General features: G+C 35.9%; 9 protein-coding genes across 13 annotated transcripts; 5 read left to right on the top strand and 4 right to left on the bottom strand.

The window, feature by feature from the left end:
• Positions 1–3,984: 3,984 nt before the first annotated feature.
• On the bottom strand, positions 3,985–9,060 carry LOC145218173 (tetraspanin-7-like). The gene is made up of 4 exons (XM_080085574.1): positions 7,589–9,060; positions 6,604–6,730; positions 5,982–6,135; positions 3,985–4,929 (listed from the first exon to the last, which is right to left on the bottom strand). The coding sequence occupies exons 1-4, from the start codon at positions 7,871–7,873 to the stop codon at positions 4,533–4,535; spliced, it is 963 nt and encodes a 320-aa protein (XP_079941700.1). The 5' UTR covers positions 7,874–9,060; the 3' UTR covers positions 3,985–4,532.
• Positions 9,061–9,136: 76 nt separating this feature from the next.
• LOC145218189 (uncharacterized) lies at positions 9,137–10,740 on the bottom strand. The gene is made up of 3 exons (XM_080085590.1): positions 10,581–10,740; positions 10,113–10,350; positions 9,137–9,725 (listed from the first exon to the last, which is right to left on the bottom strand). Exons 2-3 carry the CDS (start codon positions 10,336–10,338, stop codon positions 9,520–9,522), a joined length of 432 nt encoding a protein of 143 aa, XP_079941716.1. The 5' UTR covers positions 10,339–10,350; positions 10,581–10,740; the 3' UTR covers positions 9,137–9,519.
• A 434-nt stretch (positions 10,741–11,174) lies between these two features.
• Positions 11,175–13,940, top strand: LOC145218157 (uncharacterized). 2 transcript variants are annotated; one of them, XM_080085563.1, is made up of 10 exons: positions 11,175–11,426; positions 11,495–11,558; positions 11,750–11,883; positions 11,942–12,070; positions 12,139–12,265; positions 12,373–12,533; positions 12,607–12,770; positions 12,864–12,946; positions 13,203–13,390; positions 13,510–13,940. In XM_080085563.1, exons 2-10 carry the CDS (start codon positions 11,513–11,515, stop codon positions 13,522–13,524), a joined length of 1,047 nt encoding a protein of 348 aa, XP_079941689.1. In that variant the 5' UTR covers positions 11,175–11,426; positions 11,495–11,512; the 3' UTR covers positions 13,525–13,940. The 2 variants fall into 2 exon arrangements, with proteins under 2 accessions (XP_079941689.1, XP_079941681.1); XM_080085555.1 differs by lacking the exon at positions 13,510–13,940 and having other exon boundaries at positions 13,203–13,461.
• A 1,651-nt stretch (positions 13,941–15,591) lies between these two features.
• On the top strand, positions 15,592–18,144 carry LOC145218180 (uncharacterized). Its single transcript, XM_080085581.1, has 5 exons — positions 15,592–16,152; positions 16,514–17,041; positions 17,196–17,249; positions 17,306–17,390; positions 17,478–18,144. Exons 1-5 carry the CDS (start codon positions 16,107–16,109, stop codon positions 17,563–17,565), a joined length of 801 nt encoding a protein of 266 aa, XP_079941707.1. The 5' UTR covers positions 15,592–16,106; the 3' UTR covers positions 17,566–18,144.
• A 48-nt stretch (positions 18,145–18,192) lies between these two features.
• Positions 18,193–21,135, bottom strand: LOC145218129 (uncharacterized). Its single transcript, XM_080085530.1, has 9 exons — positions 20,697–21,135; positions 20,580–20,631; positions 20,293–20,446; positions 20,084–20,230; positions 19,916–19,992; positions 19,693–19,840; positions 19,400–19,581; positions 19,089–19,263; positions 18,193–18,730 (listed from the first exon to the last, which is right to left on the bottom strand). Exons 1-9 carry the CDS (start codon positions 21,061–21,063, stop codon positions 18,602–18,604), a joined length of 1,431 nt encoding a protein of 476 aa, XP_079941656.1. The 5' UTR covers positions 21,064–21,135; the 3' UTR covers positions 18,193–18,601.
• A 96-nt stretch (positions 21,136–21,231) lies between these two features.
• On the top strand, positions 21,232–24,972 carry LOC145218139 (uncharacterized). Of its 2 annotated transcripts, XM_080085539.1 has the most exons (6): positions 21,232–22,231; positions 22,814–22,942; positions 23,177–23,420; positions 23,474–23,625; positions 23,756–23,884; positions 24,084–24,972. In XM_080085539.1, exons 1-6 carry the CDS (start codon positions 21,882–21,884, stop codon positions 24,283–24,285), a joined length of 1,206 nt encoding a protein of 401 aa, XP_079941665.1. In that variant the 5' UTR covers positions 21,232–21,881; the 3' UTR covers positions 24,286–24,972. The 2 variants fall into 2 exon arrangements, with proteins under 2 accessions (XP_079941665.1, XP_079941672.1); XM_080085546.1 differs by lacking the exon at positions 22,814–22,942.
• A 2,165-nt stretch (positions 24,973–27,137) lies between these two features.
• Positions 27,138–38,519, top strand: LOC145218629 (uncharacterized). 3 transcript variants are annotated; one of them, XM_080086043.1, is made up of 16 exons: positions 27,138–27,263; positions 27,694–27,803; positions 27,876–27,961; positions 28,031–28,180; positions 29,422–29,463; positions 32,374–32,520; positions 32,709–32,846; positions 32,921–33,043; positions 35,050–35,192; positions 36,190–36,385; positions 36,514–36,690; positions 36,980–37,209; positions 37,363–37,491; positions 37,640–37,753; positions 38,105–38,174; positions 38,242–38,519. In XM_080086043.1, exons 3-16 carry the CDS (start codon positions 27,931–27,933, stop codon positions 38,286–38,288), a joined length of 1,737 nt encoding a protein of 578 aa, XP_079942169.1. In that variant the 5' UTR covers positions 27,138–27,263; positions 27,694–27,803; positions 27,876–27,930; the 3' UTR covers positions 38,289–38,519. The 3 variants fall into 3 exon arrangements, with proteins under 3 accessions (XP_079942169.1, XP_079942176.1, XP_079942163.1); XM_080086037.1 differs by lacking the exon at positions 27,138–27,263 and having other exon boundaries at positions 27,274–27,803; XM_080086050.1 differs by lacking the exons at positions 27,138–27,263; positions 38,242–38,519 and having other exon boundaries at positions 27,273–27,803; positions 38,105–38,185.
• Positions 38,520–38,548: 29 nt separating this feature from the next.
• LOC145218651 (cyclic nucleotide-binding domain-containing protein 1-like) lies at positions 38,549–40,582 on the top strand. Its single transcript, XM_080086059.1, has one exon. It carries the CDS (start codon positions 38,733–38,735, stop codon positions 40,206–40,208), a length of 1,476 nt encoding a protein of 491 aa, XP_079942185.1. The 5' UTR covers positions 38,549–38,732; the 3' UTR covers positions 40,209–40,582.
• LOC145218618 (cytoskeleton-associated protein 5-A-like) lies at positions 40,467–60,785 on the bottom strand. The gene is made up of 43 exons (XM_080086028.1): positions 60,623–60,785; positions 60,373–60,563; positions 60,049–60,252; positions 59,660–59,831; positions 57,352–57,487; positions 57,184–57,284; positions 56,514–56,627; positions 56,198–56,392; positions 55,661–55,825; positions 55,358–55,486; positions 55,079–55,222; positions 54,959–55,017; positions 54,679–54,829; positions 54,398–54,549; positions 53,953–54,079; positions 53,678–53,830; positions 53,109–53,234; positions 52,823–52,962; positions 52,079–52,253; positions 51,658–51,771; positions 51,415–51,546; positions 50,498–50,704; positions 50,010–50,216; positions 49,758–49,871; positions 49,236–49,385; positions 48,833–49,036; positions 48,551–48,686; positions 48,038–48,231; positions 46,189–46,370; positions 45,776–45,937; positions 45,590–45,689; positions 45,272–45,375; positions 44,801–44,906; positions 44,432–44,625; positions 44,135–44,204; positions 43,896–43,988; positions 43,235–43,378; positions 42,886–43,011; positions 42,617–42,706; positions 41,428–41,560; positions 41,304–41,356; positions 40,877–41,011; positions 40,467–40,746 (listed from the first exon to the last, which is right to left on the bottom strand). The coding sequence occupies exons 1-43, from the start codon at positions 60,677–60,679 to the stop codon at positions 40,633–40,635; spliced, it is 5,955 nt and encodes a 1,984-aa protein (XP_079942154.1). The 5' UTR covers positions 60,680–60,785; the 3' UTR covers positions 40,467–40,632.
• Between the last annotated feature and the right edge of the window lie 489 nt (positions 60,786–61,274).

Genomic DNA, 61,274 nt, shown 5'->3' with positions numbered 1-61,274 from the left:
TTCCCAGAAGACGCATTAAATTTCAATGCTAATATTTTCATTATTTGTTGACTCTGAGCATGTAATCTTTCTTCAGAAGTAGTTACTGTTAATTTAATTCTGTTTTTCAGATCAGTTATATTTTCCCCATTCATATCAATCATGATTTGTAGTTTATCATCTCTTTCTATGATGCTTTCTAAAATATTTTCAAAGATTGTCTTTCGGCTGTCATGTAAAGACTGCTCCGTAGTTGCGTAACGATGCATCAATTTTGACAACGCCGTATTGTTAAACAGATCATTTGTTGTGTTTTTGACAAAAGTATCCAAGCGTAAAATCTTGTTGTTGTTCCTTGTTACAGATTCTTGAATACTATTTGCACGTGTTTCCAGTTTTTCTTGCCTTATGTTCAGATACGATATATTTGTTTTTGTCCGTTTTATGTCGTCTGCTTTTAATGACGACATAGAAGTATTAAGTTTGTTCGTTTGAAGCTGAAGGGTCTTGATTTGCTGATTCACAAGTTGTCTTATGTTTTCAACTTTAACATCTACGCTTGTTAAATTCACACAAAGAGCCTTTTGCAAAGAAAGTTGTTGTTTTAAGTGATCATTGGTCGATGAAAGATTGTTTAATCTCCGATCAAAATAACTCTTTAATTGTTGATGAAGATTCTTTAAATCTCTGGTCCTATTTGCTTCTATTTGTTGCAGTCTTATAAAAATAGTCGAGAAATTTCCAAGAGTGTTATTTCTCGAGTTTTCAATCGTTTTATGAAAGCTCTTTTGCAACTGAAGTTGTACGTTAACGTTCGTTAAATTTTCAGTTGCCTCTTTTACCAGCATGTCAAGGCGAGTTGTTTGCCTAGTCAGCGTTGCATTTAGCTTTTTCTGGTTTTCATTTATTTGTTTCAAATTGGATTTCATTGAGGTAACTTCATTTGAAATATTGTTAAACGTGTCGTACTTCAGCATGGCAATTTGTGACTTTGCTTGTTTCACGTTTTGTCTGACAGTTTGTAAGATTTCTTCCAATTTTGCATGCAAGTCTTCCTGTTGGATGAGTTTTGCATTTACAACAGTTACCTTCCGAAAATTGTGGTCAACACTTTGTCGTAAAGTTGTATAGTTTTCATGAGTCCGTTTCATCAACTCTCCTAATACACTGGATTGTTCGATCATTCTTACTTTTTCTGAGTTAAATCGACTTTCCAAATCCTTCCTCAGTTTGTCAACCTTTTGAATGCTTCGGACTTCAGAGAGGTTGATCATTTTGATCGTAAAATCTCTTTGGAGTTCGATTCTTGCAGAAAGCAAAAAAAAAATGTATGTCGGAAAACGTCACCCATATATCAAAAAGTATCGTAGAACAGTTTTAATTAGTTATACCTGTGTTCTACATCTTGTAATCGGATTGTAGTATTGTTGATTAAAGATTGAAATTCACGTTCCATTTCTGTGCTGTTGTTCACCGTTTCTTTCAGATTGCTCCAAATATTCATGCAATCTTTTTGTAGCACGAGGAACTTTTCTGTGAATTTTTCCACTCGCAACCGAATCTAGCAACATGGCATTTTTTGTAGAATGTTACTTGTCATGATTAGCATGGCCAGTTATGACCAGCGGTGCTCAAACTGGGGTCCTCGGTCCTATAGGGGTCCGCCACGCGCTGTCAGGAGGACCACGACGAGCCTAAGGTATTTCGACAATCATATGCAATACCAGCTCTTGCGACTGTATAAGCAAAAATTAGACAGATAAACGAGCTATTCTGCGACAAGAAGTGGTACATTGCTTCATTTTCAAGTAACAAACAGAGACGATTGTCCGCGCAATATATTATATTGTTTTAGTCTTGTTTATGACGTAATAGATTGCCCTAGAAACATTCCCACGCAAAGTGATCTTACGAAACTAAACTAAATTCATTCTGCATGTTGTTAAGGGAATACTTTTGAAAGGAATAAACTAACTTTTAGCTGGTAACTCGACAGTTTTATTTTGCCAAGATACTTTTAGCTTCATAAAAATATTTAGCATAGACCGCGCGTGCTCGAAAAAATTCCGAAGGTACCGTTATGACCAAAAATAAAAAAAGTTTGAGAACCGCTCGCTTATGTAAACGTCTAATTGGCAGATTCGATTTCGACTGTGGGAAGGCAGATTAGCATATGACGCGTTTCAGCTTTTAATTTGATGTCGGTTGTGATCAACCAACTTAAGTGAATGAAATTTAGCCCAAGTAAAGCAACTGGGACGAATCAGGGTCATTAAAATCAGATCACGAAAATTCAGCGTGAAAACCATTAAATCGGTTGCTGTGTTTTATTTGTTTTATAAGCGAAATACATTTGTGTTCGTAAAACAAATAAAACACAGCGCCACGCTGATTTTTTTGACACATTAAAGTTAATTGCAAAAAAGTGTGCATGCTTTTGTCCATTGTTATTAACATTGGTAATAATATAACTGCAATGTGGCCTAGACACTTTTATGGTGTACTTAAAGGCGATTGTCGCATAACTTTTGTTGAATTTTTACCTTTTCGGTGTTTTGTTGAAACTCTTCCATGTACGATTGTGCTTCAGCAGTTGATGACGTGTTCATAAGGGCGGCAAGGATTAGAAGCCCCACTTTCTTGGCAAACTTGATGTCCTCGTTTACATTATTTTTCTCATTTGCATTATTGCTAGAAGGATTTAAATTGAGAAGGTTTTTTTTCTGTTAATGTTTATTTTCAACGTAATAAAAAACTTTGCTTTTAAAACATTTTTGAACATTTCGAAACCTTGCAAAAGTTTGGTTTGTCGGACTTTTTCGATTTCCCGCAAAGTGTTGGAAACTGGAAGGAAAGTTAAGATCGATTGATTTCGGCGATTTGGAAACTTCAAGCATAGCCGTAACTGGATTACAAAAACATCACTATCATATAAACGTTAAAACATAAATTATGATGCGTGCTAGAAAACATTGACTAGCTTATTTGATTTTCACAACATACCTGCAAAACTGGTTGCTAGAAGACTCACTAAAAAGGAACCAACCGTCAAAAGATATAAACACTTCATGGTCATGTTCCATTTTGTTGGATAGGTACCTAAGAAAATATGTTTTTCTCAGTTTTTTGATAGAACATTCTTTCTTTTTACAATAGGCAACCTGAAACACTTTCAGTAATACTTTTTTTGTAAACAGGTGCGGATTTCGCTTGACTGTCCCCTCCCATTTTTTCTTCCCTTGTAAAATTGTCTTCGTCCAGCCGTAGTGACCCTGAGAGCTGCTCGAAGGGGTCCAAAAAGTTTGATGAGGTATTTGATTTCATCATAAAAAGATCTGATAACACCAACGGCGAAATACCCCTCGAAAACTTGTTGGAAAAGTCGGGACTTATTTTTCGTCCACGATGTGCGTTTTTATTGTTTCTCTTAATTTTTTTCCATAATCTTTTGGACCTTGTATCTTGAACCTCAACTTTCTTGAATGGTTTTGTAAGGATTTTTGATTTGGAATGTGATGTACCATTTTCATCATCTGAACTGCAACTTGTGGAACGACTGCAATTTACATAAATTTAACGACCTTCTTATATGACTGGCCTAATATTGTCCACTCCAATCCACCTGGTGTAACTATACTCGTCGAGTTTTCTTCCTGGCACAGCCGAACCGTCTGGCCTATTGGATTGACTTCTTTGGGAAGAGGATTTTTTCTTTTTGTGCTTTTTGCTCCGATTTCCTGAATAAATATATTTTAAAACTGGTTTGTAAGCTTATTGTTAACTTTTTTTAACATTGCCAATGAAGTCACAAATTCGGAAACTTTTGAAATATTTTAAGAAACATTTCGTTGTATCACTGCATGATATGTCTCACAATTCTTTGTTGGCGTCATCTTTAAATGACGAAAAAAATACCTTTGGTAGATTGTATCCTCCTATCCTCAAACGATTCCATTTTCTCACTTCCGATGCATTAATTGTTTTTAACGGATTAATTACTGTTGACTTGTCGACGATACAAAAACCTTTAGGTTGGACGAGGTTTAGCCAATAACATTTCGAACGCACTTCACAAGTCAATTACATCCCGTTGCTATCACTGATAATGACACTTCAACTTTTTAGAAGTGCGTATTGTGTTTAAAACATTATTTTTTGGATAAATCCAATCCCGGTTTTTATGAAAAGCAACGTTGGTTCTTCGTCGGTAATGACAACATAACAGAACATGCAAAAAATAACTTGCGGTATTTTTAGTTATGTAGTAATAAACTTGTTGACACTAAAGCGATATTTTTTACAATACTTTTTTCATGCAATAGACGAGAAAAAGCTTTACGATTTGTATTGTAGATTAAGCAAGTTAGAATAAAGAAACACAAAATGCAAAAAAACAGCAAGGATTTGCATGTACGAACCGGCATCGAAAATGGTGAAAAACCATTCTCTATGCTTTGGGATATTTCTTGTAACATCGGGATTGTTTTAGAACTGCACGCAACGATTTGTACAAAATCACGTTGGTTTTACTTGTAAAAAGTTAAATATCAAAGTTAGTAACGTATCCTTGTTATTTTGATTTCACGTAACTTTCTGTAGATGCATAAAGATATTAGGATTCCAATTACTTGCATAGCTGCCATACCGAATGCGACAGCTATAAGATAATGCAAAGTTTGACCCTTGTTGCCAAACAGAACAGATATGCAACCTTTCTGATTGACAAACTGCAATTCGCTTTCCAATCCACAGAAGCAAACCTGTCCAACTTCGATAGTTTTGTTTTTTGATGTGGTCGTTTTGCAGCAACTAGGTGGCACTGTCGAGGTATTGCTGACTGGATTTTGTTTACATTGACGGGAAAGCACTACCGTGGAAAACCAGTCTTCGTAGCCATGACTACCACAACATCCTAACTCGAGCTGAGCCTTGTCAATCGCATTTTGCACCCTAAAAGCATCATGTTGTTTGTTATTTAAAGTGGGCCCAAACTTAATGTTTACAATGTCAAAAGTTGTAACGCTTCAAAAAAACATCGTTTTTCGCACACCTTGCACTTATGGTTATCGATTTGTCACTCAAGAAATTTGTCTGGTGATAATAAGTAACTGTGGATAAATTTGTAAAGCTTGGGTTAAACTTAAGGTTATAAGCACGAGGTGTTCTCGGTAATAGTAATAAAAACATGAAATTAAGGAAACAACTTTTTTGTTGATATCACTAATCCGTTTTTGTTTTTTTTTGTAAAATATAATTAAAGCAACGCGCATAACCTAAAGTTCAACTTAGCTCACTTGGTTCAAAGTGTAAACGTGCAAAAAATGTGTAATGATTTCATCATTTACTTAAGTCAGGGGCGGGCAACTTCCCCAGTCGGCGGGCCTGATATGGGAAAATGAAGTACTTGGCGGGCCGGATTCGTGAAACGATACACTAATCGCGTATTTATCCAGTGATTTAAAACGGATTTTTGACCACCTAAACTAAATACAATCAAGAACGTCGCAATTACAATACAGTCCAAACAATCTAACTGATATAACATAAAATTATTCACCACAGCAAATTTAATGCATATACCACAGACTTAGATACTGCTGAAACACTAACTACACTACAAGTGTGGAAACAAAGGAAACCGTGAAAGCAGGCCACGCACAAGGTTGGCAGTTATGTCGTAACAATGGACGTATGGTGCAATGGTAACAACGGTGGGAAAGTTTTTCTGTTATTGGGGAGCGTTACTGTTTGTTACAGCTATAATTTGACGTAGTAAGCAAGTAGTGGGGGATTCGGCAGACTGTGGCCGCGGGCCACGTTATCATGTAAGACCAGAAACTGTCTGCGGGCCGCTCAAAATCCCGTCGCGGGCCGGGTCCGGCCCGCGGGCCGTATGTTGCCCGCCCCTGACTTAAGTGCATCGATTGTTACATAAAAATGAGGATATCAGATGGCCTTACTTGATCCGAACAGCTAAACGATATCTGCATATCAAAACTTACCCGGGGTTGTAGGCCACGATGGCTTCATTAAATCCTTTCGTAAAGGAATCGCGTATGCTGTTCATAAACACAATAGCTGCAATTCCTCCTGCGAGCTCGGTTATGAAGACCAGTCCGATCAACATACAATAGCAGTTAGTCATACACTGATTGTCTGCAATTGCATCAAATCCAATTTAATTTGCTGCCAGTTGGGCATATAAATGTGTATTGTTGCCAAATAAATGAAACCAGAAAGTAGGACCTTGTTAACAATGCCCTTTAATGGGGTATTGACCCGATTTCGTGTTTTTCTATTTGCAAAGCCAAACCTCGTGCGGGTTTAATGACCCTTGGAAGCATTAACGCCTTTAACATTTATTTGGGTGTTGTGACAACATTATGGTTTACTAAATGTTGCGTCATCCACACAAAAATTGCTTTTGTGAGTAGCACTGTCTTTTTATGCTCTCTTTTCTACACCACTTCTAAAATGGCCTTTTAAACGGGCTAATTGAGCAGGTTTGTGCAGTTGTACGATAGTAAAGCTAAGCTAATTATTTAATTATTCGATTGAATAAGTGTTTGTTTTGTAGTGTTTGACCAGCAAAAATTACAAATTTAAAATGCAAAATCGTCTTACTTTTAAACGCGGATAAAAATCCAAATAGTCCGGATATAATAACAACGCCACCAATTCCACATAGTACAGCCGGTGTCATCCCAATACTTATGTCTGGCGAAAGATCTGTATAATGTTTCAACGCCATCTGAAAATTATAGGTTCCGTTTTATTGTTTCTCTGTTTTCGCCAAACGCTTAAAACGAAATCACACAATCAATGAGAATCTGTTTTGAATATTTTTTGAAAAAAGTTCGGAAGTAACATCCATAGAAAGAATAAATGCAAGTAGCAGAATATGCTTTTAATACATAAAACGACATTTAAACGCTGACCTGTCAGTACTATTACATTAGGCAAGCACAAGTTTTTAGTGTTTAAGCGGAAAGAAACCACAATGCCGATTTGTTGATACTGATACCGCGTTTTGTGTCCGCGGGGTATTCGAATGGAAACTCGACACGAACCAAACCGCTTTACCTCGCAGCTTTAACACTACTTACACAACAGCTCAACCATCCGCTGCGAGCGAGCTGTTTTACAAATCACTCAGGTACTTGTGATTGTAAAACAATTAACGAAAAATAAGACTCATTCTTGCACTATCGTTTGTTGAAACATAATTCTTGGTAAATTTGCCGATACCGAATAAGAGGCAAATTACACATAACGACCACCAAACCCGCATGAAAAATATTGTTGTATCTGTCGTTCGAATAATTTGAGGCCCATAATTATCAGGCACATTGTTTATTTGTTTTCGCGTGCGTAAAATTTGCTGACCACAATGGGGAGAAAAGGGGTGCAATTTTAACGTGTATAATTTTTTGTACTTTTGTTCTTATTTGGTTAAACCATTTTTGTTCGGAATTTCGTTGATAACGTGCGGGAAAGTGGAAATGCAGCAAAACGCGATTAAACAGCATTAAACTTCATTTATTTTCATCTAATTTCTACGGAATAGGTTAATACAATTAGGTGTAAACAAATAAAATATGCGACTTACCCATGCATAGATTCCAGTTGCAAGAAAAACAACACCACTAATCAAGAAAAATACGGTAAAAACCAGCAGTAGTATTTTTAACCATGATAGCACCCTATAAGCTCTGGCAGATGATGGCATAATTCCGTTGTGTACTCGCTTAGCACCCAGCAAGCTTTCAAATGTCTCTTTGAAAGGTCTTTCTGCTAACGACCCAACCCGAGGCTGGGACGAGTGAAAGACCGTTCCGCTCTGTTGAACCGCAGGTAGGCGCAGGAGTACGATTTTGAGGAAAACAATGCGCATATTTCAGCTGCTAACGGTAGGGGTGTTGCAGTAACCCGTCGGTTCACTTGGGGACGTTGAAGCGACAGTACCATTTATTTATTAAGCGTCTTTCAATGTAAACCCGGCAGCTGTTTAATCTATGTAATGATTTATACGTTTGGGCCTTATTTATGTCAGCATCAGTCTAAAACAGTGGTTGCCAAACTTTTTCATATTTTTTTCAAAACGGTCCCTTTGCCATTATTTCGAGGGCTCGCGGTCCTTAAGCCTAAATGTGTATTTCATAAAAACTAAAGTTGATTGCAGGATTTTAGCTAATTATGCAAAATTGCGCATAACAATATACCAAAGACAGCATATGACATCACAAACAGGACAAAAAACATTACCATTGTGCGCGAACAATTGCATTTTTGATAGTTGTCATTCAATAAAGACCATTGTTTAGCAATGGAGACAGTCGATTCTCAATTCTACTTTGATTTAAACTTATTTAGTGGCACAAACTGAAGCCAAAAAAGATTATAGAATTACTTCAACCGCTTCGCGGTCCCCCCAAAATTGCCTCACGGACCCCTAAAGGACCGCGGACCCAGTTTGGGAACCGCTGGCCTAAAACAATCAAATCGCACTGTTCTTTATAATTTTATTTCGGTCAGACCGGAACGAAATGAAAATATCGGTCCAGAACGAAATAAATAATTTGCTCAGAACGAATAACGTTATTTGGTTTCGTTCCGTTCCGGTATGAAACACTGTTTTTTTGACTTTCTTAAAGGACATGCTTATCACTCGCAATTGATTCACAATCGTAATCATTATCTGGTGGAACCAAGTGGAATTTAATATTTGTTTTATCGGCATAGTGACGTTCCAGTGGGGCCGGGTCACACTAAGGTATGAGCACATGGGTGTGCGCGCTCACACTTGCGTATCACAACATAAATGCATATTTTTTATGATCAAACTATTTTTTGTAAAAAACGTCTATTGTTTAGTACTTACATAGTTTTGCAAGTTTTGCCCTTAAATTACTAATAATATTAGTGCATGCCAGTTTTTCGTAGTTGTTGCTTCAACTTTTTTGTGTTGTTTCTTTTTAGTTATCTTTTTGGTTTTTGGATTTTGAACAAATACGCCGGACGTGAATGAAATAAACATCTGGCTTAATTGCTGGCGTTTTATGGAAAAACAAAATACTTCATTACAATATTTCTGCAAAAACTAGTGCTGTTGCAGAATAGGGCTTGCTGTTGACTATACGCAGGATACAAAGATAGCTGTTGCTGCAAACACTCTGTTTATAAGGCGGTTTTTAAACGAACACTACTTTTGAAGATTGTCATGCAGGAGTGCGTCATGTTATTTTACACTTTAAAAAAAATGTTTTATTTCATACACTTTACAAATTTGAATTTGACGCATTTACGGTCACATTGTTCTTCAAGATTTGTGTAAAACTACGAAAATCATCAGCCAACAAACCTAGAATACAGGTGCATCGGTTTCGTATCTTCCTTGATCACAAGTACTGCACAAAAGAAAATATGCCCTTAGGTAAAACCATTGCAAGTATATGTATGTACAAGACTGGACCGGTTTTGCATGAACCATAGACGTAATTGCGGCTTAGTGTGGCACTTAAAGTGTATTTTGTTTGTTCATCATATAACTGCGCTGTTGTATGTTGGTTCGGTAAACTTAATGGGGTTGTCAAAATGTTCCGAGTCGACACCTCCTCTCATGGTGTTACGGACCGGATCCGAATATGTGTCACGTTGTCTTTTTTTCCTGATCAAAAATGCGATCCAGCCAATGACCACAAGTCCAACTACTACCAGGAAAACAACCACCACGTACACTCCAACTCCTAAATAAGCATCAACGTGTTTAGCACTTACGTTTTGCGATGCTACTTAAACAAAACTAGCATGTTATGCATAACGTTGATTTTACCATCAGCCAGTTTACCCACAGACACTCGAGTTAGTGAACAATGGAATCAACGCAGCTAGAATCATAAAACAAAAAAATACATGAATATTATGAACACAATGCTAGTTTAAAACGATTAGGTTCGAAATCCTTATCTGCAGCTGTTCAAATGCCATAAAGGTCGCATGTGCGATATATAGGGACATAGCTAAAATTATCGTGGTCACGTGGCTCAAGATTTGATCTAAGTTTCTACCCGCACTGTTAAAACAGGCAACATGTTTAAACAGGATCTACACAACAGTATATTCACACGCTATACCTGGGTTTGGGACTCCTTGAGATAACGCGTCGCTGTTTTGTGACGTAGTCCTCAATTCAGGGGTCACAGAAAAACCCTTTGACGTCGTTCGCAATGACGTAGGTACAACGGATTCTGATACTGGATTGGTAATTACAGGTGTTTCAAATAATGTGGTGCCATTTGGGCTAAGGGACGCATCATCGAACGACGGCGTTGTGGAGGTGTGTGATGTAGTAGTTGTCATAACGCAATACTCCTGCACACAATAATTTCACAGCAGTCAAACCCCTTTTCCTAAACGTGCATTTTAATCTTTTGTTGAATTAGATTAATGACGAATTTATTGCTCTTTTTATCGTTTGCACAAAAACAATATTATAACGTTTAAAATTTAGTTGTTTGGGGTTATACTTGATACCCTGCAATAAACTATATAGATATCTGCCTTAACCTGTCACTATTGTTTACTAGTGCTGTTTAACTTACCACTTATTTCCATTAAAATTTGGATATAATGTTGTGGTAGCCACTACCGCAATTACAACTCTTGTCCTGTTTTTTTCTTAAACTGTTTCAAAATTTTCTTTAACCTGGTATAACTGCTGCAATATCAGCAAGGTTTCACAATTACATCCCTTCAGTAAAGTTTTCATACCTTCCTAAAGCGGCTTTACATTGCCCCAGGCAATAACAACGCACAAAGTTTCGACAGCAGTCAACCAGCGAGTTTGCCAACTTGCCGTTAGGTGTCTATTTCTGCTAAAATTGTGGCACATATAAACTACACAAAACCTAGGGTAAGCGTCTAGAGAGGCCGCTGCGTACAGAAAGACAGCTAAACCCATTTATAACCAATTAGATAATGGACCATTACAATCAAACAATGAGCATTACTAAAGTCCATTAAAGTGCCTATTGAAGGGTACTTATAAGTGCGCATATTGGCTGCGTGAGTATGGCATGTAACCCTAGCCCAGTGGAATCGAGTTTTGAATTTAATTTGAAGTTTTATGTCAAAGACAGTGGTAAAGCCAAAACGTTTTTTTTGTAACGGGCCACAAACCGTTTGTGGGACAAAATTGTTGTGACTCTTATAGGGTAAAGGTAACAGCTATTTTGTGCAAACAGCCTACAAGCATTCTGCCAATGGCAAACTGTATTAATCGACTCTGCATGTCCCCGAAATTTCTTCTACGACTTCTTGTCACACGTGGCGCATTGCCCTCTGTGCGAAACTGGAGCACCTGTCACTATTTGTGCGAACGATATCATCTGGGACACTTTTATCGAGATATAAATTTAATTCTGCTCGGCAATAGATGCCATTTACAGGTTAGCTTCAACGTATAACATTACGAAAAATTGAACCTGAATTTTGTTATTTTATATTATTTTTGCAGGTTTTGATGTAAAGAAAAATGATGAAGATTTTTGTATTCTTCGCCGTTGTGCTAAGTATTGCGTGTAAGCATTATTTGTGAAGTAGCCTACATTGTTTTACCGTAGTTTTTCTTTCTCTCACATTATTCACATATAAACGGTATTCACGATTAAATTATATTTGTTAATTTGTTCGTTTGCAATTACGGAAGAGCCATGTACAAACGTTAATACGCCCATGAAACATTTTCTGGTAGATTAAACTGTGCTTTCAGATGCGGAAGTTGTCACCACCGTTAATGTTTCCAAAGCGAAAATCACGGCAAATAGCGGTTCTTCTGTAACACTTCCGTGCGGGTTCGACATGCAACCGGATCAACAGCAACCTCCAATCATTTATTGGATCAAGGTTTAAATATCTTAATACATTTTTATTCTTACCTTACTTGGAACGTATGCTTTTACAGGGAGTAAGCGTCGATGATCCTGCAGCTGAGATTGTGTTCAAAGGATACAAATACTGGAACGAAAGTTTGGGAGAGTACAGACAGTTTTTCGGTGACTACGAGAAGAGAGCGTCGGTCGTTGACTTGGAGGTAATGTAATTCGCCAGTTTACGCATTTTTTTTTTTTTTTTTTTAAGGAACGATCATCTTTTGTGTAGAATCCTTCAATTAAGATTGGAAGCTTGTCTTCTGCTGACGAAGGAAGATTTTGGTGCATGGTTGCTGAATGGTCAGGTCGCCAGCAAGAAGGAACTGACGCTGATTCCATTGCGCTTATGATTGATAGTAAGATTTTCTTTAGTTGCCAATCTTAAAGGAAACATAGCTTTGTAAAATGAACACTTGTAAAATTCTAAAAATAGAATTTTAAGATTTTGATTTATATGGTACAGGTTCAAAATCTTATGTGGATACTTATGTCTCAAAAAATATAAGCGTGGAACAAGGGAACAACATCGCTATGTCCTGCAACAAAGCTGGATCATACGACACAATCACATGGTACGAAGGACCTTTTCATCGCTCTGACACCGACAACTTTACCCACACAGAGGTAACTTTATTTAAACACTTGTTCTTATTGCTCAGTCCAACACTTCGCCAGTGATTGTTCTTTTGGATTTTAGATCGGGCAGTACGACAAAGTAGGTGCATACTACTTTTACAATCAATGCGAAAGTGCTGGAGTTTGCAGCAATGGGGAAAAAATCGAACCCAGCTTTTCACAGTTCGGAATATCGTCATCGGGTGTCTTAACTTTGACCAATGCTAACATTGATGATTCTGGAAGGTAGGCTAAATTCGACCGATAATAAACTTCCAAATTCAGTAAAAGCGCAATTTACACGCGTCGATCATAAAATGATCTTTAACATTTATTTAGATACTGGTGTGAAATATCCAAGCATAACGGAGCAAATATGGAACTGCAAACATGTAGATCTTCGACCCAACTAACTGTTACAGGTTAAAGACATATATATATATATAATCTACGGAGACTATTTCAAACATATAAGAGTGACGTTTCATTTGGGCGTTATTAATGGAAGAGTTTGTAACACCTCATTTAATTATGATTTTAAAAGTTTTTTGTATTCGTCAGTCATGTTGGTGCTAATGACATCCCGGAACTTTAAACTATAAACAGACAAAAAAGAATCAAAAACTCTAAATTAGTTTTTATCAAAATATATTTTCTTATCCCTCATTTGGGGTGTAGGTTTCACTTTTGATTGCAGCAACCAGGTACCAGGCTCGTACCCAGATCCCGAAGATTGTTCCATGTATTATGAGTGCGTAGCAGGCGATCCTATAACGTACCATAGATCGTGTGGCTACGATGGTCTGGTCTTTGACCCAGTGAACTTGTACTGTGATTGGGCTGCAAACGTACCTCCACCATGCGGAGTAAGCAGTTTGCCGTAAAAGAAACCTTTAAATAAACTTTCTGTTTTTTTTACAATTAAATTTTGTTTGAATTTTACACGGATAAGATTAAGTAAACTTTATTATTCTATGTGTTTCAGACAAACAGCTCATAAGTGGGAATATCTTACGTCATGGAATAAGATACCATAATATCAATACATAATAAACAAGAGTACGTCTTTCGTATGTTACCTTATTATCAAGCTTATACAGATATTTTATTACACGGCAGGGAGTCTTAACGGCGCGGATTGTGCAAAATTTTAATATGCCATACATGCACAAACACAATTATGCCCACTCTGTTTCTATTTATTAGGGAACAGAGCGTTAGTAAATTGTAACAAAACCTGTCTTTTCCACCAAATAATAAATTAGCATAACCGTATGACGCAGTCATTTAGCATTCAACAGATCGACATATCCACTCCTTTTCCTTGCATTTTTCGTCTCTTTTTAACTGTCAACTGTTGGATGCATCCTTAACTTAAAATAAGATTAAAACTTGGGAAGCGGTTGTCTTCTGCTGACTAGAGGAAAGTTTGGATTTTTAATGATACAGTTGCTAAGTAAGGGGCCTAACTTACACGCCTCGATCGACGTTTGTGTGTAGCCTGTGATTGATGATACTTCAAGTGATGATGAATAACTAAAAACGAGTCCAAATGTTTGTTTGTTTAATGGGAGGAAGATGCAAAACAAATGTTACGTATCTGTATACCAATACTTACATAGATGGTGATATCACAGCCGTTTTTTTGTTTTATTTTGTTACGTTTTTAAAGGTTTAAGCATTGGCACACTAAACAAGCCAGGACATCGAACCGGAACTGAACCCAAGTCCGCGAACCGGTTTGAGTGGTTAATTTCATTACACCCGAAGCGAACCCGAACCGCTAATTACAATTTTCTAAACACCCGAACTGGAGTTGAACCCCATATTTTGTTTGGCGTTGGACTCAAACCGAAACCGAACCAGTAAAAAATACAGTCTGTTTTTTTTAAACAGCGCATCGAAAAATACAAGAGATAACACTTATAGGGCGTGTCAAAAATAACAGTGCACGGGCAAAATTCTTTTGGAGTTTGATAAGGCCAGGTAGATGATGCGTGGAATTAAACTAAAACGGATACAAATTTACCGCAAACAGATTCGGACCGGATAATTTGCCCAAACTGGTACAAAACCGAACTAAAAAATAAAAACCAGAACCGAACCTGAACCCTTAAAAACAAAACCAAGTGAACCCGAACCGAACTTGAACCCATATGACAAGCGGTTCGACTCCCGGAAACAAACTGCAGTTTTTTTTTTTTTGAAGCACACCCTGTAGGTAAAAAAAATCATTTGCAACATTAATATGGCGAATAAGATTGCTTTTGATGACAAATAAAATGAAAATGAGTTTGATCGCGCTCAGTCGAATTTGTCATGATTAACATGAGGCGAGAGATGCACTTTTCGATAATAAATGCTTCTCGGCACACTGGAAAATCTCCCACAGTACAGAAGTGCGCCGCGGCACAGTGGTTGTAAATTGGTGGTTGGTTTATGCAAACATGCTATGACAAAAACGAGATCGACAGCAAAAGAACATTTCATAAAGTGTGAGCGAGCTAAAACGATTGCCTAAACGACCCATATATTAATGTTGCACTTTAGTTCACTAAATTTGGAACCATGTGAGGCGCCATTGCAGTAAAGCGTCTTAAATTATCTGTTCCACGCCACCAAATCCTACCGTCGGCCTCAACCACAGAGTCAACAAACACAACTTGGCGTTGAGTCGTTCTGGTCTAGTACCTCCTGTAACGGTCCTGTTGGCTGTAATATACAAGTTTGTCTTGTGAAACATTGTTTATCAGAATGCAAATGTTTCTTTGTCTTAACTGTGGACGGTTGAAAATCGCCAATCTGGTTTATAAAATATTGGCAGTATATAAAGACGTTTGAGTTGGCAGTAGCTTCGAAACTACAGTTTCGCAATGATGTCATCTTTCATGAACTGCGCACTAAACCAGTCGTCTAGCGAGAACGACCAATACCAAGCCCGGCCCAGCTGACTGTGAATCATTCCAGCGTAACGACAACAAAAGGGAAGGCGGCGTATTGTGAAATGACCGGGGTGTGTGGGTTGACACGTCACAATGTTTGTGTCTTCTAATTGATAGTGCAGTGGAGAAGTTGTGAAGACTTTAGGTTGTTGTTGTGCATTGTATATTTGGTGTCACCGACCGTTTAAGCTCTAACAGATATATGATGATACAATCCCGGTTTAACTAGCTGTATAGCCCATAGTTAAGGAATAAGCGAGTACTGCGGCTTTTGTGCTATTCATATTTTCCCTCAATATCAACATCTCGAAACCGGTTTTCTACAACGACGTGTTTGTCTGTTCGCTTTCAGGCATTGCGACGTCACACTTATTGATCACTTCAGGAAAAACACTTTGCTTGTGACGAATAGTTGCATTTCGCATTACAATGGATATTTTCAGATTCAAAGTTAAAAACAGGGAAGCTATACAGTTAGTCAACAAGGAAGCAAGCTTAGTAGTCGCCTGGCAAACATCATGCAAATATCCATTTACGCCTTGCAATGACATCATAGTTTGTTTAGGTTCGGCACAGAAGTCACTTAACAATAAATTTGGTATGTTTTAGAGAAGCTGTTGACTTCATAGTTTTTGTCAAAATGGAAATACTTAAACGGACGTTTGGATTTGTAGTTTTACTGCAATGTAAGTAGATAGAAATATGATACATATGGTAATACTTTTTTGTCTGAATTACCTAATACGATTTCTATACTTTTTATATACGTTATACGTTATTTACATCTTAAATTTATAATTTTGTGGCGTGTAGTGTATATTGCCTTCTTTTCTTGTTTATTCCTGCTAAAAAAGTACCAAATTTAACCGTGCAAATAGATAGGGTCAGCTACTTGCAATGGCCACTAGTGGCTCCAGCTGATCCATTTTTGTTTGCGTCGTTATTATTGAATGTACATAACTGATTACTTACTATATGCGCGTGAACGAAATAAATGAATTGAATTGAATTGAGTATATTTTTATTGTTAAAAAAACATATTTTCAGGTATGCTTTTGGTCCTTAGCCAGGTAAGTAACATCAGCTCCACTTCTGATATATTCTCAACTGATGCTACAAATTCCCAATCTACAACTAATAATCCGACATTGCTGGATGAATCAACTGCACAGGGTAAAACCACGATTATTTCCGAAGCTACCACAGGGCTAACGTCCCAAGGAGTGACTGATTCGACAGATTCAACTGAAGCCGTTACTGATGCAGAATCAACAAGTTCACCACCCGCAGATGGTAGCACTGCAGAAACGACGACTGGCGAAGAACACACCGATAGCATTAGTGTGACTGCAAACGATACAACAACACCACGTCCGACAGAAAATCCCACAACATCAAATGACTCGAAAACAAATGAAAACGTGGAAAATCAGTCGACTGGTGCAACAGTAGAACAGAATTCGCCTGGAACTACAAGCGCACCATTGATTGTTGGCACGTCAAATTCGAGTATAACTGCGCAACCCGCGACAGCAACAAGCACTGGCGAACAATTAACACAAGAAACTTCCACAGGTATTATTTATCGGTACTTAACAACGAACTGTAAAACCGCTCATCCACTAATGACCAGCAAATTAAAAAGTTTAACCGTCAGTTGCAAAAAAGCTTAACGACTCGTTACAAAGTTTTTTTGTTGTTAACCCTGTCACTTTTTTTCCTTTCTTAGAATTTACCAAATCTCCAGTGGACAAACGTCCAACTTCAAACAACCAACTATCTGGTACGTTTTTGACTTAATGCTAAACGAAATCCAATATCCATTTATTTATTTTGTAGGTGGTGTTATCGCTGTTATCATTCTATCGATTGTGGTTGTTGCCACTCTTGGAACTATTGTAGTGATTAGAAGTCTCAACAAACGGTTAGTGAAACTTATTTTGTGGAACACAAGATTTTTGTTTGTTAAAGAGGTAAAAAACATACTTTACTGACATTTCATATTTTACAGGAAACGTCAGCAGGAATACCATCAACCCGACGATTTCGTGAATCCACTTTCCTTTCCTTCTTTCAAATACGATGACGACAATTTGTAAAATTATGTTTTGACGCAGAATTTCTTCAAAACCTGCCACAAATTTTATTTTTTTGACACCACGACTATTTAAATACTGTCTCTATCATGTACCGCTGTAGAGTTTAATTTGCCACCCACGATACAATAATACCTACATGTACTTTGTAGTTTGAAGTTAGTTAATATTGCTTCCTAAATATGTTGCTGAAGGGGAAAACGCAAAACTTTTTTAATTTTTTTTATAGTTTATGCAGTCCGCATCTGCCATGCATCCACTGTCAAACAAATTTTCTGCCTAAACATGAATGTATCCGCACTGCACATGTGTTAGACCGAGGTCTACATTTTAGCTACTTTCTTCGCATGTAATTCAGCCATACTTTCAGTTCTGATGTAAGCTAAAAATTCATTGCAGTTGTTTTTTACTTGAAGCACTCACGTGTGTACGTTTGCAACTAATTATGCACATTTAGTTTTTTGTCCCCGAGTGTTTTTGTTGGCTTTCTTGGTTAGCTTGCTGTTATATTATTAACTGTGAGAAACTGCTTGCGCTTCTCACAAGTTTGTGGTCGGTAATACACACCTTTTTGAGGCATTAGTTATTGACTGATATAGTGTTTCCTTTGCAGCAAACTAACACATTGACTCAAAATCAAACATGTTTTTTTTCATTTTTTCGTGCCCTGCTTGTCATCTTCACAATCGAATTAGGGTACGCTTCACTGCGCAACATCAGCGAAAATAATGCTGCTACGTTTGAAAAAGAAACATGCTAAAACGTCGTAGCTGCATTTATAGTTTTACAAATACGCACACTTGCCTGCGACAGATAAACGTACCCTGTATATATTTTCTAGACCTCAGCAAGGTGTGAAGACATCAACAAACACATTTGCAATTATAACACAGGGACAAACAGAAGCTTTGCATAGGACTGTAACAGACTAAACTTATTGCGTACGCCGACGTTCAATACCTGTGAGCTGTGTCAAAGAAATAAACAACGCAACCTTGTAACAACATAAAATGTACCAATTTTTCACCAAACCGCGCATCTAGCGTTCCTCTCTTATTTTCCGCTCATTGGCAAGTCTTGGAGGCAAAGCAAAATGATATCCGGATTTTCCTTCGATATTTTCTATTCGTTCTCGTTCGTCGTCGTATTTTGAAATCATTGTATGCATCTTCGTAAAACAAAACCACATTATTTTTCCAAACGATAATGAAAAACATCGAGCTTCGTTTGAACCATTCCAATTACCCGTGCTGTAATGCACTTGGTTTGGCTGGATGGTCCAATAGAACATGTTTGTACTGTGTGTTTTAGTCACTGAGAAATACCGTCGCGATTTGATCGGTGCGAAGAGTTACAAGTCGGTTCGAAATTGGGGCCTGAACCCGAAAGTACAAGCCCGAAACCCGGCCCGACCTACAGCTTTAGATTGAGTCAAACTTATACTTTACTCGACACAAAGGTGTATGTACAATTTTCAGATGATCACTGGCCATTAAAAAGTTAAGAGGCATTGTCGCTATGGTTACCTCTTTGCAGATTTTCGTTCCAGTTTTACGATTTGATTCAAATGGCGCTGTCAGCTTGCGTGTGTGGTACAGCCACATTTTGCGATCCTTGTTTCTCATAAGATAACTGTAAACCTTTCCTTGAATCCATCGTAATGCACCGCACAGGTGTATGGAGGCATTGAATCCCACACATCTGAATAATAAACTTTTTGTTAGACGGCAGAAAACACCTGAGGCAGATGCAGTTAAAACTTGAAATACAGGTTTCGGTTTAACAATCCAATCACGGTATAAGAGCTGGTAATAATTACTCTTTCAGGAAACCTTACCTGTTGCGAAAGCAAGTAGGTTTGTAGTCATGGCAATGCTGATACATTATCTGATTTGCCGAACCATTAGACCAGAACGTTCCGTTAGGTGTCGGACATTCGTAATCGTGGATACAAATACTTTTTCCGTTCAGGTTTCTGGATCCATAGAAGAATGCGCTTTCAAGGTTAGTAAATAAAATCTGAAATATTTTTTTTTAAAGTCCACTGTTCGTAGTTTGGTAAGATTTGCTATTTTCATTATTAAACATATCAATTTACTCACAGCGCAGACTGGACACACAAATGCTTACCGACATGTCGGTTAAAATGAGGAAGTTCACACCATGCAAATCTTCGATAAACATGCGATTCTCCTCGATTTTGCCAAGAAAACAGATAAGGCTTTGGGCAAACACCAAAGCAGCTCGCGATTTATCACGTTGTCCTGATATTGCTTTGCTTTTAAAATGAAATTAGTTCAGTTTAAAAGTCTGATAAATTTACCTTGGGCAAATTTCAATATTTTTTACTTACTCAAAGTTGGTTAGATGAAAACACTCCGTCAAAGAAAAATTTCCATTTTCTTCTAAGCTAGTGCACAATTGAACACCCTGTTTTCAAATTGAAAAACAAATTTTTAATTTGTGCATAAAAAAGCTCCTGGCGTACACATTCATTCACTGTTAAGTAGAAATTCTATACCTGGGGTTGATGTTGGACGATTCGAATTGTTTGGTTTGTTATACAGGCACCAAAAAATTTTACGAGGCCGGGAATGTTCCAACCCAGTAGCATACGCTTCTTGTATTCCTCGTTCAGTTTGACAAAGCCGTCTGTACCACGATGGGCCTGCAAAATAATAATCAGCACGTATTAATTTTTTTGATTACTGGAAATGGTTTCACACTTACTTCTCTTATCTGCAAAAACACTTCACTATCGGAAGTGTTTTTCGTAGTTGATACACTGCCGGCACGAATATTTATGCCACTATTTGTGCGACTTTGAATGGGCTTCAAACCTAACCAAACTTTGTAAATCTCATCGCAGGTCATCAGTTTATCTCTGCAAAAGCATTTTCACTTTAAAATCTGACTCTTGGGTACAATTATAATCTAGAAAACAAATACGTTTTCTTTAAATATAACGAAAAATTTAATAATTACACATTTTCATAGAAGTGGTTTGCAATACATACCTATATGATGCAACCGTGGAAGTTAACAGGTTTTCGGAAATCGTGCTGAAGCCTGGAAAACAACAAGGTAAAAAGGTTGCAAATATGAAGTAAGTCATGAACTATTTGCATGCTTACCAATAGAAGGTGGCGTGCTGATAAGCCTGCTGTTATTTTTTGTCGCATTGTTTTTGTTGCGCACGATCCTGGTGCATGATTTCTTGTTGCAGTCGCTATATTTCCAACTGGTGTCGTTTCCAAATTGACCAAACGGGATATATTCCAAAGTCAAATCGTTTTCAAACGTTCTAAAAGTATCTGCTCCTATGACTTTACGTGTTATTTGAGCAACTGGTCCGTTACAGTTTATTCTTTTGGTGGTAACTGTCCGATATGTTTCAAAAATGCAGTAGCTCATCACTAAGATTAAGATGAGAAACAAGTCTTTCGGGTTTAAAGGCCGGCCCGGCATAAGACACTTGCAAAAAGCTGCTACTCCTTTCATCTCCTCTATGATTTACAACTCCAGGTATCGAAAAATTCGGGATATACAATCACATACCTGGTCACACACAAATGATTAGAATGAAGAGAATCCCAAAACGTTGCCCCATTAAGTTTTTCGCGTCTGTGTGAATACGCCGCTAACATGTATTTTGCCGTTGGCGATGGAACCATTCATCTGTGAAACCAGCAGTTTGATTTTCTAACAATGAACGATTAAGTCGTTATCATTTGGCTACGATTGTTTGGCATAGTTTTGTCAACATTTCATCAACATAATGGTAGTAACAATTGATAGACAGAAAAAAGCTTTTAAATCTAACTATTAAAACAATTTCCCCATGCATTTTAAAACTTTGTGCCTTTTATTTTTCAGTTGTCACATAAGGTGGATATTTTTTTCAATTCAAAAACGCTGTAAATTCCAATGTCAAAATAGACATTAAAAAATAAAAAAAATAAAAAATAACATGACCTCCACGCCTTAAAAATATTTTATTTGCACGAGGTTTTAGAATCATTTGTCATTATTTTACAATCACAGAGCGATCAATGCCTGGGGGTTTCGAAACACGTCAAAATGCATTTGCGACCTCCAAATGACTTGCAAACTTTCAGTTTTGCGTGCTGTAATGAAAATGTCGAAGTCGTTCCTAATATAGCGGCCCGATTGCGTTACAAAGATCAATTATTTAAATGTACACAATCCATCGACACGATTGTGTGACGGAGTAAAGTACGCCCTTTATTACAAAGCTATATTGTGTTAACGTACACAATCGCATCTTTGGAAGCAAGTTGTTGGCTAGTGTTGATAGAATGTTGTCAGTACCAAGAAGAAGCCGTGTTCGAGATAGATTGAATTGGGCTTGTTTTTCTTTTGTTCTTTTTGCTGTCACAATAGTTTACAACGGTCAAGGCTACTACGAAATCAAGGTTCTTCTGAAGCAAGAAATATTGAAAGAAATCAAGGACACTCAGAGAACATCACACATAAAAGTAGCCGAAAAGAAAGAAAAACTGTTTCAAACGCGTAATGATGTTAAACCCGTCATTGGAAATATGATAAAATTGCCACTTGCTGGAGTTAATGATTCGGAATGGTTGGAATGCAACGACTTGGAACGGATTTATAACAAATGTAAAAATGATACAATAGCAACCTTTAGGTGAGTTTACTGATTGATTTATGTATAGGTTTTTGCAACACCAAATACGGTGTTTAAAATTAACCAAATGTCCCAAATTAGGAAACAGGAAAACGAAGCTCGTATAATGTCTTACGTCAGTCGACTTTTGTTTTTCGTGTTCCCGGTGAATTAAGAAAACGTTTTAAACATTTCCGTACAACTTCTATTTTTAAATTACTACTGACCCTATTTTTGATGGCGTTTAGAGACCACATCGAATGCACAGGTTCGAACTTCGTCACAACCAAATCAATTCAGGAAAATAAAATATAAACAAAGGGCAATTTAAATTTGTTTTAGCTTTTTTTCTTCGTTTTAATGTTTTATTTAGTCCATAACCAAAATTTAATGATTTGGCCCCTTCACACAAATCACATGGTAAAAGGCCAAGTCAATATTGGAAAACTAACTTGTTTTTTCTACCAAATGCAATTTGTTGACCATGTTTTGTACCGCTTTTTGATCAAAAAAAACGATGTGAAAAGCTTTAGTAAGCTTTAATAAGTATAACAACCCAAAAAAACAATTTCAACCAACATTTGCAAAATTTGTAATCCTCAGAAATATGAACCAACATGGAAACAAAGCAGTTTACTTCACAACAGTGTACGATCGCATGAAAACAGAAATTAAAATTGCTCTTAAGGTTGCGTTTGTGTTCAGTTTGGAAAGTGAAAGTGATGCATATCGGTAAGATATCAATAATCCAAACCAAAACAAAAATTGGGGTCATTTTTCATTCTACTTGTTATTCAAACCAGGGGTATAGGCTTTAATAAATCGTTTATGTTTATTGTTATAAAATCTTAAAAAGGTTTGGGCCTAATCGAAATAGTTGTCTTAAGTTTGTGTTAATGCGACATGCGTATCGAACTAATATTTAATATGTTTTCGTGTAAACCAATAAACTCTGTATACATGTAGCTACCGATCGGCTATTCGTGAAATAGCCAACCTGCGTAAGATGACGTCGTTGGTCTGGAAAGGAATTCCTTCGCTGCTTGGAGCGTGTGTGACGTCACAGAAGATAATCTACGCTGTCGAGAGAATCCAGGGAAAGCCGTTGTGTGAAGGAAATGGTACTGACACTGCATGCGCTGTGTCACAAAATTTATTCAATTTTATGCAATCGCAACAAAAAGCTACACCACTTCTGTGGTTAAGCAAGGTATAATGTTTAATCTGTTTCATGCCGATTGGTTTGTAAACGATTGTTTTCAGGTGACTTGCTTTTTCCGTCAATTTGAACAACACCGAGCGTTTATGGAGGATGTGTCAGGCAGCAATTTCTATTACGATCCTAAAACCTTCGATATTTATATTGTGGACGCAGACTCGTTAATTTTCTACAACAATTCAGCTTTACTGTCAGGGTAATGCTTATACCTAAACTTTGTGTTTATGTACAGCAAAGTGAAATGCAATTAAAGTTGAATTCTAAATACAATACTGCTCACAAAAATGGTAAATCATGTAAAACCAATCACGTTTTTTGCTTCACAGAACTTCGTGTCGTTCTGACGCAGAATGTGCTCATCCACTCGGAAACCTGTGGGGCCCGAATGCGCTCAATCATAAAATCTATTTTACCTGTCGCGAAGCAAGGGGATTTTGCAAGAAAAATTTGTGTTGGTATGAATTATTACGTATTACGTTACGTTCTTATAGCGCGTTACACTAATGGTGCACTAAACCTGCATCAAAAGGTTAAGGTCAAAACCGAATATTCGGCCCAAATTTAAATATAATGTTTTTGTTTGATGAAAATATTGTTTGGATTGCGTTTGTGAACACTTTGCCGGCAATAAACTTGTAAAATATAACTATTCAGGGGCATTGATGCATCACTGCACAATTGTGGCGTGAGTCGATGGCTGATTTCCCCCATGAGATCCCTCATTGATCCTCGCGCTTACCCAACGTTTCGTGAAATTATGCACTGTCTTATGGAGAAATTTCCGCAAAAGCGGTGTACTATGACGGATTCTTGTGCCAAGGCTGAACGACTTTATAACGACTTTAATCAAGCGTAGAACTTCTAACGAAAGACAAAGGCAAAGTGATGGTGTCGTTGTTTTTAAACTTGTTTTTTAGTGAGTGATTAACTTTTAAAGTATTGAAATCGTATAAAATCGCATGATGAAATATTGTATTGATATATAAGTTATTGCTGCCAGGCATAATATCTTGTTTGTAGAATTGTTATATTTTCAAAACTACCTGACGTAGTCATTTAAACCATGTTTTAAGAAACACTGTGATCGTGTAAATTGTAATATAACCATGAGTCATTGTAATTTACTTTTTTGTGCAAACTTTCAATAACATCGCTCTAACATTAAACGTTGCCAGGTGACGTAGTGGAGACTCGCGTGCGGGGATCCATTATTGCGTGAAGCTTTTCTTCGTACCACCAAGTCATGCGTAACCATACGACTTTTCTTCCCATGCTTAGACCGTAAACCGAAGTTTTTTTGTCAGTTGCTGCATTTATTTTTTTAGCATTAGACAATTTTTAAGAAGTTTTTTACTCCCTGAAAACTGTTTGTGTGATGCCTACTCTTACCTAGTTGATAAATATTTTGTGACAAATCGTTTTTCAAATACAATTAAAGGTGCTAAAAAAATGATTTTACGTTCTATTGTTAGGAATTAGACAGAATTGTGCTTCTTGGATGTTAAATATGTTGTTGCTTATAAATTTTTTGAGTGTCAATGTCTTACTGGTGTCAGGTTATTCAAATGGAAATATTCCGTTGAGAGTTTGTCAATCCATGAGACCTGAGCATGACATAAGTCCACAACCTGCCGGAACCAACCCGTATGAAATTTTGACGCGATTTCGAACGTATATTCCCGGGGAAAAAATAAAAGGTTTGTGCGGACCCACTTGCTGCTGTGATTGAAATAAGTATAAATTTAGTAAAATATCTGAATAAAGTCGGAAAAAGATATTAGACATGCGAAACAAACAACGGAAAAAATCATTGTTGACTTTATGTCACTGAAACAATAAAGATAAACATTCCAAAGCAACATGAAGTCACTAGCCTATTGCTTTACCTAGCTGTATTACGCAAGTAGACCAACGCCAGGAGAAAATCAACTGTTGAAAAGTGACAACTAGTACGTAACTGAAAAACTAAAAGTAGTGTAATTTGCTCAACTATATTTAAAGTTTTTACCCAAAAGTGAAACTTGTTTTGTTGTAGTAACTTTAAAAAGCAGCGACCCTGGTTTACAATTTGATGGGTTTTATGTACAAGCTCGATCTACGGAAACCAATCAACCAATCGGTGAATTTTCCCCGAATTTAAATCTGTTTGTCGTGCACAGCTGCCCTTCGACTGTTACTGTGAGTAACGTAACCTAATTTGAAATACAAACCAATTCATCTCTATTTTTCGCCCTACTTTAAAACCGACGTATATTAAAACATTTACGTATCTGTTCAAAAAAGCACCGTTTAATCGAAAAAAATGAAAAGAGGCAATGTTAAAGGTATCTACTCGAGGTCAGTGATGCGCTAAATTTGGGAATGATAGCCTATATCGATACTACATAGACCAGGGGTGGGGAACCTGCGGCCTAAAGGCCACATGCGGCCTTTTAGGGCATGAGGTGCGCCCTTCGACACATAAATACATTTTAAAATCTCGATAATGCACGCAGCACCCGTCGAAGAAAAATAAACGGAAATGTTTTTTTTTGTCTCTTATCTCCCATTACTATTTGATAAGTTGTATGGCAGCGGCGTTCACTTTCTGTTGGACTAACAAGAGCTCATAGCTCTACAATCTTACTTGTGTTAACAAAGAAAACAATTGTTTGCGCATAATCTAATTTCTAAGACTTGTCTGTGAAACAAGCGCATCTACACGTGAAATAAATCCTGAATGTTGTAGTGAAGGTGGAAATGTAGTGGGAAGTTTATTTACCTTTATTCAGCTTGGACCGTAATTTCCGTGACTTTGCAAGAGAAAATTACACAACTACCATTCCGTAAATCAAAAAGTTTGAACACCAGCCTAGGCCTGGGAATAGTCTATGCGGCCTACACGAGTGTCGATAAAACGTTGAGTGGCCTTTATGAACAAAAAGGTTCCCCACCCCTGACATAGACCATGATATCGTCGTTTGCTTCTCTTCTGTAGTGTTTTCTGTTTTTATGACAACTATTTGCATATGTTATCGCCATGATGCTGGTTTTGTACGCTTTATTTCAGCGCTCACAAAAAATTGTTTCGTTCTTACTTCGCTTGTGGAGATTAGTTTATCGGCCCGTCATATGATGCCCTGTCTTACTTGTGAGTTATTTAAGCTTTTGCAGTTGGACACATTAGTGACGTCACAACAATTCGCATATATATCAACGCACACTTTATTAACAATTTCGACCATATAATTTCGAGCTTGAAAACTCACCACAACATGGCATGAAATTGTTTATCGCAATGGACCACAACTTTTGCTGCAATAACGAATAGCAAAGCAATCTCACACTACATAATTTATTCAAAAACACTTACACAATCAATTACTTTCCTAGATATTATAACTTTGTTAAACATTTTTTTTCGTAAAATAAATATTCATCACACTGGATCCATAAAATAACTTTTTTTTACTAAAACATTGCCAGAAGATAGTAATTCCACAAAGCACACAACAAAATCTAAAATGCCAATGATGCAGTTACAAATAACGACATCCTGCGATCTAACAGAGAAATGCATTTAAAATCAATGGATTACTTGACGAAAGCTGTTGGAAGTTTGGAACCGTGCACCCATCTACTTTAAAATATAGCTAAAGGTGGTTTCCCTGCGTCAAGAAACGCAAATAGGGAATTTCCCAGAACCTTAGCAAAACCAAACAAAACGCAGAATTTTAGCCTGGTGACTGATGTGTTTATCGATTTCTCTAAAAGCGCAAGTTTACGTTAATTTTACTCGCCACAGGTTAACGCAAACTTTATTTGGCGTTGACTTGTGGCGCTTTGCAATGACTGGTACGTCAATTAGAAAACTGGTCAAGTTAAATAAAAACTCAAATGTGTTTATTTTTCAATCTAGCAAACACAGTCTATCTACTTGAGTATTAAATCCTTTCACAAAACTTAAACTCGTTGCCACATGATAAACATGTGACACAGAAACAATTGTAAGCAGGCATTTTAATTAGGAAATCATTCAGTATAATTGAACTGAATCTGATGCATTGGAATTTATTCCCAATTTAATCTCAACTACCAGATTTTATGTTTCTTTGTGCATGTACACAGGTTTATTGTACACATTTACTAATATTTTCTCCGTTAGCTTTAACTTATGTAAATATATAGATTCTAAAATTTGTCAATATAGATTAGCCTCATAACAAAGTTGAAACCAGAATATATTCAGTTCTGCAAGCATACATGCAGAATAACTGTTATTTAGGATTCTCAAAACACTATTAGTCATTCCCAAGTTTGGAGTTCTAACCCTCGGCCAACAGCAGATCTGCTATGGACACCGCCAGAAGAAACAGAAGCAGAAATTTTTATTCGGTATGTCGAGTACTTTTTTTTGTCACATGCATTATTTTTTCCAGCACAATCAAAAATTTTGTGTATTTGTAGGGGGACATTTGTTCAGTCATTTAATACTTTCTGGACTGGAAAGAGAAGTTTGCTGATGCAACCAATTTCAACTCTAAATGTTTCAGGTATAAATATGCTCCTTATAAAATGTAGTATTGTGTTTGCACCAGATGAAATAAAGCGAATAACTTTAGAATGTTGCTTGCTGGAAGAATCAGAGAGTACACATGGATCATCAATGTGCTCATCAATTATTCAAAGTGGAGCTCTGGATACAAATATTTTGCAGACAATAATAGATTCTGGAGTCAACTCAGTGTTCTCATTGGTTAGGTGTTGGTTTTGTAAGTCTTTTCAATTTTGCTTTTAAGAATATGTGGTACTTGATGAAAAATTATTTTGAGGTTTTACAAGTACACAAGGTATAGATAAGTGGTTCTCAACCTGAGGCTTACTGAACAGTTGGAAATGTAGTTGCCATTTTGATTTCCTTAAATAATTTTTATGCTTATATTATATACATTTGCCTCTATGTTCTTAAAGGTTGACATTAAAACAGTACATAAATTAAAAAATTAAAAAAGTGTTAAAGATTTAAAGTCAATGTTTAGTATAATTAGACTAACAGCGACTCAGATAAGCAAAACTTTGCAAGCACCTATTAACTTGCTTATTTTTGGTTTTCTTACATGAAGTACATATTTTTTTCAGCTGCATTTTTTTCTGTCTAAAACTGCTTTGTTGCCCCTTTGGTCCATGAAAATGGTGCATTAACTTTTTTTAAATTAACTTCCACAATGATTTACTTTAAAAGTATGTGAATCAGGAATTGCATACTTGATTGGTGCTTTGCAAAGTGTTTAAAGCAGTTTGTAACTTTTGGTTGGATTTACTCATTTTCCACCCTTCAAACATTTTAATTGGGGTTTCAGGTCATTTAGGTCAGATCATGTGCTGAAATTGTAAACACTAATTCACAGGGTGTGCCTTGTTTGTTTTTAAAATTTTTGTAAAATGCATTTACAGCCCAAACTATGTGTCAAAAATGCATTGTGTGATTGATGTAAAAAATAATATGGATCTTTAAAGCTTGAGTTGAATTAAACCATGCATTACTTGCATTTTACCCATCTTTCTTCCCAAACATTAAAAGACAGCACCCTTTTAATTATGGTAGCATGTTCAGTTTACAAGTGATCAATCCCTTTCTGCTTGCAGAAACAATTATGTTGTTTAATGTCATGAAACTGTAGGAAACAAATTAAAGTTAGGTAATAACAAGGTACATCTGTTATAATATGTTTTTTGTGGTTAGCCATTTACTTAATTTAGCATGTATAAATAAAATATAAAGAAGTTTACGTTTCCAGTTTATATGTAAATTTTTTTCACAAATTTATTTGTAAAATAGAGACTGGGTTTAAATTGAAAGCCCTAACTAAATCATTGTGATTCATGTTTTTTTGCGCAGTAATCTAAAACACATGCACCAGTTCGGTGTCTGAGTTTATTTAATAATGTTTTTTTTTTAGAAATGCGTAATAATATAGTTAAAAATATAATAATTGTTTTCATTACATTTTAGGGAGTTCTTCTTCATCACCTTGCAGAAAATACAACTTTGAAGGTAACTTGCTGATGTACTGTTTTTTTGAGTAGAAGTATGTAAATTTGATTTTTTATTGTAGGCAAAAATCTTTTTTTTCTGCTTTAACACAATGGTTTTCATCTTATTTCATCCCACAACCCATTTTAGCAACCAAATGTACCTAGTGACCCCCTTTCAAAAATTTCCATGTTTTTTTATAATCACCAAAAAAGTCTTGCTGGTCGATTAGGTTTTCACACTCAAATTATGATGTTGCAACTCTTTACCTACTATAAGTGTGTTTTGACATTTATTTGCCCATGCGGTGGTGTTGCACTTCACATGGAATTATCTTCTAAATAGGGATTTAATAAAGTATCTGTTTAGTATTGTAAAGGTCAAAATGGAACACACAATAAGTTTGAGTCAAATAGTTGACTATTTTCTTATAAAGCATATATGATTTTTTCTGAACAATATTTGATCCATACAGTATTGATATTTATTTTTATTTTATGAGTCCCCTTTCCTTTATAGACCAATATTGTTTTCATTTTTTTTTTCTGCAAGTTTTTTTTCCAAAATTTACTTCACAATGTACCATGAAAATTAACTATAATAATTATGGGTCCCCTTCCCTGAAGGGGAAACATATTGATTTTACTCAAATTGTTTTTGTTTTTTTTCTTTGTTTTTCTTTTTTTTTCTTCCTTTTTTTTCTCCCCAAAGTTTGTCCGACTCGTTTTTCCATCAAATGTTTGATGGATTTGGCTGAAATTTACACAGATGGTAGATATAGTTATGTAGATGTGCATCCCACTTTGTTTTTGTTGATAACCCCAGTATTTACCCCGGTAGCCCCCTAAAATGGGTATTTTTCCCCGAAGTTTATCCGACTCGTTTTTCCATCAAATGTTTGATGGATTTGACTGAAATTTACACAGATGGTAGATATAGTTATGTAGATGTGCATCCCACTTTGTTTTTGTTGATAACCCCAGTATTTACCCCACTCACCCCCTAAAATGGGTGTTTTTACCCAAAGTTTATCCGACTCGTTTTTCCATCCAATGTTTGATGGATTTGGCTGAAATTTACATAGATGGTAGATATATTCATGTAGATGTGCATCCCACTTTGTTTTTGTTGATAACCCCAGTATTTACCCCGCTAGCCCCCTAAAATGGGTGAGTTTTTAAACAGTGTCAGAATTGGCTGAAATTTGGATTTCTTGTATAGTATGCCATTTATAGGTGTAAATTGTTGTGTTCAACCCTGTAGTCCTAACATTTACCCCACAAGCCCCTAAAGCAGTGGTTCCCAACCGGGGAGGAATTCCCCCCTAGGGAGGAATTTAACGAGTTCAGGGGAGGAATTTCATAAAAACTGTAAAAAAATTTACATTGGAAAATACAGAATATTTTTGTTTTTACATTATTATGTCCATTATAATTTGGACCCGGTTCACATTTGGAACCGGTTGTAAAGGATTCTGAAACAGACATCCCTAATTATAAGGTCTATTTCAAATTGCTATATTGTTTTATGTCAATCTGTGTTGGTTTTTCGTCTTATGGGGAGGAATGAATAGTTCGAAAATGGGCGAAGGGAGGAATGTAACAAAAAAGGTTGGGAACCACTGCCCTAAAGTGTAAAACGTATTTGTATGGTACTGGGCACCACAAACGAAAGATTTCTTTGGAGCAATAGTGTTACAAGGGCAACCAGTTGTTTGTTGCTCGTTGGTGGTCGTTTTTGCGCCATGGCAGTTAGGGGCTTGTTAACAGCCCTATGACGTCAGAAACATTATCGGTTGTTGCTCAAAACACCTCTAGTGGTCGAAATTTTAAACATTGGCGGAATGGGCTGAAATTTTGCAGTACTATTGATTGAGTCATTGTGGTTTTTATATATTTTTTAGTTTGTGTGTCAAACCCAATTAGTTGCCCTACTAGCCACCTAAAATGGGTCAGTTTTTTTAAAACGTTAAATAGGACATACTTCAACCAATATCTGGGGTGAATCTAATTTTATAGTTTGTATTCTACATAGTATTATTATTTAAACCCAGTGCCGATCACTGTGTTTTACCTTACAACACCCGACTTTTGCATGGTTATCTCTTGAAATGCATTATCTACAACTTTGCATGTGTGGGGACCCATGAGTTTTTGCCTGCAGAAACGACTAAAGTTATAAAAGACGGTGACTAATATGGGACCCAATGCAAAATAAGCATAGGAAATATATTTATGTTTTAAAATAGGTTATAGTGTATATGCAAGGGCAATATGTGGTAAGCCACCCTTCTAGTTTTAACATGAAATTTTTAAAAAAACAGTGTCTGAATGTATTTGTGGTGTTGTGGCATGTTTGTGAGTGTGTATGTGCATTGCTATTTCTCTGGAAATACATTAAAAAAAAAAATTCAAGTTTGCACCATATCAGTGTTTAAACTTTATGAATAGGTTAAGAGGCATGTCTTTCTTTTGCCGTTAAACTCTTCATTTGTTTCACAACACACTTCTTTCTAGTTTTTACCAACCAATAAATGAATAAGAATATGTGATGTCATTACTTCAAAACTGGTGTTTAAAATGTGTGTGCAGTGTGTGTCATGCTGTTCAGTATGTGCATTGCTAATCTTGTGTCTGATTCCACCCTACTATGGTTGTTGGGAAATGTTCTATCACATTGTAACCAGTCGAAAAAGCAACTCTTTTGAAGTAAATCAGATTCATAGCCACACATTTCAGCTTGGGAAGTGTAAAAGAGAACTTCTGTAAACAGCATGTACTGTTTATACACCCTTCGGATTATTGCATAATCTGGCTGATTACTTGAAAAGCTATTGTTTTGATGAATAACATTTTGGCGAAAACAGAGGTCTAACTGACTAATACTTGCTCCTGTTTAAGTTATTAAAAGGCATATTATTTTGTGATGCAGAATGTTGTGAACAAAGGGATGTTACAGATAAATGCAAGGAGATATGCTATGCTGAAGAATATATAAATTTTAATGCTACAGTGGATCAACAATTACAGCAATGCATTACTGAAGATCCTCATTTCCTTGCATGTCTTGCAAGTAAAGGTATTCTTAATCTTTTATTACTAGTTGGGTTGCTATAGTTAACAGTGTTTATTGATTGAACTAGTTGTGTTTTTTAGTTAAAAGATTCTACAGATGTTTGGATGAATAATTTAAATATATATATGCACAGTTTTAAAATGATGTTTATTTTGCTGATATTGTTTGATGTTTTGTGTGAAATTTTACAGGTTGTGGAGACAATGAAACATGCACAGTATCTGACCCAAGTGAAATGTGTCTCAACAATTCAATGTGTTACAACCTTGATGGATCTTTTAACTGCTCATGTAATAATGGCTTTTTTAGAGACGGAGATTTTTGTGAAGGTAAGTTTGTGTTTTTTTTGCTGCTTGTCAAGTTTTTAAATGAAATAGATTTCAAAACGTCTGTATTTTTTCAGATGTTGATGAATGTATGAAAGTTCCTCAAGTTTGCCCAACAAACCTAATGTGTTCAAATACATTTGGTTCATTCATTTGTGCATGTGAACCAGGATACATTTTAAGTGGGACAACATGCACAGGTTTTATTTGTATTCAATTTCAAAATTGGTTTAGGTTTAGTCATGTAGATTTGCTATCTGTTTCATGTGACTCAATGGCCACAGGTTTTCCCCTCAAACCCCAAATTGTAAAACATATGCATATGGTTTGTATGATGCTGGTTACTACAAATGTGATCCAACTGCATTAAATGATGAGTATTTTTGCACATGGCCATTAGGAGATGTTAGAAGTCTTTTGTTGTCATAGGTCATTATGATTGCTGCTAAAATCACTATAATGGCCAAAATTTCATACAGTTGTTGATGAAAATAACCGTGCAGTTTGGGTTATCACAGTACACCAGGCCCATTGAAGGCGCCATACCGAATCAGCCGGTCACCAAGCATTCACCACCATATGGCACCACCAGCAGTTTGGGTTATTGTGGTTTATTGTGTTTAACTCTGTACTCCATGTTTACCCCATCTGTCCTTTCAAAAGGCAAACTTTAAACCAAAGGTGGGCAACCTTTTAGCATGCCCTGGCCAAAAAGTAGCGATATTGTGGAGGCGGTCAGCAACAATGCCCATTCAATAATAAAGAAGTGTGAGCAAACTCAACTTTGACTCATACCTGTTCAATGTGAATTTGTACAACATCAAGTAAACTATGTCAAGTTTAAAGAGCTCTTCTGGCAAATGTGATTTTATTCCGACGTTTCGACGTCCTATACAGGTCGTCTTCATCAGGGTAAAGAACACTGAATGCGACTAGTACAGTGCACGATAAACAAAGGAAAAAAAGAATGGAACACAAGCACGTCACAACGCAACGAAAACACCGCGCGATAACAAATGGTTGACCCTCTAATCTTTTAGCAGGTGCCTGTAGCACACTGGAAGCATCACGTCTGTTTTGATGTTCATTGTGTTGCCCCGTTGGTGAATATTCCATGACTTAAGAAATAGTCTTTTCCTGTAGTCAGGCTCCCGGACCACAACAGACGCCGCATTGAAATCAATACGGTGGCCTTGTGATACCGCATGATTGGACAGGGCCGACTTCTTCGCGTCGCTGTTGGCAACATCCCGTTGATGTTCTTTTCGGCGGGTGTTGAGTGACCTTCCAGTCTCCCCGATATAAATTAACGGACACTCGGCGCAGGGAATAGAATATACAACACCACGTTGTTCAAGGGTGTCGATTGGATCTTTCGGGTGACTCAGTAGCTTGCGGAGAGTTTTTTTCCTTTGTTTATCGTGCACTGTACTAGTCGCATTCAGTGTTATTTACCCTGATGAAGACGACCTGTATAGGACGTCGAAACGTCGGAATAAAATCACATTTGCCAGAAGAGCTCTTTAAACTTGATACTATGCCTGGCAGCAATAGCTTATATAAGTAAACTATATATACACCGCACTCAGCTTCCTCCAACTTTAAACTTGAACAGGTCTGCTTTGGATACTAACAATCATTGCCACTCATACATTAAACTTCAACACAACTCTATGATGCAGGTCCAATGGAAGTGCACATCCACACAATAATTTTGTCTCAAAAACTAATAATTATTTAAAAATCAGCGTATAATTTGAAAACTCTTACATGGGATTTACCACATACATTGCATCGGGCCGATAATTTTTTTAATACAATCAAGGACTTGCCAGAACTTACATGCGGTGCGGATGCGGTACAGAGGTGGTATGTTGCCCACCCTTTAAACAGTGCCTGAATTCAATGAAATTTAAGTACTTGATTATCCCATAAAACGCTTTGTATACAATTTTGCATGTGTGAGGACCAATGAGTTTCTGCTGAAACAAAGTGAGATTATAAATGTTTGCTTATCTTGCAATCCACATAAAAAGTATAGGGAATATGTCTTTTAAAATAGGTCATTTAATTTGAAATGGACTTGTTTATAATGGTAAATAATGTTAACAAATAATAAACGAAAGAAACAGAACAAACTTTTGTCACTTACAATATAACCATTGTTTCTAATTTATCATATACATTGGCAAAATTTGTTTTGCAGGAATTCCTAATACAATCGGTTTCAACATTGTCTCAACAATTCTAATTAATGTCACGAGTTCGATGCAACAACATAGTCTAATCGACCAACTGGAAAAAAATCTGTTAATTCCAGCGCTATCATCTTTACCAGGATACCGCAGTGTATGAACTTTAGTGTATGAACCTTCCCTAAATGGGATACAATTTGATTTTACTTGATTTATTTGTTTGTTTTGTTTTCATTGCAGTTTGTCTACCCTATTTTGCCATGAAATGTTTGATAAATTCTGAGAACAAGTTAATGGATGATAGATTTAGTCATGTAGATGTGCCATCTGTTATCTTTGATTTTGATAAACTTATATTAGTTACATTGTACTATTGTAGATTGTAGGCAATGTCAGCAGCCTGATGACCTCATATTCTTTACAGGCTGTTGCTATAAACACCCTAAGTAGATAAAAATATTGGTTGATTGGGACAAATTTTAAATGCTGGATCGTCATGATTTTTTTATTGCTGCAGAACACTTGCAGTTATCCCTCTAGCCATCCAAAATTGGTGACATTTTTTAACGAATTCCGAATTAATTAACATTCCGTAGAATGTGGCAATGTCGGGTGGCAAATGTTGTGTTTTTGGGGGGTCTATAATCCTACCAGTGACCCCACACAACTCAAATCGGTAAACTGCTATGGGTTCCACTATTCAGATAACATATATACAGATCCTTTTAATTAAGCTATACGGTTGTCCTGATAATGATGAGTCTATCACAACATCATCTAACTGTGGCACAGATTTCGCTTTAGTGTTCAGAATTATAGAGCACAGATTTAAACATTTATAACATTTATTGCTTCTGCAGTGTATTTCTTATAATGCACAATATATCAGTCAGTTCTGTAGAAATCCATGGTATTTGGATTGATCACAACCTCACGTGTTACCCGTCCATCTTCATGCAATGCAATAAACTTTTAAATAAGACAGGTTAAAAAATGGTTGTCAAATATTTGACACAATGTTCAATAATAAAATGACTATAATCGGTAACAGTGTGTGTGCTAAGCCATCCTTCTATTTATTTATAAGTTTAACTGTTTGGTAAAATCAAACTTCCTTGTGTTTTAGTAACATCTATTGTTGCAATTTTTAGGTATTGTTTTTGCAAGCTGCTCAAGGAAGCCTAATTGTGACAACGCAAGGAGTTTTTATGCCTGATGAAGAAAACTCAAATTTGCCCACACTGTTAGAAATCACAGAAAACATTAACAACAGAGCTGAATTTATTAACTACAATCTTGATCCTTTTGATGCAACACTGGATCCAAATTTTCAAGTTTCTCGTGCTGGTTTGTAAACAAATATTCTATAGACCCAATATTTTCTTGATGCCAAATATATTAATGTTTCCTAAATTAGGCTTGATTTGTACTGTGTACTGTACTTATATCAATAGATTAAACACATTATTGTGCAGATAGGAATGGACTTTGTAAGAGCAATCCTTGTTCAAATATTGTGCCAAGTATGTATCATGGAGTTTGCGTGGAATTAGGAACTTCCGATATATTGTGTCTGTGTATTGACAATATCACACTAGTTGAAACACTCTGTTCTGACATTACTTCCACCACCACCACTTTCACTACCACTGGTATGTATATATTTTTAGTTACATAATAAAATATTATATATAAACCATATTATTTTTTACAGAAAATATATCGACATTTGTTATGGTGATAATGTGTTGCTATTTTTTACAAATAAAATAAACTCAACTTGGCCCACTTGAAAAATGTTTGTAAAGGATGTTTCACAAGTATTATTACTATAAGAGCCAACTTTTACTGAGCTTTGTATAAGACCACTTGAAAATAAATGGCTGTAGAAGTGTTATCTAATTTTTTTCTTTGTTGTGACAGAATTGTGATGTTTTGCAGAGTCAACCAATGTGCCTTCAACAACATCCACTGAAAGTGGAAATGTTAGCAACGGTTTATCTCCTGGGGCAATTGCTGGTGTTGTAATTGGTTGCATAGTTGTTGTAATAGCTATTGTGGTATTTGTTTTCTTTCTTTGTAAAAAGGACAGAAAGAAACCAGAAAACCCAGAAACTTCATCATATCACTCCTCTAACTATGTCAACCCAGACTATATCCATTCACAACAGGTATGCAGTAAATTGTTTTTGCCGTTTTGTCAAATGAATGTTTGCAATGTTTTAAATATTGACAATTGTGATAAATCAATAACATAATTTTAACCCAAGCCTTGCAGCTGTTTTATTTAGCATAAACTAAGAGTTGGTAATTTTTTGTTACAGATAAATGGTGACCCAATATACATGGAAATAAAGCCCAGTAACAAGACAACATTTTCATCCAATGACGGAGAATACATTGATATCAGTGATGCTTATTATGAACATGAAAAAAACACAAATAATCTCACTGTAAGAACTTTAAATCTGTGAAACAAAGAACTTGTTTTATGTGTAACTTCAGAGGTTCTTAACTTGTTTATTACTCTTCATCCCTTCACCAACAAAAACTAAGCATTGGATTTTTATCAATATCTGTTGAAAAAAATTGTTTTATTAGACAGCGCCGGTTTCTAACTTGCCCACCACTGGTGGGTATGAATTTGCTGATGAAATTCAGAAAGGTGGAAAACCAGATGCAAAAAAATCGTTTACAAAAGATAAAATCGAAAAGGTAAATTCGATAAATCATGGTATGTACAAATGAGTGTTGGGTAACAAGCCCTGTAGTTAAAATCTCAAATTATGCCTCCATTGGTTTGAGATACAAATCAAGTCTCACGTTTTTTTGATAAATGTGGTTGTAAGGCAGAAGAAAAAATATCTCCAATTTTCTAAGAATCTCATGCCAAGTTACCCAACATACCAACTTGAAGTCAAGTCTTTTCAATCGTTGGACTCCAGTTGGATTGATTTTTTTAAAAGAAACATATGTCCAGTCGTGCTCAAGTCTATTCAATGACTTAGCCACTGCAACTTGGTCAAAATGATTTATGTATTGTCATTAAGTCTTATACAACTTTAGGGGTCTGTGAAGCCAAAACCAACGGTTTCTCGAATGGATTCTGCTGGGTATTTAACTCCAACTAAACAAGGTGAAAATTGAAAAAATGTTGTTGAAAGTATACAAAGTCAGCTAAAACCATTTTTGATGTTTTATAGATGGAAATGAATCCCAAAATGAATATGATGTTTACAAACGAAGTTAATATTGTGCAACACTAATTCTGTAAAAAATATGTAATTCTATATAATGCTGTTTGTTGTGTTTGAAAGTTATTGACATAAATCTTTTCACAGTGACAAATTTCTCACAAAAATACGATGTGTATATTTTGAAAAAAAATTTTTTTGCACGGTATAACCTCGAGATGTTTGGTGTTTTTAAATCTGCGTTGCTATATCATTCTTCAATACATGCGGACACGCTTCAAATACAAGGCATTGTGTAACATGGCAAACTTAACTTAAAGTCAACAAAAGATGTGACGTATTTATTACAGAATACTTTTACTATGAACACAATGACCCTTTGAAACACTCGATCGCTGGAACTGCGCGTCGTCGCTTTGTTGGAAGGGTTCGGGTAACATTTGCCCCAGCAACCACATTAGGCTAAGGCAGGATAGAAAGTTGGTTGTTGCTCCGTAAGAATGTTACCTGTCATTAATTATAATCAGTTAAAAGTGGTCAATGACACAGAATTTACTCGTGGTCAGGACAACGAAGATTTATTTTTAAAAAAGTTCAGAAGCATATTTAACCAGCCAATTCGACCAAAACCAGGAATACCAACTAGGAGTACAAAGTCGTTTGATTCAGCACACGCCCATGTCGGTCGCCCAAGATCTAGATTTGCCGTTAAACGCGATCGAGTATCGACCCAAACTAGAAGAGACCCACCAACTGTTTATGACAATCCACTGGCGCATGATATCCGCTTGCATATATCGCGACTGAGGAAACATGGCGATACCAAGTCGGCACAACTATCAGGTGATGACCTTGTACTCAACCGAGAACGCAATATTGGCATTCTTCGCAATTTAATGAAAAAACTACCATTTGAGAGAACGCGGCGAGAACATAAAGCAGTTTACCGGGTGCTCAAAGAAGTTTGGCCTACCGAGCTTGCATCTATTCTCGACGATAGCAAACATAGGTACCCAGTTTTGCGTGAGCTGGCAACAGTTGCAACATTAAATACAGTACCGGAAGCTGGGCTCACGACATTTGGAAATTCTGGATTACACATGATTTTAAAAGGCACAGTATTCCCGCAAACGTTGCCTTACTTAAGAAAAGTTTTATCAGCCAATGACCAGGATGACGCTGAGTTTTTTGCGTGTCCAACGCCACTTCTACGCCACCGCCACATAAAACTCCACGTCGGTGACTGGTTTGGTTCATTGGTCAAGCTTGAAGACAGGGAAGTAAACAGCAAAGTTCTATCTGTTATGACAATGGAACCATGTATGTTTCTGAAAATCTCCACCGCCGACTATAAACGAATACTGCAGAAAGTCCACCAAAGGATAGAGAATGAAAAAATGAGTGTTGTCCAATCATGTCCGTTTTACAAAAACTGGCCAGGGCTCTCTGTTCGCAAACTTGCAACATTGATAGAGTGGCGAAACCTGCCCGCTGACAGTGTGGTTGTAGCTGAAGGCGACATAGCTCCTTTTGTTGCGTTTATTCGCTATGGCAAGTGTGATGTATTTAAGCAGGTTGAGGCTTTAAAAACGATGCCGAACGGGAGGCAGCTACGTGTTTTTAAAAGTGTGCTCCTGGGTAAATTGGACGCTGGTGATTCTATCGGAGAAGACAGCATTCTCGAACGCAAACCTATTTCGTGCTCAGTTGTTTCGCACACTGATCTCGAACTTGGAGTTATCACACCCGAGAAACTGCAGCTGCTCGACGTCACCACACGAACGCTTCTCTCCCAAACGGTCGGGCCCAGATTTGCCAACATTTCAGAGGACGAAATTCATGCAAATTTCATCAAACAGGAAATGAAGGACGACTGGGACAAAATGCGACACAATTTTCTAATTCAAACCATGAACTACTGCGGAATCCGTCCAGGTTACGGGAAATGGAGACACGGAAAGGAATCTCCAGCATAGAGAATGATTTAATAGTTTTTTTTTTATTTCTCGTACCGTCTTTACTCACATAAAGATGAATGTGTTACTTCTGACAAATTACGAATTTAGTGCTTTTGATCGTAACTTCAATAAACTGCCAACACAACATATAATAAATGATTTAGACAGTGTTACTAGTTATGGTTTCGTTTTTTTTCAAAATTAAAATAACCCTCAAAATGTTTCCACAACATTATGGCGCATATTGTACTCAACGAAATTCAATACAAAGAAAAGTAAGAGAAATGGTAAATATATATTTGCGCAGCATTCCAAAACGCACACAATTTTATACATCATTATGGGAAAACTAAGTCGGAACAAAAATAATCGGCAGTGGTAGTAAGTAATCTTCACTAGTTCATGGAATGGAGGAGAGCACCAGCGTTTTAAGGGGTAAAATTTATGTGCGGTTAATTCCTTGCTTAATTTCCTCAAGTCGGCGTTTGAGATCCATTAGACCAGAGGACGTTGGACCAGTACGGGTCGAAGTTGTAGGAACGTCTGATTGTAAGTTCTGCAAAAATACGTTAGATTTTCCAGAAGTTTTTCGTAGACGAGATTTTTACATAAGGAAAAAACAAATTATTACAAAATTTAAAAAAAGTATTAGGAGATGACTGCACGACAGTGTTAGTGACGCATACCTGAGACTGGTTAGCAGTTGTGTTTGGAGCAAGTATTTTTGTCTGTACACAGTTATCAGCGTCTTTTTCTTGGTCAATTTGAGCTCGAATTTGCTCTCTGCTTAACGATGGAAGACCGGCCTTTTGCCGCAGACCCTGCAAGAGTGATTACATGAATTATATTGCTGCTTTGTCAGAAGCTTTTTCGATCATATTTGCGGAAGTGTCCCAAACCAAACAATATTTTGTGTAATAAATATCATTAGGACAAACACGTTGACATGCCATTCCTGCTTATGGTGCTTAGTTGGCCTTCGAAAGAATTTGGGTTCCAGAACCTTGGGCTGGCTGGGCTATATTGTTTTTATGGCAACTGGTATGCAGGAAATAGTAAAAATATTCTTACCGTCATATTTTGGATAGTGAAATAAACAAACTGTCTACTTACATTAAGGTATGCAAATAGGTCTTTAACTGGGGGCTTTTCCGGTATTGGCACACCTGAAAATTTAAAAGATGGTCAGATATACGCAAGGACGTAGTTGTGAAGCATTCGAGATTATATAAGTTACCAGTTCGTTCAGACTCTACTTTCTGTAAAGCAAGCTTCACATAATCCCTGTACGCGACGTCGAGCAAGTCAAGATAGGGTTTAATATTAAAACCAGGATTGTCTTGTTGGAAATCATAAAGTTCCTCCACACCCTGCGAAAAAAAATAATTGAAAAGTTTACATTCACAATGACCCAGGAAATCAACAGATGCTCTCTAAGGGTGATTCTATTTGAAATCACATTCCATTATTTAGTTGTAGTCACCAATCAAACTGTTTTAGAATATTTAAAACTAGAAGGGTGGCTTAGCACATATTGCCCTTGCATATACACTATAACCTATTTTAAAACATAAATATATTTCCCATTCTTATTTTGTATTGGGTCCCATATTAGTCACCATCTTTTATAACCTTAGTCGTTTCTGCAGGCAAAAACTCATGGGTCCCCACACATGCAAAGTTGAAAATAATGCAATTCAAGAGATAACCATGAGAAAGTCGGGTGTTGTAAGGTAAAACACAGTGATCGGCACTGGGCTTAAATAATAATACTATGTAGAATACAAACTATAAAATTAGGTTCACCCCAGATATTGTTTGAAGTATGTCCTATTTAACGTTTTAAAAAACTGACCCATTTTAGGGGGCTAGCAGGGCAACTAATTGGGTTCAACACACAAACTAAAAAATATGTAGAAACCACAATGACTCAATCAATAGTACTGCAAAATTTCAGCCCAATCCGCCAATGTTTAAAATTTCGACCACTAGAGGTGTTTTGAGCAACAACCGTTAATGTTTCTGGCGTCATAGGGCTGTTAACAAGCCCCTAGCTGCCATGGCGCAAAAACGACCACCAAGCAACCCACCAACGAGCAAAATACAACTGGTTGCCCTTGTAACACTATTGCGCCAAAGAAATCTTTCGTTTGTGGTGCCCAGTAACATACAAATACGTTTTACACTTTAGGGGCTTGTAGGCTAAAATAACCATATTTGCATGTAGATGCAAAGGTAAGTAGAAGTTCTCTGGACCAATTGACTTCGTAGTATTTTGCGTCCTTCACACCAAATAATTAATATGCGAATTTAAAATTTTATTTAACAACTCAAATAAACACATGCCAAATTTATTTTAAATAGAACAAAAATGAGCAGGAAAAAGCCTTATTTAATGAAAAATCCGTTAAATGTAATTTGCTCACCTGCTTACAATGTCGCCAGTGGCCAACCTTTTTGAATATTTCTGACAACTTAGCTTCCAAACTCTTTGTTGATAATGAGTATATATTCTCCTGTAAAAATAGTTGGTCAAAAAATAGTGGTGCACTGTTTTTACGATTTCTCTCCTTTTAGCAAAGAACAACCAAGTAGGCATGCATCGGAAAACGCAAACATTCGTTAATAAAAGAGATTTCTTTCGAATAAGCCAACGTTTTCGGTACTCATTTTTAAATGCAACAAATAAAAGAACCTTTCTTTCAGATGACACAGCTATGCGTCGCTTCATATCACCCATTGACATTTTCGAGTATTTCTGCACAGTGGCAACTACATCTGACGACTCCGGGTTGGAAATCATGTAAAGGTGATCTGCAAGCTTCAAAAACAGGAGCATTGTTAGGTGGTAGATACAAGTGGCAGAGTCCTAAACCCTATGCTGCAAATCCTACACAAAAGTTTTACACGGAATAGATTACATGGGCAAGTTTAAAGATGTTAAATAATGCAAGTAGAAGATGAGTGATAGATTACACAGCTCACTTTACAGTTTACATAGTCTGGCCTGTTCCAACAGAATTACCTATGGTTAGTTATTTTACCTTTGGTCCCATTTGTTTACAGAATATGACAACAACAGTTTTGACGGATCGTAGAGGAAAGTCATTTTCAATTCTTGCATAAACTGGATGAGTCTTAGGAAAAAATCGCCAGAATCTGTCCATCTCAGCCATCAAAGCTGCAATCTACAAACAATACTGCATTTTTAGTTGTGAAGACAAACAGGTGTACTTATCACTGTTGTTTTTTAATACATTTTTGCTGGACTTAATATGTTGTGAGATCTAGTGGAAAGCATTAAGAAAGAAAGGTTTTCAAAGATAAGGAAATAAGTTTGCAAGTTTTTTGTAATGTATTTTTTTTTTGAAAAAAGGACAATGTTTTTAAGTAGGGTCTACAGTTTTGTAAGGAATAACAGCTATACAGAGTCCACAAAAGTCTGAGGTCCCTTTACAGATCTGTTATTACATCTCTAAATTAATGGTTAAATATTATATCCATGTATATAGTCTTAATCCGTGGTTTCAATATATTTTTTAATAAGAGTAAGCAAAATAGATCAACCATAATCAAACAAACTGTACAGGGAAACACTTGGCACATTTTTAAAAAGTTATAATGAATAAAAATGGATTATATTGAGCATTAAAACATTTCCTATCCAAAAAATTATATATTACAAGAACTTGTTCATGGTCTTACATTGAGCTGTTGTTGCTGAAACCCATCACCAGTGCTGCTTGGTCCTTTATCTGATACCAGGCTTTCAACTGAACGACCAAACTTCCACAAACACTACAGATAAAACACATTTGACTTACTCAAACACATTGGTGGCACAAAAAATGAATTGATGCTATTTGAAACAACAGTCAGTAATTAGGTTACATTCAGTTGTAAACAATGGCATTTGGCTAAAATGCAAAAACTATTGTATTTACCTTAACAACTACATCAGCATAAGACTTTGAAGCAGCTTCCATGCTATCATGAAGTACACGAATAATCGCACTAAAAAACATTGTTTTTATAAAAACATACAAATCAAAAAATGTAGTCATCAACAATTCAATGTGGCCTGTTTAGCTAGTACATTTCCCATTTACCATGATCTATTTTTTTGCTTTTTATTGCATGACAGTTAATGCAGACAGAAATGCATGGGTTTTAATTGCCCTGACTTAGTGGTAACCCAAGTCATTATTTATTTGATGCCTATTTACCAACAGCTTATCTACCATGAAATCGCAGTAGGATCACAGTTTTCAAGCATTCGATGCACCAGCATGTTCATGGTTTGAGTAAGTTTTCCAACATCTTTTTCAGATAAACTGTTTAGTTGTTCGTTGATAAGAAGTTGAACAATTGTCCTTAGCAAGTCAAACATCACATAAACTGATGCTTGAGAAGCAAGAACAGGAGCAGAAAAGATCTGAAATCCAACGAAAAAATGTCAAGTGATATATTTGAATATTGCAAAGATTTTAACTTGTAATTTACCTTCCAACATAATAAACATTACACCCATGTGCTACAAATATTACATGAAAAAAATGTTAAAAACAGAAGTTGTTGACAATCTTTAACATTTACAACAAATTACTTACACACATCAGAACAGAAAAATTTGACTTTGTAAGGGAAAAAAAACTCTCATTTGAAATTTCAGCAACTTCTCTATTCTCCTGTGCTTTTAGAATCATCGGTAAATATCTGATTCAGATAAAACACAAAGTTAATGAAATCAATTCCAGAATTATTACTAAATACCAGTACATAGTAATTCAGCAAAGGGCCTATCAACTGCTCCCCGATCTTACATCACGACATTGTGTGAGAGTTTAAGAGTCAGGGGGTCACCAAAGAGGGAAATTTCTAATTTCAGGCTTGTAATAAAGAGGTTATTGAAAATGGAGGTTTATATATTTGTGTTCATATAATTACAGTTAGGCAAACTTTTCAACCCTTGTATTGTAATGATGAAGAAGTGCTTGGGCATTACTCGGAGCTCCTTAATGTAAGTTTGGGCAATGTTCCTAGGTAAAATTCATGATTTTTTTCACTTTTGCATAGGTTACCTGTCAGTGATCATTCTTAGCTGTGTACAAGTAGCAGTAAGTAGGTCATCCATTTTTCCCTCAAGCATTGGCCATTTGTCTTTTCGGCTTATTACGGCATAAAGCTGAAATGATAAACAACAACAATTTGTTGGAAAGCAGAGCTGTACCTGTATCTCAAAGAGACAGACTTGATGGTTGTTTGTTATTTTTAGACAAAAAAGCAAAAATAATGTTTAACACTCTACAAAAACAAGCAAAGGTGACATATTTTAAGGCTAAAGTACCAAGAAAAAAACTACAACCATTAAGTTGTTGGTCAATATAACATGATACTACCTGATGAGCTGCTGTGGTGCTTGCATCTATCTGTGGACTTGCCAATTGTGAAATTACAACATCAAGAGTTTTTTTAGAATTTTCCTGTGCCTGCTTGGCTCTAAAAACAGAAAAAAACTAAAAGTGAAATACATCAACAGATCAAGGAACAAAGCAACGAAATACATTTGATGACATTGGATTTACCTGAATTCTTTTATACAATCAGGAACCTCAATAGGTACAAGAAATTGGTCAATGTTCACTTCTTGAATTTGCGATAAAAGTGCAGCAACTTCAGGAATTTGCAGTGGATCTGTCATGCCAACTGTGCTTGATGTATGCTCAGACAAAGAATTCAGGGAATGGCTTTAAAAAAGTTAATAACCAGACAATTACTATCAAACTTATCAAAAATACAGTAAATGGACATGAGCACTTGCTAATCTGCATTTAGTTGTTCTGTTGATGTAGATTTTTTAATGAAAAATACCACTGCCCAATACGTTCTTCAAAACCTTTAGTCGAAGTTAAAAAAAACACCAGTTTATTGATGCAGAATATCACAATTTGTTGGGTACTGATATATTGAGGAAACGTAAGAAAGAACCCATTCATACCTTGGTGCAGGTTGGGCAATTTGTTGCTTAGATGGCGGAAGTTGGGATTTTGTTTCCTTTTCTTTCTTTACAACATTTGTTGCTGAAGCTGGTGCTTTCACAGCTTGCTGAGGTGGATTTTCGCTAAACTTTCCTGAGCGTTTCACTCGTTCCTCCAACATACTCATGTCTTTTTCATTTAACTACAAACAAACAAAATGTCAAGTATTAATGCAGCAACTGGACAAAAAAATTAAACTAAACTAGATGGGGGCTTAGCACATTTTGCTATAGCATATACACTACAACCTATTTTGCAATGGTAGTATTAGGCCTACCATATGTCCTCTGTTTGGAGGACATGTCCTCCTTTTTAACGAAAAGCAAGTTGTCCTCCAAGGACAATAAAAGATACCCAAATGTCCTCCTTTTTGAATTTTCTGTATTTGCTAAATAGCTAAATAACAACTACAAGGGTGGCTTAGCACATTTTGTCGTTGCATTTCCACTATAACCTATTTTAAAACATAAATATATTTCCTATGCTTATTTTGCATTGGGTCCCATATTAGCCATCGTCTTTTATAACCTTCGTAGTTTCTGCAGGCAGAAACTCATGGGTCCCCACACATGTAAAGTTAGAAATAGTGCATTTCAAGAGATAAACATGGTCCACATTAGGGATGTGCCAAAACTGCAAATGTTCTGTTTGGTCGAGCACCGAGCATCTCACTTTAATGCTCGGTGCTCGGCCGATCACGCTCGGTGCATTATGACGTCACAAAAAATGGGCATGAATATACAAGTTTAACGCTCGGGTCAGTTTGTGCAACTGCTTGGCCGAGCATCGAGCATCAAAAACAGCAAAGCTCGAGTACTCGGGTTCTGGCTCGGCTCGGCCCATCCCTAGTCCACATGCTACCCAAATTTGAGCCAATTCCGACACTGTTTTATGAACTTACCCATTTTAGGGGGCTAGCAGGGTTACTAATGGGGTTTGACGCTAAACTAAAAAAATATGAAACCTCAATCAATAGTACTGCAAAATTTTAGCCCAATCTGTCAATGTTTAAAATTTCGACCACTAGAGGTGTTTTACCAAGCAACCCACCAAGAGTAACATACAACTGGTTGCTGTTGTAACACTATTGCGCCACAGAATTCTTTTGTTTGTGGTGCCCAGTAACATATAAATACGTTTTACACTTTAGGGGCATGTGGGGTAAAAATAAAGTTGGGGCTACAGGGTTGAACACAACAATCGACACCTATAAATGCCATACTCTACAAGCTATCCAAATTTCAGCCAATTCCGACATTGTTTACAAACTCACTCATTTTAGGGGGCTAGCTAGGTAACTATTGGGGCTACAGGGTAAAACACAACAAACGACAACTTAAAGTGGGACAATGAACAAACTGTCTAGGGCTAGCAGGGTAAATACTGGGGTTATCAAGTTAAACGAAGCAGATGGCACAGCTACATAACTGTATCTACCATCTGTAAAAATTTCATCTCAATACATCAAAGATTTCATACCAAAACTGCATGGGCAAACTTCACCGGAGAAAAAAGAAAAAAAAACTACCGGTAAGTGAAATCAAAATGTGTCCCCTTCAGGGAAGGGGACCCATAATTGCCACATTTTTAAAAGGTGTGGAGTACGCCAAATCAATGAGTAGGCAGGTTTGGTAAAACAAAGGTAATAACAGATCATACATATTATATACTGATAAAGTGCAATAAATGTAAATGCTTTCATGCCTTAGCTGTATATCAAAAAGTATAGTTTGGTAACTCGTAGCATGTATTGGTCAAGATAGAACATGTATAATGATCTTTTTAGTTGCAATAATAAAATTTACTCACTCTTCCAACTTGCTTAAAAACAATGTCACCAGAAACATTGTATGCAGCAACAATCGCATTAAGGGAAGACGAGCGGACACCCTTGTCCCTATCACTGATGTTTGTTGCAATTTCTTTGAGGGCTTTCGCAGCTGAAGGTTGACAGACACTAACCCCATATGTTTCAATCAACAATGCAATATGGTCCAAACATTCTGAAATTCCAAAAATAGCCCTTTTGGTATGCTAAAAACACTAATAAGTCCATGACTGTGGGTCAAATGTTTAATAAAAGGAATGTTGTAGGTACTAAACAATTTAAACATGAAATTACAGTTCGCATAAGCTGCATGGAAATGTGAAAACAAGTCCATTAGAGTGAAGCATAATGTCTTCCGAATTTTAAAAGTGTTTTTCAATAAACAGTTTTACATGACCTTGTTTAGCAAGAAATTAAGATGTTTAGCAGTGATATGACAAGTAATGTATTTGATATCTCCAACTTTTTTCCAATTATTCAAAAACACAATTTACCTGATCTCTGTCTGGAATTCTTTGATTTAATTCCATCCATAATGTAGTTGAAAAGTTTACTTGCCGGATAAACATTTGACACTTGTTTTAAAATTCCATGCACTGCTTTTCTAATGTTGTCTTTATTTTCCCCAATCTAATATATATTGTCAATTAAAAAAATGTACTCCACAAATTTGTTTAGTTTGAAAGAATTCTCTACATTTCAGTTATTTCGTATTAAAGAAAAATCATCGAAGTGTTGAAACAAACTATTACACCTGTACCAAACAATTTTCTCACCTTTATCATAAGATGAGGAAGAAAAGAGGCCAGTTCATAGTCACTGGCTTTGTAGGAGTTTTCAATCAGTTTGTCAAACAGAACTTTTATATATTCCAAACATTTAATGTGAACTGTTGTGTTTTTATCATAAAACCTCAGTGTGAACCATCTCAATAAAATGTCCATACAGTTAACAGTGGAAGCCCAATCCGAAGACATTGCCTGTTACCAAAAAAATAAAGAATACAACCAACCAATTATTTTAACTGCTATATTATTTTCTAGAGATTTTAGCAAAACTTAAAACTTTTGCTTAAAAATTTATTATAAAACCCTGTGATTGGTAAAATTTCAAAAAATTCCATCTTAAGAGCACTATTTGCGTGGGTTGGAAAAGTGGATATATATTTATGTGATGTACCTGTGATAACATTGAAATTGCTTTCAGATGATGTTGAAAATCAGCATGAAACATCTCTGACATCAGCGTGGAACTGACACAAGGCACAAGTTGTTGTTGTAGTTGTGTAACCAGATCTTCACGAGGAGTAGGAAAGTTCCACTTGATTGTCTGACAAATAAATGGCAAAACTAAGTTATTGCGGTGGTAGGGATACAGCAAGGGACAAGTAAGAGATTCTTGCTCCACTGGGGCATTAGGTAGTGCAAGGGAAAATACTTTACAATTCTAACAATGTTTTAAGGAGTGAAAGTAAAAACTAATGAACATAATTTACATGTCATGTTTCAAACATGTCAAGAAACATGTAAATGTACCGACATAAAAAAAATAGTAATATGTGAAATTTCAATAACACTGCTACATTATTACTGAGAGTTCAATCCTCACTACTAAGCGCTGTGTTTTTTCACACACAAAACAGCCCAGACCAGAGGCATGAAAAATCAGTCATTTATGGCAGGCATATGATTATTAATTTACTTTCAGTTTAATTTCATCCTTCATTCTTTGTTCCTTTCCATTTTGATTTGGTATGAAAAGTGGTGAAGTATCTTCCTCAGCTGCTTGTTTCTTTGATGTCGTTGTCGGTCGTTTCTGTAAAAAAGGTCATGTAACTTTTAATGGAATGACTCTTCCTCCAAAAAGAGCATGATACTGATGTAAAGTAGATTATAGAGGCAACATATGAAGTCCTACAAACAAAATCATATGCAAATCCAAACAAGTTATTACATTTGTTGTTCGTTTTTCTTTAGCAGTTTGATTTTTGCTTGTGCCAGTGTTTGATGTTTTTGTTTCCTCCTTGTCAGGTATTTCTGCAACCACTTGTTTAGTTGTACTTGTTGTTGTTGAAGCTTTCTTGTTTGTTTTTGCAGGGGGAGGAGGCATTTGCTCTCTGGCTTTTTCAAGCAAAGCAACGATTGTTGATTTGGAAGAAGCCTGAAATCACAATCAATGGTTAAACGCACATTTTCAAAAAAAAACCAACAAGCTTTAATAGAAACAAAGAAAATAGTGTACAAGTAGAAACAACTAGAAAAGATTTTTTTGCAGTTTTATTGTTTCACATGGGTAATGAAGCTCTAAACTTCAAACACACCAATGTAGAGACCTGTTTTAGATTATGGCCTGTGTCTGTCAAAAAGTGCTTACCATTTAGGTGCTAAGTAAGAATATTGTAGATATGGTTTGTATATTCACCACATTCAGTTCAAACTTACCCCTAGTTTGGATGTACCATGTAGCATTTTATCATAAGACAGGTGTTTCATTATGACTGGAATGAACGCTTGTGCCTTTGCACGGACCTCACCACTTCTGTCCTCGCAACATGAGTAAAGGACAGTAATGCAGCCTTCCAAACCCTCTTTTGAACTAGTCGGCAACTTTTTCGCTGCACCTAGTTTGTCTGATAACCAGTTGAAGAGCTAAACATAGCAACAACAAAATTGTGGTACTGTTAAAACATCCGGTAACAATTTCTATTCAAGTTTACATACAGACCCTCGCAATGAGCTAACCACAATCTGAGCCCATGTGACACATTATTTATTTTGTCAAACTTGACAGGCCAGTGCTTCCCAACCTTTTCCAGCTCACGGCCCACTTTTAAAAAAAAATTTGGCGGACCACCGTTGAATATTGTGACAAAACCACAATGGAAAAAGAACTATAATTAAGAAAGAAAAATAATAACCGCACAAGCAATACTTGTGTTAATGTGAAGCCTGAGCTTGATGATTTGATATGATGAGATCAAGTCGGAGTTTAATAGGAGACAAGCTCACACGCAATGCAGCATTTAGTGTCTCAGTGTTAAGACTGTTTCATGTCTTTGATTTCGTTATAGTTACTAATACAAGTAGTGTTGTGATGCGACAATTGCAGTTTAAGTACTGCTGTGACGTGACAATTGCATTTTGTTTGTGTTTAACATGAAATCTTATGCAGCTTTCATAGCAAGCAATATTATATTTTAGAGAAATATAGTTAAACTTGAAAGTATGTTCTTTCTGAGAACTTCTCACGAACTGTGTAACTTTTTAAACTTCTATATTGGTATGGTAATATCTTGAAAAGCTTCGCGTCCCACCGGTTGGGAAGCGCTGGTTTAGGCAACCAGAATTTTATGCTATACCTCGATTCTTAAGAATGTTTGTTTGGCCACAGCAAGTGCAGATGAAATGTTGTCGCCTTCAAGCCACATTGATATTTTAGTATTCTCGGACCATTCATCCATGCATTTTAATGCTGCTTGTCGTACTTGGGGCTAAACATGAAAATTGTTTAATTACAATAAAATCCAATTTTAACGACTCATTTCACATAAGGCTTCGAATGTGAAACAATATTTTACAAAAAAATGTAGGACAATCCTTACCTTGCTGTCTGCAAGCACAGCTATCAGGTTAGATAGAATTATAGGAAGGTGTTTTGAGCAATGTGGACCAAGAGCTTTTGCCAGTTGGGTTAGGATATTCACAGTGGTTGTTAGCTGGGCAAATCAAAACAAATGATAAATAGAATATTTCGTTAACTGGAATACAAGATGCGGATAAGTTCATTTATTTTTTAAAAATTAATCTAGCCATCAGCGCACTTAACAAATGTCAGTGAACTGCACTAACAAAGAACTCTGATTTATCCAACTCTTTGAATGTAACTTTTGTCATTGAAGTGAAATGATTAAAACCCATATATTCTGTACCAAAACATTCATTCCATCACATTGCTTGTGAGAGCACTACCAAGCAGCGTAATCATCAAAATTTCCCTGCTACTCTTTTGTGTAAAAAACTCACCAGAATTTTGTTTGAATCAACAAGTCTTGCTTTTAATGCAACTGGCAAATCACCGATGTTGGCTTCCACAAATTTTGCCTCATCCAAGATGCCAATGACAGTCTCAAGAGCCTCTTTCCTTTCTTTCCAATTTTTATCCGACATTTTAGTGATAAGAGAATCAGTAATCTTCGAACTGCAGATGATTAAAAAATTGTGGTGTGTTGCATAGCTGTGGTTTCTAAACTTTTTAGAAAGAGAGTGACTCAAATGTTTACAAAATTTAAGTTTTGTGAATTTCCCCACCAATTTTTCTGTAAACTGGGGCGGTTTATCAAAAGTAAAGGTTTAACGAAAAAAATCATTCAGGCCATCAAAAAAGAAAAAAATATATATCAAGTAATTTATGCATTATCAGTTACAACTGACAAAACTTTGCAATAACACAGATTTATAAAATGATTTTAAACCATGAGAAATGATTAAGGCACAAATTTGATGCTTTTCTTACAAAAACAGGTAACCAATAATTTTGTTTGCCACCAAACTTTTTTGGGCTGTGACCATACTTTGAAAAACACTGGTATTAACAAATATTTACCAAAACAAATTGTGTTGCAACCATGCCAGGCAGTACTCCAACCAACAAAAAATAAATGTAAAGAAATTTGAGATATTAACTAAAGGGCTTGGCATTTAGGTTGGCCAAATCTGTTTACATGGTAATATATTTATTTAGTATGAAACTTCCTGACATGTACCAACCTGATATCTACTCGAGTGACCATGTTATCAATATTAAAAGCTTCCTCCACTTCATCGTCGGATGCAGCAGCATCAACTGAATCAGCTGCTGATGATGTTTTCGTCCCACGTGTTGGAGCTGGTGGACTCGAACCTTTCACCTTATTTTGTATTATAGGAAATAATTTGAAGTGAGTCAAAAAAGAAAAAAAAACATAAAAAATAGAATAGGTACAAACCGTACTTCACCAACATAGTTTTGGGTAATGTAATGTAAATGTGATTTATACTACACCCTTACTCCTACCTTTTCTATTTCAGAGTCAATTTGTTGAAGAAGTGTTGGTTTCTCACTTTCAAAGAACATTCTCACTTTATCCCCAATATACATTGCCAGTGTTCCAATAACTGATAATGCAGCTGTCCTTACTGCCTATTATAAAGCAATACCAGTTTCAGCACGGCCATGTAACAGAATACCAGACTTGTAAAAACACACTTCAGTTTCAAAGTTAAAATCTGGAACAAGCCATTTGGTTTATGTACACTATTATGTCAATGGTGTCTTTATAACACTATATACAACTAAAAGTACATTAACATCACAACTTGTTTGTGATGCTTACAACAAAGTGGGGGCAGTCGGAATCATTATTTGATGTTATATTTGTCAAAAACATTGTACAAATTGTTGATGAAATTTTAAGATATACCCCACTTCAAACTAAATTCATGTTTATATTCAAACAAACATTAACAAAAGAGGCAAGTTCAGTTAAATGTCAGTCATTGAAGCTAAATCTGTTGCTTAACAGCAAAGGTAGTAAGCACTTAAGTAACACCTAAAATGTAAAAAGTTAATTTACAGACACTCACAGGATTAGTAGCAGCAAGGGCAACTTTCAGTTTATCGATGACAAATTTGACATTCACCCCAGTAAGACCAAATTCCTTGATATTTGCAGCAAACCATTGCAAAGATTCACTCTGAATTTTAGGATTTTTTTGACCCATAGCACATTCAATCACCTAAAATACAAAAAAATTTAAAGACGACAAGTTTTAAAAGCCTTATATCAAACTTTGCACATACTTTATGTGATAAAGTGAATGCTTTATTAAAATAACTTTTAGGGTAGATAGTAAATCACCTGGTCAACAACCCAAGAAAACTGAGTTGCTTCGCAAATGGCAGACAGTGCAGTTTTAGCAGATAATCCACATTTCACATCCCCAATTTTATCAACAGTTGAAGAAAGACAAACATTTGCAGAGGTTCTTTGAAAAAGTATATAAATAGTTAATGAAATTATTATGGAACCTAAAGTCTTGATGCAATAAATGTTCTTGTTGTTTGAAAATATTCCAGTTAAGTGTTTCCACTATACAGCCCTTTCAAAACACTTGTTTTCATTTTATTTTTTCCATATAATTTAATGGATTTAGGTAGTTTTGAAACTGTTGGTAACTAACCATAGATTTGTGTTCTTCATGATACAACTAAACAAACTTTATCCACCAGAATTGGTACAGTTGACAACTAAATTTGCTTGAATGCTTTGTGCATTTATCCAAATGCTTGTCTGATTAACTTACCTTGTGAATTTTGCATTAAGGGCAAGAAATTCAAGAATTTTGAATTTTTCATTGAGGCAATTAAAATTGTTGTCTTTCCATCCTGGCTTCAATGAAAGAAATCTAACAAACGCTTGACATGGGATTGTGTTTTTCTCAAGCATCTTTAATTTCTGCAAAAAAACAATATATATTTTCATACAAGTTCAACTTTTATTATACATTCAGTAGCTATGGTCTTTAGATGTAACAAGCTTTCAATCCTTATCAGTTGTAAAATAATGTTTATGTGCCAAACAAACCTGAAACGTTGATTGTAAACCAGCAAGCCTTTCTTTCCAGTTCATGTTTGTAATTTGCGATTTTTCTTCAGCAGAAATATGTGCTGATACTAATTCTTCTACTGCTTCATCACCCAATTCCTGTTCTGATGCAACTTCAACACTCTGTGACCTGTGATAAAGTGACCATATTAGTTATAAGAGACAACCCTTGCATTGTATTTCCATTTTAAACAGCTACCTAGTCATATATATGCACACTTATAATTATTTTTTTTTACTTTTCTTAGTCACATCTTACTTGGGTGTAGCCTTTTTTCCACCTTTTACCGTTTTTGGTTTGGCAGATGAAGTGGTCGTCTATCCAAAAAAAAACACAAAACTCTCAGCAAACATAAAAACATGTTTGGTAAAACTTTACCTTCGCTGGAGCTGTTTTTGCAGTTTTTGAAGTAACTTGTTTACTTGTGGTGGCTTTTTCTGGTGCTGGGGTTTGTTTCGCACCTCCATTGGTTTGTGCTGCTTTTGCTGATCCAACAACTGCCTTGCCGGCATATTCATTTATCTACAGTAGCACATAGATAGTGAAAGACCAAGAAAATGTTAAACAACCTTTACCACAACATTTTAGTGAACACACACAAAACCTAATGTAAAAAGGGATGTCTGAAAAAATAAACTATGCAAAGAAAACAATTACCTTGTCAAGTTTGAGCTTATCAAGGTCGCCAATAAATTGCTGAAGTTTACTCTCACCAACAAGTTTAGACATCATCCCTATAGATTGGTATGCAGAATCCCGAACATCTGGAGTACTGTGGTCAATATTCTAAACAAGCACAATCAAACAAAATTTGTGAAACAGGCAACATTATCTAATTATTTGCAATGGAATTAAAAGTTTCATACATAAAACCCCAAAACTGCAAAAGTTGCCATTTTACTCATTGGCAATCTTTAACTTTATTTGCTTAGGAGATTTATAATGAGAAATGTGTTTTACCTTTAACAATGGCTGAATAAACAGTTTCATAAGTGCTTTGTTCATTAAGGCAGCTTTAGTCTTGGACAAGGATCTTGATAAAAAATATCCAGTTTGAGCTCGAATGGCTGGGTTTTTGTGCTGCAAAAACTCAACACATGTCTCGGAGATAGCTTGAATTGTGGTCTGTGATAAATACTTTTTGGTTAATTCATGTTTACCTGTCTTTAGGGTAACAAAACTAAATATGTCATGCTCTTGATGACCATCTAACAGTATGTGACTTACAGCAGTTTCATGTGGTTACTATGTGTAGGAAATATGTTACTCCATAAAATCCTGCTAGGATAAAAAATCTACAGAAATCTAAAACATCAGACCATGCCAAGCAATTTGGATTCATAAAGTTGTCAGTAATCTTTGTTACAAAGCTTCCACAAAAGTGAATTTTCGAAAACAGGAATGTACTGTAATGGTTTTCTGTTTAACACAGTTGTCAAAAAAATGTTTATTTCTGTTGAATGCCCCGTTTAACATAGTTTTATAACTATAACTTACAGATAAAAATATTGCATCAACAGCTTCTCGTAAAGCAGTAACAACCATTATTTTTTTTTCTTTGAACTTTTCCAGCATAGCGTCCAAACACAGAATGGAATAGGGTTGAAACTTCTTACGTAGGCCAGTTGCAAGCCCACCCAAACATTTGACGGCAATTGTAACCAGCATTATGTTTGTATCTTTTGACACAACCTTTAAAATAAAAGATGTGTAATTTGTGCGTATGTAAACATTTCTAAGGAGTATTTTTTTGAGAAAAAAACAACAATATGAAAACGTAAGTCCAAACATTTGGATGGACAGGGGATTATACCTTTTTTAATGCCTTGACAAAGTCACCATAATCCCCAGGTGATATTCTGGGAAATGAAGTAAGTGCCTCGCAAGGTTCCAAAACAAGTTTTCTTTCCTGCCACTTTTTTTCTTCCTGCAATTAAAAAATAAAAAGAGTTATTTTAGAAGTGACAAAGGCCAACTTAGCCCAAAACATTTTGCTTGTTTGTTTCTGTTTTATCCGCATGTGTATTGACAACACCAGAATTTGTCTTATGACTGTTAATTAGTTCAAGCTATCAGTTACTGCAGGTTGGAGCTGCTTAAGTTTATCACTTTGGAAAAATCAAGCTTTGACATAGTCTCACCCTACCTGGCAGCAAGAACCATATATATTTGGTATTTTATTATGTCATATAGTTTGCACACCAACAAATGGATCCACAATCAATGCCTAAGCATACCTTATGGTACATAATTCACCTTTTTTATTTTATTTTTTAATAGTAACTTGTCAAAAATTAGTTTAATTTTAACGCTCTATAATAAAATTGGTCCCCTTATGTTTAATGATTGTTTTTGTGATACTTTCCATTTGCACACCCATTGGGTAAATAATTCAAAATTTGTTTTGGATTCAAAAAAAAAGATTTCAAAAAGTAGGAAATTATTCCAAAACAGAGTCTGGATTGACAAATACAGAGACTTACAATTTTTTCATAGAAGCCTTTTGGCAATTGGGAAAGAATTTCTTTTGGTTCCAACAAGTCATAAGGATCCACAACTTCAGCTACATCACCTTGTTCGGCATCTAACAAAAACATAATAGTTACATTTCACATGTCCACTCTAAGGCTTTTTGATTTGTTTTCTCATACCTCCACCAGCCTGTTCACATTCTGCAGCTTTGGCCTCCATTTTTTCTCGCAGATCTTGTTGTGATCTCATGAATCTAGTTTGTTTTGCATTTCCCCCTGATCCCAGTTTTTCCCACTCAACTTCCAACTCCTTCAGCTACAACACAAAAATGTTGTTACACACCAAAATGGATCATCACTAGGGCAATTATTTTTTGACCTAAAAAACGAAAAATTTTGACCTACAAATTGAAAATTTTGACAAATTTTGACTTAAAAAACTTTTTTTTGACAAAATTTTGACCTATGAATAATTCAAGTAGTTAAATTACGCATTATCGTTCAAAAAGTTAAAATATGGCTAGGCTAATCTAACTAGAACGAAAGAATGTGCAAAAGTCTAAGAGAAGGGCAAAAATCTGAACATAGACCTAACCTATTCTGAAAAGGGAATGAGCTAATTAAAAATCACTGCCAAAAAACTGCAGCTAAGACACAACGAAAATTATTCAATACATTTGTACAAACGAAAGATACATGAAGTATCTAAAGCAAAACCGAAGCAAGAGCTGCACCTAACCTGCAGCTGCCATAAAATGACTTGGGAACTACCAAAATTTTGCACGTTTTGAGGTGTGTTGAGCATCACGCCATATCAACCTAATTGTTTCACTCACTTGATGGTTTATGATTTGCAATAATTGGGGCAATGGGCCAATTACAACAGTATAAAGTAGGCTACAAGGTGTAAAACAAATAGTTTGCTGGCAGTGCAACCTCTACAACACCACGACAATGCAGTTTGTAAACAATTTTAACTTTGTAAAAAAATTTGACTTTGTAAACAATTTTGACAATTTTTGACCTATTCTAAAAATTTTGACAAAATTTTGACTTTTTTTGACAAGTCAAAAAATATATGCCCTAATCATCACAAAACTAAAAGTATACATTCCAAAATTAATAAAAGATATGCAATGTCCAGCTGAAAGTTTTTTTCTAATATCAGCAAATGCAACTACAGCCGACTGTTGACATTTTGATTACTGCTTAATTCAACTGGTACAAATCTACGTCACACGCCTCTGTACTTGACAATAATGATTAAAAAAAAACATGTAAAATTTAATGCATATAAATTAAACACAGTACTCTTGGCAAATTTTTAAAGCCCTTTTAGTACCTATATACAATGTAGGCTGTATGACATTTGCAACATTACCAAAGGAGAAATCTTTGATGCTACAGTCAACCTTTCATATGCTTTGGGAGTTACAGATAATATTGGCAAATTATCACCAGAATCATTTTCACTGTTGACTAAGACTTTGGGATTTGAAAAGTTCAGCGAGCGTTTAAAGCCATCCACTGCCAGCAATCTTGCAACAGCATCATAAGGTTTTTCTTTGTACAAAATCTCATTTTCTGGATTTGTTTCTTCCTGATAGTTGGATTTTATTTCAGGTTTATCATCTTGTTTATGTTCCTCATTGATTTTAAAATCTGCATCTTGGACCTGCTCATCATATTCACTGGATGGTAACTTTGATTTAGTTTCTTCATTTTGGTCCTCAGTCAAAGCAGTTTGCAGTTTAACTTGAGACAACTGTTCTTCATCTGACAAATTATTTTCTTGATATTGCACTTCACAGCTAGATGGTTGAACAGATTGTATGCTAATTACTGAACCAAATTCTTCTTGCGAACTTGACATTTTTACTAGGACTCTTCAAAATATTTTGCCTTTGCAAATACAACTTAATTTAAATAACAGACACTATAAATAAGCAAAACATGCCCTGTTCTAGCAAACAACACAGTTATGATTCGAGAATATGAAGACATAACAATGATTTGGTAAGAACACAACTACTTTTCACTCCATACAATATGGCATCATTTTGATATCTGACAACAACCATTCTGAGACAACACGGTGAACAGTGAAAATATGTCACAGTATCATGTGTCTATTTAAATGCCTAGTAGGGACAGAAGATATAAGTACACAACAGGAGAAAAAGACTAACAATTGATACATTCTTCGATCTTTGTTATTGTAACCATTGTTTGAGAAATTCAATAGACCAACTATGTTCGATGTTTCATTTAAATTCAATGTGAGATTCTTTAAATATTTTCAGAAAAAAATAATAGTTTTCAAATGAAAAAAAAACTTTTGCGTTGATTTCTGTTTATTAGGATGAAATTGCCATTTTGCCCCTGCTAATACAAATTAGACACTAATTTTGTTTATTAAACTAAAATATATTTGATTCTAATGCAATATTGGATAAAACTAACAAATGCCTTAACACAGCCTGCTTACCACTACAGGATTAATGCCCTGTAAAGGTGTTTGTATGGCTGTTCCAATCCATTTGTAGATTTCAACAAAAAGGGATTTTGTGGATTCTCGAACATTTTTGTCCCTGTGGTCCAACAGCTTTATTGATTGCTTGATAATTGGTTTCACTGATATTACTTTGGTGCCAAACTCTCTAAAAACAGATTTTGTGTTTTCGTTAAATAATATAGTTTAGTTATTATGTATTTACACTATATTACAATTAAAAACATTGAGCCAAATCCTGCTAAATTATTAATCAATATGTTTCATAGTTTGTATTTATTTGATAATTGCATTCTACAACTACAAGAGGAAAAGTATTTTTAGGTTTGTTAAAATTAAAAATAACGAAGAGCAGTTGCACTTACGACAGGCCCTTTACAATGGCATCCAAGCAAGCATGAACAATCTTGGGCTGTTTGTTAGATAAGCCCTTTAGCAATTCCTCAATAGCCAACTCATTTTTGTCAATCTCAATGTACATTACACAAACTTCAATGCCCATTTCTCGTAACTTAGGTTTGCTGTTAAAACACTTGGCCAGAATTCCTGAAATGACTTCTCCACCAGTCCTTAAAAAGCAAACATTTTTGTCACATTATAGAATGTACTACACTACACATGGCATATGAAAAAACATTACAGAAACTTTTGGTTAATGCATTGTTAAGTGCATATATATGTAGACTTACTTTCCTGCACAGTGGGCTCGTTGAACAAAGAGGAGTGTGGCTTGCAAACCTTGCACCCGATTTAGTTCATTTGTGTCAGTGACAAATTTTTTTACAAGTCCAAGGTATTTGGAAAACTCTGGGCTTTTTTCATCATACTTTTGAAAGTTTTTAATGCACTCTTTGTAACCCTCCGCTCTGGCTTTCCATGACTATAAAAACATGTTTTAACTAATGATACACCAGTCAAAGTAAAAGATGCAGTGCTTACTGTATGTTGAACTTTTTGGTCAGATGACAACTTCTTCCATTCATCTTCATCAGCCATTATTGTAAACTACAGTTTTGTTTTAAATGTACCCGATTTGGTCACATTCACACAAAGAGACACAAAACACTAATTGGACTCTAAACAAATTCAATAAAACCAATTCCAAGAAATAATACAGAAGTTCAACATTAACAAATCTTGCCAGAACCCAGCAACAGAATTTACAGTAACATGTACAGACAGAGTTGTACTATTAATCCAATCTGCATACTTAAGTTAGTTTTGCAAATTTTTGTACCGCAAAAATTTAGCACAAAGTGCTGCTGGATCCTCTTTATCACAAGATCTTGTTGGGAACTGCTATATACTGCAGACTGGATGTTAAGGCCTTTTATATAACCTACATGTCCATTCAAAGATCTTACATATAACAGTGAACCCACAAAAATCAGACTTGGCCAGGCTTATGGGGCTACGGTAAACTAGTGGGCCATGACTAATTATAACAAACACATCATTGGCAATGTGTACAATGTCAAAGGCCATTAACAAATTGTTTACCCAAGGTGGCAGCTTTCTTAGTCTCAGAGTTGGTTGTTTAAATAGTTATTTTTTTATTTTCTGAGTAGGTTGTAAATAGATTCTATTGAAA

This window comes from Phallusia mammillata, chromosome 1, assembly GCF_965637545.1.
Source record: "Phallusia mammillata chromosome 1, kaPhaMamm4.hap1.1, whole genome shotgun sequence".
NCBI lineage: Eukaryota > Metazoa > Chordata > Ascidiacea > Phlebobranchia > Ascidiidae > Phallusia > Phallusia mammillata.
The sequence above is the reverse complement of the archived record's forward strand: the minus strand, read 5'-3'. Positions and strand labels throughout refer to the sequence as shown.

What these genes read in the sequence shown, in the direction of transcription:
- LOC145218189 (XM_080085590.1), bottom strand. Translation starts at nt 10,338, where the DNA reads ATGACAACTACTACATCACACACCTCCACAACGCCGTCGTTCGATGAT. An exon ending in TCAAGGAGTCCCAAACCCAG is followed by an intron (nt 9,726 to 10,112) that starts GTATAGCGTGTG and finishes ATGCTTATTTAG; the next exon opens with GAGTTGGAGTGTACGTGGTG.
- LOC145218139 (XM_080085539.1), top strand. Translation starts at nt 21,882, where the DNA reads ATGTTGTCAGTACCAAGAAGAAGCCGTGTTCGAGATAGATTGAATTGG. An exon ending in CACTTCTGTGGTTAAGCAAG is followed by an intron (nt 23,421 to 23,473) that starts GTATAATGTTTA and finishes GATTGTTTTCAG; the next exon opens with GTGACTTGCTTTTTCCGTCA. An exon ending in TGCAAGAAAAATTTGTGTTG is followed by an intron (nt 23,885 to 24,083) that starts GTATGAATTATT and finishes ATAACTATTCAG; the next exon opens with GGGCATTGATGCATCACTGC.
- LOC145218129 (XM_080085530.1), bottom strand. Translation starts at nt 21,063, where the DNA reads ATGAAAGGAGTAGCAGCTTTTTGCAAGTGTCTTATGCCGGGCCGGCCT. An exon ending in CAGCACGCCACCTTCTATTG is followed by an intron (nt 20,632 to 20,696) that starts GTAAGCATGCAA and finishes GTTGTTTTCCAG; the next exon opens with GCTTCAGCACGATTTCCGAA. An exon ending in TCGTCCAACATCAACCCCAG is followed by an intron (nt 19,993 to 20,083) that starts GTATAGAATTTC and finishes ATTTGAAAACAG; the next exon opens with GGTGTTCAATTGTGCACTAG.
- LOC145218173 (XM_080085574.1), bottom strand. Translation starts at nt 7,873, where the DNA reads ATGCGCATTGTTTTCCTCAAAATCGTACTCCTGCGCCTACCTGCGGTT. An exon ending in ATTTTTATCCGCGTTTAAAA is followed by an intron (nt 6,136 to 6,603) that starts GTAAGACGATTT and finishes ATGCAATTGCAG; the next exon opens with ACAATCAGTGTATGACTAAC. An exon ending in ATCGTGGCCTACAACCCCGG is followed by an intron (nt 4,930 to 5,981) that starts GTAAGTTTTGAT and finishes TGATGCTTTTAG; the next exon opens with GGTGCAAAATGCGATTGACA.
- LOC145218180 (XM_080085581.1), top strand. Translation starts at nt 16,107, where the DNA reads ATGGAAATACTTAAACGGACGTTTGGATTTGTAGTTTTACTGCAAT. An exon ending in AACACAAGAAACTTCCACAG is followed by an intron (nt 17,042 to 17,195) that starts GTATTATTTATC and finishes TTCCTTTCTTAG; the next exon opens with AATTTACCAAATCTCCAGTG. An exon ending in TTCAAACAACCAACTATCTG is followed by an intron (nt 17,250 to 17,305) that starts GTACGTTTTTGA and finishes TTTATTTTGTAG; the next exon opens with GTGGTGTTATCGCTGTTATC.
- LOC145218618 (XM_080086028.1), bottom strand. Translation starts at nt 60,679, where the DNA reads ATGGCTGATGAAGATGAATGGAAGAAGTTGTCATCTGACCAAAAAGTT. An exon ending in TTGTCAAGGCATTAAAAAAG is followed by an intron (nt 56,393 to 56,513) that starts GTATAATCCCCT and finishes TTTATTTTAAAG; the next exon opens with GTTGTGTCAAAAGATACAAA. An exon ending in TTTTTAAGCAAGTTGGAAGA is followed by an intron (nt 46,371 to 48,037) that starts GTGAGTAAATTT and finishes GTTTGTTTGTAG; the next exon opens with TTAAATGAAAAAGACATGAG.
- LOC145218629 (XM_080086043.1), top strand. Translation starts at nt 27,931, where the DNA reads ATGCAACCAATTTCAACTCTAAATGTTTCAG. An exon ending in ATTGGTTAGGTGTTGGTTTT is followed by an intron (nt 28,181 to 29,421) that starts GTAAGTCTTTTC and finishes ATTACATTTTAG; the next exon opens with GGAGTTCTTCTTCATCACCT. An exon ending in AGACGGAGATTTTTGTGAAG is followed by an intron (nt 32,847 to 32,920) that starts GTAAGTTTGTGT and finishes GTATTTTTTCAG; the next exon opens with ATGTTGATGAATGTATGAAA.
- LOC145218157 (XM_080085555.1), top strand. Translation starts at nt 11,513, where the DNA reads ATGATGAAGATTTTTGTATTCTTCGCCGTTGTGCTAAGTATTGCGT. An exon ending in CAATCATTTATTGGATCAAG is followed by an intron (nt 11,884 to 11,941) that starts GTTTAAATATCT and finishes ATGCTTTTACAG; the next exon opens with GGAGTAAGCGTCGATGATCC. An exon ending in GACCCAACTAACTGTTACAG is followed by an intron (nt 12,947 to 13,202) that starts GTTAAAGACATA and finishes TTTGGGGTGTAG; the next exon opens with GTTTCACTTTTGATTGCAGC.
- LOC145218651 (XM_080086059.1), top strand. Translation starts at nt 38,733, where the DNA reads ATGTTACCTGTCATTAATTATAATCAGTTAAAAGTGGTCAATGACACA.